General features: G+C 37.1%; 4 protein-coding genes across 4 annotated transcripts; 3 read left to right on the top strand and 1 right to left on the bottom strand.

Annotated features, from left to right (window-relative positions):
* The first annotated feature begins 16,312 nt into the window (after positions 1-16,312).
* LOC133286081 (SCY1-like protein 2 A) lies at positions 16,313-38,594 on the top strand. Its single transcript, XM_061483427.1, has 14 exons — positions 16,313-17,016; positions 17,149-17,253; positions 23,278-23,388; positions 24,010-24,192; positions 24,751-24,877; positions 28,340-28,401; positions 28,492-28,578; positions 28,920-29,006; positions 29,326-29,439; positions 29,543-29,671; positions 36,117-36,179; positions 36,797-36,958; positions 37,074-37,192; positions 37,317-38,594. The coding sequence occupies exons 1-14, from the start codon at positions 16,525-16,527 to the stop codon at positions 38,260-38,262; spliced, it is 2,787 nt and encodes a 928-aa protein (XP_061339411.1). The 5' UTR covers positions 16,313-16,524; the 3' UTR covers positions 38,263-38,594.
* A 4,598-nt stretch (positions 38,595-43,192) lies between these two features.
* LOC133286083 (probable anion transporter 5) lies at positions 43,193-47,053 on the top strand. The gene is made up of 2 exons (XM_061483428.1): positions 43,193-43,201; positions 44,339-47,053. The coding sequence occupies exons 1-2, from the start codon at positions 43,193-43,195 to the stop codon at positions 45,611-45,613; spliced, it is 1,284 nt and encodes a 427-aa protein (XP_061339412.1). The 3' UTR covers positions 45,614-47,053.
* Positions 47,054-48,482: 1,429 nt separating this feature from the next.
* Positions 48,483-51,449, bottom strand: LOC133286084 (peroxidase 17-like). Its single transcript, XM_061483429.1, has 3 exons — positions 51,181-51,449; positions 50,910-51,101; positions 48,483-49,307 (listed from the first exon to the last, which is right to left on the bottom strand). Exons 1-3 carry the CDS (start codon positions 51,391-51,393, stop codon positions 48,693-48,695), a joined length of 1,020 nt encoding a protein of 339 aa, XP_061339413.1. The 5' UTR covers positions 51,394-51,449; the 3' UTR covers positions 48,483-48,692.
* Positions 51,450-62,357: 10,908 nt separating this feature from the next.
* LOC133286085 (uncharacterized) lies at positions 62,358-62,981 on the top strand. Its single transcript, XM_061483430.1, has one exon. It carries the CDS (start codon positions 62,358-62,360, stop codon positions 62,979-62,981), a length of 624 nt encoding a protein of 207 aa, XP_061339414.1.
* Positions 62,982-67,800: the final 4,819 nt, after the last annotated feature.

Here is a 67,800-nt window from a genome sequence, read left to right as displayed (position 1 = left end):
CTCATAATCTTTTCTCCTTCAACCCACAAAAATCCAACCTTTACTCCCCACTCCATCCCTCCTACTCAGAACATTACACCATGACACGTCCAAAGGCCATTATACCTGTTGCTTCTATCTCCAAGAAGAGGACCCGAACAGGGAAAAAGCTCAAGCCTGAGCAAACCACAGTCGACCGCACAGTCATACCAGAACGGGGCATAGTCCTCAGTAGCTCCAAACATGGAGATCTCGACCGATGGCTGACCGAGGATGTAGCAAAACTGGATTGGGAACTCTTCGTTGAGCCTCCCTCAAGAGCTCGCACCGAGTTCGTGACTGCATTCTTGGAGGGGATGAAGAAAGAAGACCTCTCAAAACTCCTCATCAGGGGCGTGAAAGTAGACTTATCCCCTGAAGAAATCAACGAAGCATACAACACTGCTTCAGTTCCTGCTGAACAAGATGAGTTTGATAGATACTGTGCTGGCCGAAGAGATGAAGCCATAACTGAAGAAGTGCTCCGAGAAATAGGCTCAGAAGGAGCAACCTGAGGAACCAAGGAATCCATCCCTAGGAAGCAACTCAAATTCGAAGCAAAGGTATGGATGCATTTTATTAACTCCCGTCTGATTCCCGTGAGCAATGACTCTAGAGTAAACTGGGAAAGAGCAGTGCTGGTCTTCTGCATCTTGACCAAGAAGAAGTTTAATGTTGGGAGGATCGTTTACAAACAACTGGTGGCAAATGCACCAAGAAACTCCCCCTTCTTTTTCCCGTGTCTGGTCACTGAAATGTGCAAGAGGTCTGGTTTAAAGGCCAACATCCCGATTTCGGATGAAATCATTCCAGAAGGGTCAGACATTGATCAGTCCACGATAAAAAGAATCAAAGACAAATGAAGGATTGGAAAGTGAGGAGGAAGAAGAAAAAGAAGAAAAAGAAGGAAAGGAGGAAGAAGAGGAAGCTGAAGTTTCGGGGAATGTGAAGGAAGAACCTCAGAAAACTCCAAGAAGGGAAAAACTTCCCTTTAAGAGAGCTCCTGCAAGGGGTGGACGAAGGCAGTTCCTAGTCGAGACAACTGACATGACTCAATGTCAAACTATGTTTGGTCTCGGAGCAGACCTTCTAGCCACTCAAGTGCAAGCCTTAGAAGACATAGTTGGAAGGGAGCTGCAATCTCTGAAAGAAGCCAGCTTGCACATCAACAAAGAAAAGGTGGCCCTGCAGAATGAACTTGACCAGATAAAAAATGCTGGACCACTGCCGCAGAAAAAAGGATTGAGGAAGGAGAAGGATCCTCAACCTTGCAAAACACGGTAAAAGACCTGGTGAAAGCAGTAGAGATGATGAACAAGAAAATGGAAGAAAGGGAGCAAGCCCACGAAAAAAGCAGGAAAGACTGGAAGGAGGATATCGGGCTCTTGAAAGATGAATTGATGAAAAGCAAAGAGGAGGAAATTCAACTCCGATTGTACTACTGAGCTCGGGATCAAATCTTCGCCAGTAACTGGGGAGAAAAATTCAAGGGACAAACTCCATATCCACCGTTTCCAAATGTCTTCCCTCCAGAAGCAATAACAAATGCTCCGTTTAGCAGAGCAAGACAAGAAACTGGAGAGCATTAAGGGTCGTTATGGTGACCCCAGGTTCATTCGTTCCCTATCCTTTTTAACTTGTTTAAATCTGTTGGAATGAATGCCTGAAAGTTTTGTGGTGGAATGTTACTGACTTTGCTCTTAGATAAATGACTTATGTGGTGTACCAGGGATTCGCCACCCTGTTTTATTTTTATTTTTTAAATATTGTTTTTAATTTTTGCTAAGTTTACCGTCCTAAGTGTCCTGATCTACTCAATGATTCTTTTTGTCCAGGATTCTGCTCCTTGAGATGCCCTAAAGAGTTTACAGTTTCTAACAAAGCAACATAGGGCATCACTCTGATTTGGAGCAAAACCATGCACAAAAAGCAACACTCCAAAAATCGGACACTCTGTTATTCAGTGGACTTATTGAGTTACCAAGGAAAGAACTTCAGGCTGTTTAAGTAAATTACTCTGCCCCTATTTTAAAAAAATAAAATAAAAATAAAATAAAAAAAATAAAAAAATAAAAAGGGTCAGCTCCTCTGCTCCAAAAATTTCGCTCAAAGAGCTCAAGTCATCAAGGTGAGAGCAAGAGCCGCTCAAAGAGCATGCTATTGAAGGTCAGCCCTATGCAAAGACAAGGGTAATTGACTTCCAGTTAAAAGACCTAAAAAGAAAGAAATAGAGAAGGGAGCTAGAAAGTAAGAGAAGAAATCAAGCCAAAAAGTTCAATCCGGAAGCAACTCTGTGGGAAACTGACTAAAAGAGTGGAAGAGTTCACACACACAATGAAGCTGGTGAAACTCACAAGTCAGATGAGTGCTCTAATGAAGCAATAGAAGGAGTTAAGTTAACTCTTTATCGATAATCTCAAGGAGCATTAGCCTGTCACAAGAAGACTGTTGGTTGTGAAGGATTACTCGGGACGAGTAATATCTAGTTTTGGGGTGATGATGGTCCTCAAAAGTTGAGGCCCATTAAGTGTAAATTGTTCTACAAAACCCATGTTTGGTTATAAATCACTCCCCTCAACCTTCTTCTTTCCATATAGAGCAACTATTTTGAATAGTGGACCAGAGCAATACCGAAAGTGGAAATTAAGGTAGACTTGGAGCAAATTTAACATTATCTTTTTCATATGACTATCGGGTTGGTTTGCTTTGTTCAGGACACCTCAGGCCCATCAGAAGGAACCACAAAATGAAGAGAGATGAAGGAGGGTTGCGCAGAAAGAAAAAAAAACCTGTTGTAGTACAACAGCAGTCAAAGGAAGCAATGGGAAGCCGCCACGTCAGCCACAACAGAGAAGGTGGAGGTGCTACCTCTGCTACAGTACGGAAGCAAGGAAGCTGAGCAATCAAAAGCAGCCACGTCAGCTGCAGCAGAAGGAGTGGAGGTGCCTCCCTGAATCCGATACTCCTACTCACAAAGGGAGCCAAAAGCAAGGGGGACCACTTCCATTTAAGGCCAAGCTGGCAAGAAGCAAAGCTACCATTGGAGAGGATTTAGACAAAGCACGACCCTTGATGAAAGGAACAATGGAGATCAAATGAAGAACCCTATAAAAGGAACAAGCAATCCTCATAAAGGGAATCATCAGCACCCATCCTAGGACTCGTTATCTCTTTGTTTTCTTTTTGTAAAAATGCTCACTAGGAGCTAACTTCCTCTAAGTAGGTGAGGGTTCCATAGAAGTAATCCCTTTTGTCTTAGGATAGCTTTGTAAGGAACACATATTTTATAAATGAATTTTGAGTTGCTCTTTGGTTTAATTTATTGATTTTGTGAAACCCTTTGGCTGGCAACCTCATCCCGGGACCACTAGGTTGATGAAACACTGACAAAGGCGTGTGGAGCATTCTCAAAATCCTGGGGTAGTTTAGCCTGAAGAAAGGAGGGAGAAACACCTGGAATGGGGAGCACTGCCTTGTGAATCCATGCTCTTTTGAGAAGGCAGCATGGTTTCCTTGCATATAACTCCAAGTACTATGGAGTAACGTGGAGAGTAAGGCCTTACCTTCTGTTTACCTATAGCAAAACAAGGGAAGGAGCAAAATCCACTTATAAAATATGCTACCAAGCAGGGTTAACCAAAGGGATGAAAACATGGAACCCGTAACACCTACTTGATCTTTTTTTCTGAAATTAATCTTAACTCAACTTCTATCACAACCTTTTCCTCACGATAACTGAACTGTGTTTTACCAGCTGATGCTCTTACTTTCATTTCGTTGACTGCTCTTAAAGTTACTTCAATTGATGCCTTTTTATTCGATGACCGTGCTAAGTCATTCACTGCTCTCATCTGGTTCAGAATGGTTAACATTATTTAACTAGCTGCCCAGAGATTGCTCTTTGTGAAGCTTAGCTGAGAATAGTAATTTCTTTTATTGCTCCATTTTACAAATTAAGTTTCCTTTAGTGCTTCTTACTTCACAACTGCTCCCTGAGGACGATAAATCTGGGGCTACAATACCCTATATTGCTTGACACGTACGCTTACGTATAGTTGAAGAGGGTTGCTCTTAGTCAGAGTAGATTGCTCCTGCTGGCAATCCTGATTACTACTCTACACTCTTACTCTCTGAAAAAATATTCCCGAGCAGCTCTCGGTTCGACCAAGCACCCACCGATCAGAGGATCTGCCCTTATGATTCACGCAGTATAGGTAATCTACCACCAGCTGCCCCCGTACTAGGAGCATCCCCAAATGTTTCTTATTTGTGCACTTACATCAAACACCTCAACTATACTAGCAGTCCCATCAATGCGGGATACTTCCTCGTCTCATATTACTCATTTAAAATAATAGTAGTCTCCGGGAACATAATCCGCACGGAGATAGCTACACACTCCGGGCACATAGGCCACACAGAGATATCCACACTATCAAGTCGTATAACATGCACCCAGTGCACAGAGAATTTATATTTCTATAACTTATCTGTATAAGACAGCAAACGTGTACCCAGTACACTCCATATCACACATGGACCCATTCTATTTGGTGTCCGTATCACGTTCGTATATAACGACAAAATATCTTTGGTATATTCACATGGGGCTACCCCCAATAATAATAGTAGTAGTGGTATAATATACACATATTACATATAAGTAAATACATTATACTTCCTCGTTTGATTCTCCCCACTGATAGTTTACTTTCCTCTTGGTTAATCCTCATACCTGGTTTATAACATAGTCAGTATTATAATAATTCATATTCTCTTCACAATCTCGTACACATTCCCTAACTCTTAATAGTTTCTTCTGTCATGTTACCGTTCAAATCGTATAGAACTAAGTGCATCATTAACACAACTTATAATTTTATTTGTACATCAGTCCTTGCACTAATGATACAATTCACAATTTTCTGTATATCAGTCCTTGCACTGATCATACAATACACAATTTATTGTACATCAGTCCTTGAACTTATGATACAATTCACAATTTTTTGTATATCAGTCCTTGCATTGATCATACAATACACAACTTTATTGTACATCAGTCCTTGCACTGATAATACAATACACCACTTTATTGTACATCAGTCTTTGCACTGATAATACAATTCACAATTTTCTGTATATCAGTCCTTGCACTGATGATACAATACACAACTTTATTGTACATCAGTCCTTGCACTGATAATACAATACACAACTTTATTGTACGTCAGTCCTTGCACTGATAATACAATACACAACTTTATTGTACATCAGTCCTTGCACTGATAATACAATTTCATCATTCAATGGTACCCTAGTCCTTTCACTAGTCATATCATTTTCACACTCAATTTCATTTTACTCTTATGCATGTATCTACACTTAATGTAATTACCTATCAATTTTCATCACACTAGATGAGTATTCTTTAGAAAACATTTCTAAAATTTCATACCTTTAGCTATCCTGAGGTTTTCCTCCCCAGTAAGTGGCTTATATATATAAGTTTGATCTCCTGCTTGAGTCCCATCAATTTTCCTGCTCACTTCCACCCTTGGTGGTTGTAGAATATTCATTACGTTGAAATACCTCCACTCCGTCTATCAACCCATGTCACACACCAAATGATTTCACAAGCATATTACTATTAGTGGTACATATATATAGACCACTAGATCATATTTCCTTTACAATTCTCATTATTGTCTTACTCATGACTATACATTTCAACCATCCTATTCATTTATCACTGACACGTCTGCCAATTTGAATCGACATCCATTAATTACAATAGTGCCCTCATCGTACATTTATCTTATGTCATCCACGGCGATATTCTCAATTTCTTCCTTCCACCCATACTGCATAATTATTTCATCTCACCTATGTTTACTCAACACTAACTCCTTATGGATTTCAATCCCATTTTTCAATGTCTCTAAATTTCACACTTCACTAACATGATAATTTTTTTTTCAAATTTTCAATCCCTTAGGATCTGATATCAAATATTCCCTTTGTTTCTCTACATAAACCATCCCAACTCATTCAAGTGTACACCATCTATCAGGGACGTATAACTTCTAATCAAACATAACATATTCTAACTCGTAACTAAGCATACATGTTCCCATCTTCCAATAATTCGTCAGGTTCTAAGTCACTCACCTTAGTGAAGTCTACTCGCCAAGTCCACCTGTACATAATTGTTTTACCATACTACACTTATACATAAAAATTTTACCGATACTATCTTCACACTGTAACTCGTCTCAACTATATATTTATTATTCACAGCACCACAAGGTTCGTCTCTGCTACTACTGTACGTATCACAGATTTGTTTACAACTTTTACTTATAATACAATTTTCTTTTTAACTTTCATCAAAAGTCAGACAAAATATTTAAGTCTGCTTTCCTTAAGTCTTCTAATATTCATATTTTACTTATTGCCATCTCTTGTCCATGGAGCAGTCAACACTGCAACCACAACATCAGGCTAAGGACTTACACTCGGTGCTCCAGGGTTGACATACAGGCTTCTTACGATGACCACCCATGTAACACAAAGGAATGGGTTGATCAGACCCACACTAAGGAATCACATATGCAGTAATCGATAAGAATCTACATACAACTTTGCAGCACATAACACAGCTATACATTATCACAGTTCCCATAAACCAGTATGCGTTGATTGATTAAATCATTACTTTTGGCACCCCATTCTATTTTTCCACGAATTTTTTTGGTTTGGTAGTGATTGTACACTCATTGTAATGCTCAGTGTGACTTGGGGAACACAATTTGTCATACAAAAAACCAACGTGGACGTTATATTCCCTAAATGTATATCAATTGTTTGGAAACGTTGGTTTAGTATTCCCGAAACTTGTTTAAGTCATTTTACACACCTATTAGTTCATGTTCTAAGTTTGTATGGACAATTGTGACATGTTGTGCTATGGTTTAAACCAAATTGATCAAGTTTTTGGAAAAGTTCCATTCACGGCAAATGGAAAACATTGAAAAGGGCATAGATAATAATAAATAATTCAAATAACAAAACAACAACTTGGTCACATTAAATAGTTCAGCAACTAAACCCTAATACAAACCCTAATCCCAAATACATGAAATCGGATATAAAGCAAAATACATAACAATAAATCTACCCTAAACATGAACTAAAAACATAAACTGTAAATCTAATCCTCTTCCTCTTCGGACGTCGTCTCCTCGTCATCCTCATCTGACACATGAGCCCCCTCCCCTGCATCCTCCTCAACCTCTTGTCCTCGTGCAAGCTCTAGACGAGCAAGCCTATCTTCCACACCCTTGAACCTTCCCTGTATGTGTCTAAATCTTTCATTCCCTTTCTGGATGTGACTTTTCCTCCATTTTTTATGTTTCATCGCCATTTTTCCTATCTTCTTCAGTGTGGCATTTATGCCCTTCATGACATCACGCAAAGAAAATCCACCTTCAGGTTCAGCTATCTCCTCAACCTCAGCCTCATCATCCTCCTCCTCCTCCTCATCCTCCGCCTCTAGCTCAACTATGTGTGCATCTGGGGCAACATAAGGAACCTCAACCTACACCGTACCAGTGAACTGCCACACACCCGTCGTGTTCTTTGCAATCTTGCACTGCTCCAGTAGACGCTTTCCGAACTTACAATTATACCCTGTGGTCTTCTTCAAGTGCTCAGTGTCCATGGGAACACCAAAGTGAACAAGTATCCTCTGTACCAGACAGGCGAATGGAGGATGACCCTTATGTTTAGCCTTAAACATCATCCAACAGATGTAGTGCCTCCAGTTGACCAGAACAGAATGTCGGATAGCCCACATGATAGGAATGTCACGCTCCAGCACCCTGGAATGATTGAAAGCTCGCAGAAACAGGATGTGGGTGATGACATAGTGTAACATACAGGCCTCTACATTGAGCAACCCCACCGTATAGTGAATGTGACGGCCACGTGCGATATCAGGCCTCCTGGCCTCCTCCACAGCATCTCCTTGGGAATATCCAAGAATTGCTACACTGCTATCAGCATCATATTCCACAGTCTGCGAAGCATCAAAGTCATACCCCAGTATCTCCAACCATACCGGAGTCGTCATGATGATGTCCACTCCGCAGACCCTGGACCTCAACTCACCCTGTACGTAGTTGAGGTTATGGTAGAAGGCCCGCACCATCAGCTCTGAATAGGGACACAACATCTCAGCCAAAACCCTCAGATGTGCTGCCTCCAACAATCCCACAATCTGAAATTCCTCCACCGTAAAAAATGTGGTATCCAATGATTTCGGAGGGCATAAGGGTCGGTTCACATTGTCACGTACAAATGCAGCGTGAACCGACGGGTCATCATCAAACAAGTATCCATATGGGAGGTCGACAGGAGCAGGCTCTTTTGTCTCGTGGCCTTGACGAAGAGGGCCGGTCTTGTCGTTGCTTTGTGCGTCTCTCATCTTGGGCATTGTCTGGTCTTCTACGGGGAGCCATTTGAACAAGCGTACCTACAATGGAAGTGGAAGCAATATGAATTAACAATATCAATAACTCAAAATCGAACAATAAGAATATCCAAAATTTTCAAAAATCAATAGTCATGCATTGTAATACCCCATATTTTTATTAATAAAAAAATAAAAATAATAAAATTAATAATAATAAACTATAAATTAGTAGTAATAATATATATATATATATATATATATATAAATTTTATGGTGATAGATAACAAAGTATAATATTAATTTTATTTTTGATAAAATTATTTTGTGCGATATGAGTGCTACTGGAAAATAATTTTGATACTTTGTAATACTCTAGATTATTTATAATTAAATAATATTAATATGTATATATATATATATATATATTAGATGATAAATTGTAATTAATTGGATTATTAATTGATTGATGATTTAAGCATTAATGTTTGGTTGGTAATGTTTGATTGATAATGATTGATTAATAATGTTCTATTGGTAATGTTTGATTGGTAATGTTGATTAGTAATTTGATTAGATATGATGAGTCAATCATGAGTCAACCTTGAGTTAGTGAATAAGTTAGTTATATTCTAAGAAATTAAGAATAAAAAAAGAAAATAGTGTATAAAGCCAAAATCTAAGCCAGATACATCAATGAAGAATAAGGAAATAAATGCACGAAACTCATATCTGAGCCCAAAACTTCAACTATAAATAGAGGTCTAGCCTAACCAAACCAATTCACTCTTCAACATTTCTCCTCTACTATTATCTCTTCTTAGTTCAAAAACTTAGTTTAATTTATTTTATATTCTTCTGGTTACGAACCGGTTCTCTGCCTCGAATTACTCTTTTCTTCTAGAAGTTAGCGAAAACGGAGACCAGGTAATCCTAATCTCTAGGTGCTCTTAGGTTAGTTTTATATGAAATCTGTTGGATATATTCTAACCCTTTAGAAGTAATAGATTAATTATTATGTGTAATGGTGATTAATAAATAGTAATCCTAATCCCTAGGAAATGGTAGATTATCTTTTAAATGAAATTTGTTTGATGTGATTTCAATGCTTAAGAAATTCTAGGATTGTTTTATTTGAAATATGTTGTATGAAATCTTAATCCTTAGGAAATTTAGGACAGTTTCAATTGGAATATGCTATATTTAGGATATTTTAAATTATTTTAACATCTAGAAATTGATAGGGTTGATTACAAAATTATTTATGGTATAATTATTTAATAATATGAGTTGGACGAATGATACAAGTTTGATAAGATTAATTCAAATAATGGATAAATGATATGGTATATATTATATGGTGATTACTATTATTATAATTTATAGTAGTCGAATTTGAACTTTATTCTGATATGATTTGAATTATGAAATGATAGTCGAATTTAGACTTTACTCTGATATGATTTGAATTATGAAATGATAGTCGGATTTGATAGATATTTGAATTATGATAATTGATATTAGTTGGACCTTATATTGAATAGTTTGAAAAGTTATGATGCCTTGAGCAACTGATATATTAAAAGAAGAAACTTTCTAAATATGACAAGATTGAATGTTTTTGATTGTGTGTGATTAATTAATAGTAGGAGGATAGCTTTGGGATGGTACCTCCCAAGGTGATGAACACAACTTTTGGGCTTTATGCCTCTGATGTGAAACTGATGTGAAAAAGATTATATTTGTTCTTCCCAAAGTGGTGTCTGGCAGGGTTTCCCGGGATACTAGTAGCAACTTTGGGAAGAGGTGTGCACATTAGGAAGATGTGAATTGATTATGGCCAATGTGATTTGTTTGTGACTGGTAGGGTTTCCCGGGTCACAGGGTAGACTGGCAGGGTTCCCCAGGTCTACCATGGTTCTCTTCCCACTAAATATAATGAACTTAAACATTATTAATAATGAAATTTGTTATTTGATTTGATTATGAAGAATGTCATTGAGTTGTGAATATTATCATATTATGATTAATGTTGTGCTAAATATGTTAGTTGATAATTACCAAATACATTAAATGAACTTAATAAAGATAAATATTATATAATGGAATTTTGATTATTATATTGATATTTGATTTGATTAATGTGGAATTGATTTGAACACTATTTGATATTTGATTTAATTTGTTATTAATTACATTAATTGTATTTTGATTAGGATTACCAGTTTTGCTGACTTTTGTGTTTGTTTGACTGCAATGATCCTGCGGCTGCGGGGGAGCAGATTTTCAGTGAAGCATGTTGCAAAGGATGGGGCTAGCTGTGGACAGTGAGGATCACGACTCAGATATTTCTAGCTAGTTTCTAACTTTAGAAATTTATGAGATTTAAATAAATGCATAAGACATATTTCCTTTATTTAAACTTTAGTCCTTGGTTTTATTTTAATGTAATAAATTTAGCCTTGCACCTGTCCATTGTACAGGTGCGGCGGTAACATTCCCCAAATTAGATTTAGATTAGCTTCTGCAATATTTTTATTATTATAATTGTAAAAAAAAAATGAATTTTGACAATTTATTTATTATAATATTGTTTTATAAATTGTTAGAAATTTGGGATGTTACATGCATACTAAAAAAAATAATCAAAAAGTTGAAAAAAATAAAAAATAATGAAAAAGCACAAGTAAACCAAGCTATACAAATAAGCTAATGATAACTAAAGATTAAAAATATCAATAACTAAATCAAAACCCTAACCCTAACCGGTGGCTGTGGAAAAGATTAAAAATCAAAACCCTAACCCTAATGTTCTTCATTACATAAAACAATATCAATAACTGAAGACAACAAAAATCAACCAACGTTCTGCCATAAAACACAAAAAAAAAACAGAAACAAAATCATGTAAAGGAGAAAAAATAAAAATAAAAACTAAACATAAAACACAATGCAAGGGTTTAATCGTTACCTAGCAACTCAAATTCACAAGGTAGATAGTTGACTTGGTGTAATCGGACGGCCAATGAGAGGGGTTTCGCTTGGTTTGTTCAAGAGGTGGTGACTTGGTGATTTGTAATCGACTAGGTTTCAAAATAACCCCGTTCGCGAAATGGGGGGTTTTTAAAAAACGTTTTCTGCGAAATGTAGTCGATGCTTGGTCGAACCGAGAGCTGTTCAGGGATATTTTTAAGGAGCAATAATACAGTGTGATAATCGAGATTGCAAACAGGAGCAATCTACTCTGACAGAGAGCAACCCTCTTCAACTATACGCAAGCGTACGTGTCAAGCAATACAGGGTGTTGTTAGCCCCAGATTTATCGTCCTCAGGGAGCAGTTGTGAAGAAAGAATCGTTCAGGGAAACTTAATTCTAGAAAAATGAAAGGAAAGTAGTTATTCTCAACCAAGCTTCACAAGGAGCAATCTCTAGCCAACTAGTTAAACAGTGTTAACCGTTCTGAACTAGATGAGAGCAGTGAATAACTTAGCATAGTCATCGAATATCAAGGCATCAAATTGAAGTAACTCAAAAGAAATTAGTGAAGTGATTATAAAAGCAGTAACAGATAAGCACAATTTGGTTGTCGTGAAGAAAGTTATAACAAAAGTTTGATGTGAGATTGAGTTTATAAAGAGTTAAGTAGGTGTTTTGGGTTCCATATTTTCATCCCTTTGGTTAACCCTGCTTGGTAGCATATTTTAAAAATGGATTCTACTCCTTTCGTCGTTTTGCCACAAGTAAGTAAAAGAGCAAGGCCTTACTCTCCACACTACTCCGTAGAACTTAGAGTTAAATTCAAGGAAACCATGCTGCCTTCTCAAAAGAGCATGGATTCACATGGTAGTGCTCTTCATTCCAGGTGTTCCTTCCTCCTTTCTTCAGGCTGAACTACCCCAAGATCTTGAGACTGCTCCGCACGCCCTTGTCAGTGTTTCATCGACCGAGTGGTCTCGGGATGAGGTTGCCAGCCCAAAGGGTTTCACAGAATCAATATATTAAACCAAAGAACAGCTCGAAATTCATTCATAAAATATGTGTTCCTTACAAAGTTATCCTAAGACAAAAGAGATTACTTCTATGGAACCCTCACCTACTTAGAGGAAGTTAGCTCCTAGTGAGCATTGCAAAAGAAAAATATCAGGAAAAATAAATGGCAAGCCCTCGAATGGTGTCCCGATTCCTTCTCGTGAAGGTTGATTCTTCCTTTTATAGGGTTCTTCTGTCAGATCCTCATCGTCCCTTTCATCAAGGGCTGTGCCTTCTTCAAATCCTCTCTAATAGCCGGTCTGCTCTTTGCCAGCTCAGCTCTGCATGGCAGTGGTCCCCCTTGCTTTTGGTGCTTTTTCTCGGGGTGAGAGTTTCGGAATCAGGGAGACACCTCCACCTTCTCTGCTGTGGCTGACGTGGAGGCTCCTGATTGCTGCCTTTTACTCCTTTTGTACTGTAGCAGGCTTTTATGCTCCCTCCTGCGCAGCATTCTTCCTTCTTTTCCTTAATGTGTGGGCCCTTCTGTTAGGTCTCAGGTTTCCTGATCAAAACAAATCAACCCAATAATCATATGTGAAAAAGATAATGTCAATTTGCTCCAGGCCTACTCTAATTCCCATTTCAAGAATTGCTCTGGTCCACTTTTCAAGACAATTGCTCTTCATGGAAAAAAAAGGTTAAAGAGAGTGATTTGTGACCAAAACAGGGGTTTTGTGTAGTGATATATACTTAATGGACCTCAACTTTTGAGGACCATCAGTCGACTAAATAATAAAAGTAGTTGTTTAAACCTCCTTGAATTTTAATCGATCAAGCTGCATATGTAGTCAATTAAAACGCGGGGTTCATATTTCTTGTGTTTTTGCAATGTAGTCGACTAAATATTCAACTTAATCGACTAAAGGGGGCAGGTTGGTGGATAGTTCTGGGGGAGGGGCAAATTGGTTATTAATTAATTAATGAGGGGCAAAAGGGTCAAAAAGCCCAAGTTCATGACTTAACTCATCAATATACAAGGAATGGGTACTTACCCCCAATTCTTCAAAACCTAAGATTGGAACCTTGGCCCGAGGTGGGTTCAAAGGGTGACTCCAACACAAGGTCACCACAATCATCAACACTCTTACACTATAATCATAAGATTCAAACATCAATCACAACATTTAACCCATGTATTAAAAATCCTAAAATTCATGACACCCTGGGTTTATAAATCCTCAAAATAAACCAAAGGAAATCATGATTCTTACCTATTATATTCTTTTAATTATTTTATTTTATTTTTTGATATATTCACCAATTGATAATTACCCAACTAATTCAGTATTATCAAACCAATTACAAAAATGAGACTCCCACCAACATTTCCTTTATTATATACTTTATCCACTCTATCAAACTGTCTTTAAAATTAGGAAAATATTTTCAATACTACTGTTGTGTCGAGCACTCGATACATCATTTATCAAATATGAAAAAAGTAACACATTTAAACTATCCATACTTCTATAGTTATTTTCTTCCATTTTTTATCTCTTAATAAGGGAGTATCTACTCCGATTGTATAGAAAATGTGTTAAATAATTATGGTTAAAAGAGATCTTTAAAAACCTTAATCTATCCTTTTTTGTAATTATTATTATTATTTTAAACGAGTGAAGGTCTAATTGTACGTCCCATTTCCTTCCATGGCTGTTTAACGAAGACAACTTAGGGGGATGTATTGGATTGAGATTTCAAAGGATTTTAATGAATTATTTTTGGACAAAGAAATCCATTGTATTTAATTAAGATTTTAAAGGATTGAAAAAAAGTCATTCGATTATAATTTTAAAAGATTATTTTAGAGTCCGTTCGAATTCGTTGGTATTCAAATAAGATTTTAAACAAAGGAAAAATAATATTGTGGTATTCAAAAATCTAACGATTTTAATGGATTTTCTATTGATATGGATTTTTTGAAACTTTTTAATGATAAATATAAATAGGATGTCTCTCTCAGAATCACACTCTAACCCCTAGAATTTCTTAGATTTCTCTAATGTAGTGTCTTCTTCTTCCTTTGGCGGGTTGACCCGCTCGAAATCAGATTCCACCATAGGGCTTCGTCAAAGCTCAAAAATAGCAGATTTTTGAGCCATTTTAAAGAGTTTTTGGATGTTTAAAAAATAATTTTTCAAGCTATGGATCGCGATTTTTCTTTGCACAAAAATATGTAATTTTTGTATTAAAAACAACATAAAACAGTGGGAAAACAACAGAGGAACTAAAACCCTCAAACCAATTTTAATTTTACATCAACAAGACAATATCAATTTAAAGAAAAATTGAAACTTTCATAATATGAACCCTATATTTTGTAACAATACATTCATGAACTAAATTCCTTCGCTATAAGAAATGATTTCAAATAATTTCCGTTTCAATAGATAACTAAAAACTTGTTTTTCAATAGCCCTAAAGCAATTTAAGGTTTCAATGTATCGATTAAAAATAATTTGAGAAATTTTTTAAACATTCATGTAATAAAACCCAGAAATTTAGATTCGAAATTTTCTTAGAATACTCAATAAAAACATGCATATGATATATGGTTAGAAAACTCTCATCACGTAAAACAAAAACCCCAAGGTTTCCAAGATCAATTGCAAAAAATTTCAAACGAAATTTTATCATGAACTTTAGGTTCTATATGCAAATTTAGAATTATTTTAATAACTAAAAAAATTGGGTCTTATAATCTTATATTTATAGCTCTGATACCAAAAGAAAAAGATAATTTTCAACCCATTGGTCAAACACAATACCAGGAACGAGAAAATGCTAATGCGTCGAAGACTAGTATAACTTTAGATATGTGGAGAGCTGTTGCTTAGTAATTTTGAATGTTTATTAAGAATTATATTATGTTTTGCTGATTGAGAAAATTATATTATGTTTTACTTTTTTTTTACTAATATCATTGCATTTCTTTGTTTTTTTCCTGTAAACTCTATTATTTTTTTATTAACTCTTATAATTTTGAATATTTGTTAAAAATTCATAGGGAAGGTTATAGTTATTACCTTTTTTCTTACTACCTCTTATTATTAAATCTTAACCGTTGATTTCCGTCAATCTAACAGTTATAATTTATTGTGTCATACTTATGAATTAATTATTAATTTTCAATAAATTATAACCGTTAGATTGACGGAAATCAACGGTCAAGATTTGGTAGTAAGAGATAATAAGAAAAAGAGGTAGTAAGTATAATCTCTCCCAAAATTCATATGATTTTTTAAAATCTTATAAATCCATATTGTCCTTTTAAATTTTATAAATTCTATTAAAATCCTTTAAAATTCAATAGTATGAAATCTTGATTGTAAATTTTTTTTTTTTAAAAGTTTTTAAAGTCTTTCAAATTCTAAATAGTCTTTTAAAATTCATAAGATTTATTATCTCAATTTTTTTTTAAAATCCTAATTCAAGACACAGCTTATTTTTATAATTATTTTCTTCCATTTTTTTATCTATTAATAAGGGAGTATGTCCTCCAATTGTATAGAAAATGTGTTACATGCTTAACACTTAAAAGAGAGATCTTTAAAAACCTTAATCTATCTTTCTTTCTTTTTTTGTAAGAGATAATAGTTTGTCATGCAACTGTGTCATGTTACAGACACAAAAATACTGTGGGCCCCATTGTAAAGTAAAAAAACAAAAAAAAGTTGAAGTGGATCCTATGCTATATTGAGTGGGTAGGAAAATAGAGATTTTTCGTGTAACCGTAACACTTATATTTCCCGTAATTATTATTATTAATTTATACTGAGTAAAGGTCAAATCGTACGTCCAATTTCCTTCCATGGCTGTTTAACGAAGACGACTTAGAAACACGGAAAAATTAGAAAGAGAAAGAGGAAGGAAGGAAGGAAGAAAGAGAAAGAGAAGTGGAACTTGGTCGTCGTCAGGGGCACACGTCTGAATCTCAAATCCATCTTCAAACCCTCTCAAATTCGTCTCGTTATTCACATTCTGTTATTGCGAGGGAACAACAATGTCGCTCAACATGAAAACCCTAACCCAAGCATTTGCGAAGACCGCCGCGGTGATTGAGAAGACTGTCCAGACGACGGTGCAGGAGGTGACAGGCCCGAAGCCACTTCACGACTACGAGATCCTCGATCAGATCGGGTCAGCAGGGCCCGGCCTCGCCTGGAGGCTGTACTCGGGCCGGGCCCGTGATCCGTCGCGGCAGCACCAGTATCCTGTTGTGTGTGTGTGGGTATTGGACAAGCGGGCCCTCTCGGAGGCGCGAATGCGTGCCGGGCTCACCAAAGCCGCGGAGGATTCGTTTTTGGATTTGATTCGAACGGATGCGAGTAAGCTCGTGCGGCTGAGACACCCTGGCGTGGTTCATGTGGTGCAGGCGTTGGATGAGAGCAAGAATGCAATGGCTATGGTTACCGAACCCTTGTTTGCTTCCGTTGCTAATACTCTTGGCAATCTTGATAATGTTCCTAATGTTCCTAAAGACCTTAGGGGAATGGTAATTTGAACGAATTCGCTATAATAGTAAATCACAAAATTCATTTTATTTTATTGCGTGATCCACTAGTTCGTTTGATCTAGTCCTTTTTTGTGGAATGCTGTATTATTAGAAGAAGCTTTTGCGTTGCAGGAAATGGGACTGTTGGAGGTGAAGCATGGTTTACTTCAGATGGCAGAATCGCTGGACTTTCTTCACAACCATGCTCATCTTATTCATCGAGCTATATCACCTGAGGTGATAGCTTATTTTATTTTATTTTTTTATAATAATCATTTTCATTACTTTAAGAACAAAAGTTTGTTAACAAAGAGCATGACACACAAAGAGAGGGAAAAACTGAAAAAGTCTCCAGAAACTAAGACTTAATGGAGTGGGAAATAGGTTGACTGTGATAGAGTGGAGGGAAGTTTTTGGCATTATGGAGATGCAGTCTTGTTATTTCCTAAGTCTTGACCGTAAATTTTAGTCATAATTTCCTATATTTATTTATTTAAAGAGGATGAGCCTAAGCAGTGGTAAAATTAGATCTTGATGACTGAGAGGTCACGGGTTCAATTCCATGAATTAATCTCTTGGCAAAAGTATAAGAGTGAGGTTGTGTAGACAATGATTTCTTTCACCACATCCCTCGCGAGTCGGGGTTTAACGAGGAGTGATTTTATGTATTTGTTTATTTATTTATTCTCTCTTAGTTATTTTTCTATTTTCTCAATTTTTTCTTGCTTTTTGTTTCGTTCGTCAATGGCTGACCCCAACGAGATTGTGATAAAGGTGATGATGATGAATTCTTTTCATTACTTTGACTTAGTTATTTTTTCCTTCACCTCTTGGTATGCTGTAAATAGTTTTTCTTTTGATAGAAGGGAGGTTCTGGTAAATGAATTGATGAAAAGAAAGAGTGTTTTTCTGTATAACACTATTGATTGATTACATTGAGAGACCCAATAGGTCCTATTTATATTGAGTACAAAGAACAATGCTAATAAATAGCAACAGTAAACTAAGAGGCTTATTTACAATAACAAGAGACATTAATAAATAAGGGAAAAAATAGCAAGGAAGTAATAAATGATAATCTAGAATATTCTACACTCCCCCTCAAGTTGGGAGATATATATTGATCATTCCCAACTTGCTGATCAAATCCTCAAAGGTCGGCTTAAGTAAACCTTTGGTGAGAATATCTGCCGTTTGTTCCTTGGTAGGTATATATGACAAGCATACACTACCGTCTTCTAATTTTTCTTTGATAAAGTGACGATCGACTTCCACATGTTTTGTTCTGTCATGATGGACAGGATTTTGAGCAATGCTGATACCAGCTTTATTATCACAATATAATCTGATAGGTAGGGAATAAGAGATCTTCAACTCTTCCAGAAGCCTTCTTAACCAAATTCCTTCACAAATACCATGGGCTAAAGCCCGAAATTCCGCTTCTGCACTGCTTCTTGCAACAACAGTTTGTTTCTTACTTCTCCTGGTCACAAGGTTTCCCCAGACATAAGTACAATATCCTGAAGTAGATCTTCGGTCCATTGCAGAGCCAGCCCAGTCTGCATCTGTATAAACTTCAATCATCCTTTTGTTCCCCTTTTTAAAGAGAATTCCTCGACCAGGGGTGTTTTTGAGGTACTTGAGAATTCTATAAACAGCACTAAGGTGTTTTTCCTTAGGAGAATGCATGAATTGGCTAACCATGCTTACAGCAAAAGCAATATCAGGACGAGTGTGAGACAAATAGATTAATTTCCCCACTAGTCTCTGGTACTGCTCCTTATCAACATCTTCCCCGTCCTCAACTCCCATCTTGATATTAGCTTCAATTGGAGTCTCTGCTGGCTTGCACCCAAGCATACCTGTTTCTTGCAACAGGTCTAGAATGTATTTTTTCTGGGTTAAGGAAATTCCTTCCTTACTTCGAGCAACTTCCATGCCAAGGAAGTATTTGAGAGATCCAAGATCTTTTAGTTCAAACTGATCAGCTAAACATTTTTTTAAAGAGGCTATCTCCTCGGTATCATTACCAGTGACAATTATGTCATCAACATAAACAATGAGGATAGCAATTCTACCTTTGTCAGAGTGTTTAAAGAATAAAGTGTGATTAGTCTGAGCTTGGGTGAACCCTCTTCCCTTAACAGCTTGAGTAAATTTCCCAAACCATTCTCTGGGAGATTGTTTAAGTCCATAGAGAGACTTCTGCAACTTGCACACAGAACCATCCCCTTTTTCAAAACTAGGAGGTGGATCCATGTAAACTTCCTCATGTAGATCACCATTCAAGAAGGCATTCTTGACATCTAACTGTTGCAATGGCCAATCAAGGTTGGCGGCAAGAGATAGCAGAACGCGGATAGCGTTAAGCTTGGCAACAGGAGCAAATGTCTCCTGATAATCAATCCCATGAGTCTGAGTAAATCCCTTAGCAACTAATCTGGCCTTATACCTGTTGATGCTGTTATCTGCATTAAATTTTATTGTGAACACCCACTTGCAACCAACAGTTTTCTTTCCTTTAGGTAATGTCACAAACTCCCATGTTCCATTTTTTATAAGTGCATCCATTTCTTCTAATACGACGTTCCTCCATTTTGGGTCATCAAGTGCTTCTTGGATATTTTTGGGTATCCTGGTACTATCTAACATAGTGTTGAAAGCACGAAAACCTGTAGATAACTTCTCATATGAGATATAATGGGAAATAGGATGAGCAGTGCAAGATCTAGTACCTTTCCGAAGGGCGATGGGCATATCAATGTTGGCTGTGCTAGTGCATTCAAGTGGGTTGCTAGAGCAAGGACTCGAGTCAGGATCCTGGCAGTCTAGAGTCTCTTGATGTGTTTTGCGCCTGCTGTAGAATTTTCCCCATTTACCAGGAGGATCACAAGGACTGGGAGGATCATTAGACTCAGGTATAGTTGCTACCCCTGTTTCCTTCCCAATAACTCCCCCTGTTTCCAAAGGCCAAGGTAAGACAGCAGCTTCATTGGGTTTCCCAGGCTTATCTTCATCCATACCAGTAGACTCCCCTTGAAGAGAAGTCGGGGAAAAAAAAGGATTGTGTCTCATAAAAGGTAACATCCATGGAAACAATGACCTTACGGAGAGAAGGTGAGTAACACTTATAGCCTTTTTGATTAGGGGAATATCCTATGAAGACACATCTAATAGATTTAGGGTCAAGTTTGGACCTTTGATGTGGAGGAATATGTACAAAGACCACACAGCCAAATATTTTTGGAGGAAGAGAAAGAGCACAGAAAGAAGAAAAAGATTTAGTAAGACAAGATAAAGGAGAATGAAAATTTAGTACCCGAGAAGGCATTCGATTAATGAGATAAGAAGCTGTCAAGATGGCTTCCCCCCACAGATATTTAGGGACATGCATCGTGAATAAGAGAGCTCGAGCAACTTCAATTAGATGTCTATTTTTCCTTTCAGCCACCCCATTTTGTTGAGGGGTGTTAGGACAAGAACTTTGATGAATAATTCCATGCTGGTTTAGGTAATCTCCAAGAACAGAATTAAAATATTCAGTGCCATTGTCTGTTCGCAGAATTTTGATAGGAGTCTGGAATTGAGTTTGAATCATAGCATGAAAATTTTTAAAAGTGGATGCCGCATCAGACTTGTCTTTTAAGAGATATACCCAACATACCCTAGAATGATCATCAATGAAAGTAATAAACCAACGAGCACCCGAGACATTTTTTTCACGAGCAAGTCCCCAAATATCACTATGAATCAATGTAAAGGGAGAAGATTCATGATATTTCTTAGGAGAATAAGTGACACGAGAATGTTTTGCAAGCTGACAAATATCACAAAGAAAGGAACTTGGCTTTTTATTGATAAATAAGTTAGGGAATAACTCTTGAAGATAAACAAAACTTGGGTGCCCTAACCTACGATGCCATAACAAAACATCATTACAATCATATGATAAACATAGAGAGTGGTTTGAAAAAATCCTCCTTTCACAAAGATCCTCCTCCAAATAGTATAGCCCTTCTTCCTCTCTAGCACTGCCAATCATCATCCCCGAGTCCTGCTCCTGAAAGATACAAGCATTTGCAGAAAACTTAGCAACACAATGCAACTCAGCAGTAAATTTGCTAATAGAGATGAGGTTACAAGTAAGGGAGGGAACATGAAGGACTGAGTTCAAAATAATATGTTCAGAAAGTTTAATGGATCCCTTGCCCGCAATAGTGGAGAAATTTCCATCAGCTGTTCTTATTCGTGACGGGTGATAGTAAGGGGTATAGGAGGAAAATAAGGTTGCATTACCTGTCATGTGATCAGAGGCCCTTGAATCAAGGATCCAACGATTACTACGTTCAACATGGAATGCCATACCTTTTTGAGCAACATGACTAGTTGCCTCAGCAGGTTGAGACATCAATTTCTGAAATTGCTCATACTGGGCCTTAGAGAGGAGAACACCATCGGGGTTTGAAGGGACATGAGACCCCTCCCCCTTATCTTCAGAAGATACTTGATTAGCACGATTCTTGTTCTGTCCTTTTGGTTTCCAGTTTGGTGGTTTGCCATGAATTTCCCAACATTTTTCACGGGTGTGACCACCCTTATTGCAATGAGAACACCAACGGTCAGAACGTTTTGAGCCCCCAGAAGGACGAGCAGTATTCTTTGTTATAAGGGCTGACCCATCAGAGGACTTAGAGTCCTTATCACCCAACATTACCTTTCGGCGAAGCTCCTCCCTTCGTACCTCAGAAAAGGCAGTGGCAATGGAAGGTAATGGGTTTTGCCGCAAAATTCTTCCACGAACATCATCCAGATCAGAATTAAGGCCAGCAAGAAAATCATAGAGACGCCTTTTCTCTATATAATTTTTGAATATTGCATTAGCGTCTAAACCTTGAAGGTCTGCTTTGTCATAAAGATCCAACTCTTGCCACAATGTTTTTAGAGCAAGGAAGTATTCAGTAACAGTCATCCCTCCTTGGCGTAAATCTTTCACCTTGGTGTTGAGTTCAAAAGCCTGAGAGGCATTGCCCAGGTCAGAGTAGTATTCTTTAACAGCTTCCCAAATTTCTTGAGCCGTATCAAGGAATAAATAAGTTTGACTGATATCCGGTTCCATAGAATTAGTCAGCCATGTCATGACCATAGCATTTTCAGTCACCCAAGCATCATAGCCAGGTTCATGTTCTGCTGGTTGAACCTTTTTTCCATCCAGATACCCCATCTTCCCTTTGGCCTGGATAAACAACTTAACAGATTGACACCATTGCACATAGTTTCTACCGTTTAAACGGTGATTGGTGATCTGCATTGCTGGGTTGTCTCCAGAAGACGAAGAAATGGGAAGGGGTGAGGTTCCAGTCGAAACTCCAGATGAATTTTCAACATTTTCAGTGTCCATGGCTTCCTAACAACAATACCCAGAAAACAAAATTCCTCCAAATATGATTTTGACCCTCAAAACAGGAAGAGGGAAGGCAGACGATCAGAACGGGGTATGACCCGCCGGAAAAAAATGATGGGAGGGCAGCGTGTGGACCACACGCGCCGGCGAAGCTGAAGGATGTTGGTGGCGCGTGGCTGGGTCTCCGGCGTCGGGTCTTGTGTTGGCTGGCTCGGAATTTTGTTCTGGACCTAATGGTGGCCTTGGTTTTGTGGTTGGAGGTGTCTAGGTGAGGGTTCTGGCCTTGACAGAGGCAAAAAACGAAAAAAAAGAATGGAAGGGAAGTTAGAACAGGGAAGAGACTGGATTTTAACCAGCTCTTGATACCATGATGAAAAGAAAGAGTGTTTTTCTGTATAACACTATTGATTGATTACATTGAGAGACCCAATAGGTCCTATTTATATTGAGTACAAAGAACAATGCTAATAAATAGCAACAGTAAACTAAGAGGCTTATTTACAATAACAAGAGACATTAATAAATAAGGGAACAAATAGCGAGGAAGTAATAAATGATAATCTAGAATATTCTACATGAATAATACCAGTGAGTGGCATCTAATTAGAAATGGTATATAACAAATCATTGTTTGGGAGATTTCCTTGTATCGTTGAGGCATCTATGTATTTCTGAATCTCATATAATCTTATAAATATGTTTTCTCTTTGGAAATTTTGCTTATGCATCTTTTTGTATCCATCACAGTTGATATGTATTCCTTTTTGTTTTGCTAGTTAACCTTCGGTACTAGTCCTTTTCTGTTCCACTATCATAAAATTTCAAATTGGTTTATTGAATACAAATTTTATACTTTGCAGAATATTCTTATCACTTTGAGTGGAGCCTGGAAACTTGCTGGATTTGGTTTTGCTATTTCTGCTTCTCAGATCTCTGGTGACTCATCTAACGTTCAAGCTTTCCATTATGCTGTGAGTGGGACATTTGAGATGATTAGGATTTACTATGTTTATTTGTTTGCTTGACATCTTTTATGTGTTAAATACCCTAATATTGACATGAACTTACGGTTGCATATGTTGCCTATTTATTCATTTATCTTTATAATATTTGCTCATCTCTGATTCTCTATAGATCTTTGATATGTATTTGGTATATTCATGTTATATTACCAATCATATAACCTTGTATAGTGCAATTCTTTTGCATATTTTGTTTGTTTTCACCATCACCGTCATCATCATTTTTCCTTTGATCCTCTTCTTAGCTACAAATTTCTGCTTAAGCTTTAACTTCTTGTAACCTTATATACTTTGGTTTTGATATGTCTCTATATTTTTGTAATTTTACCCCGGTGAATATTCTTCTTGGCACATGATTCTGCATCCCTTTTCCTTGCTACATATGCTTTTCTTGATTATATTTGCAATATCCGCATCTCACTATGATTTTTAAGAAGGTCAAAAAGCTATTTCTAAGTGTTTAAATGACAAATTGTACTATTTTATATTTGTATCTTATTCTCATCCTCAGCAGCGAAGTAGATTTCGCTGAACTGACATGTATCTTATTTCAATGTGACTGCTTTATAGGAATATGATGTTGAGGACTCTGTTTTGCCGCTTCAGCCATCACTTAATTACACTGCTCCTGAGCTGGTGAGGAGCTCTATGTCTTCAGCTGGGTGCTCTTCTGATATTTTCAGTTTTGGATGCCTTGCCCACCATTTAATTGCTCGCAAGCCTTTGTTTGACTGCCACAACAATTTGAAGATGGTATATATAAATCCTTTTGTCTACCTTTTCATAGACTGGTTGTGGTATCTGAAACAAATAAGATTGATGTCTGGAAAAGAAACATTAACCAGGACAACTTGTGGAAAGAGGTTTATTGTGGCCCAGATTGAATCTTGTGTTTTTATATTTGCTGGAATTGAATGTGTAATAAGATATTTTCCATCTAATGGTTTTTTCAAGCTTGTGTTATTGGCAATTAGGTTGTTGTGTTGCTTTACTAGTCAGCAACATAATTGCTAGTATCATGTATTCTGGGGTTGTCATTTTAAATATGTTAAAGTACTAAAATACCACTGTAGTGCAATAATTGAAGTCAATGCTAAAAATAAGTTACAATGGCTTTAAAGTTATAGGTGTTCTTTCAAATTTTTTCTAAATAGGCATTCATGGTAATGATTGCATGTGTCTAGTCTCTTAAAGAGAGAATATATTTTTGTAAATGGTTGAATACATTTGACCAGATGCCACACATCCAATTGGATTTGCCCATGATAAATGAAATTGCTTACTCTTTCATATTGTTTTGTACTTGTGCAGTACACAAATACCTTGACTTACTTATCCAGTGATGCTTTCTCATCGATCCCATCGGAACTGGTTCCTGACTTGCAAAGGATGCTCTCTCCAAATGAGTCTTCCAGGCCAACAGCGATGGATTTTACAGGTAAAGATAGTTTGGCAAATCAATACTTGTTTTTTATTCCTTGAATGAAAAATAAAAACAGGCATGACATCACAGTTAAAGGATTTTCTTGTGGAGTTTCTTACAAACAAAAATTTAATGGGGGTTCATTAATTAAAAAATTTGGTGTCTGATCTGAGGACGAAGGTCTTGATCATGTCAGATGTGACGAGGAGTAATAAATCTAAACTTCACAATTGATGACATGAATTATAGGCAATTGTTAGGAGCTGTTAGAACTAAGAATATTAGGACTGTTAGTGTTAGGAGTCTCATAGGTTAGTAGTTTTATTGGTCTAGGCTAGTTCTAGTAATAGTACAATAGTAAATATATAGGTGTTAACTTTGTATTATATTACATCAAATATCAATCTGATATCGTTCATTCACATTATTATCTTAAACATCAAATATCAACATGCTCTTGTGCAGCCAACTCATCAGCCATTTTATCTCTTACCTCCACCTCATCATTTACTTGCACAGCCAACTCATCAGCCACTTCATCACCTATTTTTGCTGCTTGTTGGTCGCTCTTTCTCCCCTTTTTCCTCTTGTACAATGGTGCAGGTACATCATATACACAAGTGCATGTGTAATAAACAAGTAATAAATTGTAAGAGTATTGTGCCACAGAAAATTAACAAAATTTGGTCATTGCACAAGCTCAACTACTGATTGCATTCAAAATAAAGAAAGCACAATTGAAGTGATCAATTGCCGTAAGTGATTAAAGCTTTAAATTGGCTGACTAAATAAAGAAAATGCAAATTAACAATGTTTATTGAATCAATCAGAGACTGGGATGACTGTGTATCAGTTTCTCCTTTTCTGCAACCTAACACCAGGATTGCTCTAGCAATTTCAACTTTAATATTATCCAGTTAACTAGAACATCAGTGTATACAAGAGTTTTCCAATCTGCTTGTATTTTTCTTCCCTTATTTTAATTATCATATCCCTATGTAAAATGTAAAATCAGAAATCAGTTGGGTACTAGTTCAAAATGGGTTTATGCAAGATAAGAAACATTATTGCAACTATCTTAGCTAGATTTGTACATAAATCTGCTAACCAACATTATTCAATACACATATGATTTTAACTAACTTACCATCAAAATCACATCCCTGCTCACAAATGGCCATGAAATGAACAAAGCACTTCAAACCCAATATTGAATAAACTGAGTAATATTGATGAAGAAGGATAAAGTTCCAAGTGTTCAATCACAAATCTGGATACTCTATCAACTTAATCTTGGACAAATCAATGTGATTATTGTTGCTCCCCACGACCACCTTGTGAGGGACGCAAATGGCGACTTGGGGCCCCTAAACGACCACCACTTTACCCGCGAAGACAATTTTAGTTCACTCCCCCTGCCTCCACCTTGCTGAATGACCGTACCAAAAGATTAATCTTTAATCATCTCCTAATAGTGAAAAGCAAAAAGATCGAGGGGGTACCTTGTTTGATGGAAAAGAAGAGAACTGGAGTGTTTTGAAACGGAGAACACAATGGATGCTGCTTGCAGCCACGCAAAAGAAAGGAGATTCAACAAAAAAGGACGCAAGGTGTGAGAAAACATGGAGAGAAAACTCCTCTGGAAACCTAGAAGCTTGACAAAACTGAGGAAAAAATGTGAGAGGATGCTCATGGGACAAGACCCCCACTTTAAAAGAGGAGCCAAATGATAGGGGTAGGAGAGTCTTTTTAAACAACAATTAATGATGTACTGTAACTGTTGTCAACTTCCCATCATTACAACCTGAAACCCAAACGTCCTTAGAGCTGGGGCGGCCATGTGTCCCCTAACAAACGATAGGACGTCAAGAGACAATGGTCATGTCAAAGTCACTCTGAATTACATCGAACAACCTTGAATCAAGAGCAAGTCGGCTCCCAAGCCTGATATTGGCACCAAAGCACCCCAAAGTAAGACCCAAGTCCCCAACAATTGGGCTACTACATGCATCTTGGTCGCCTTGAGGATGAGTCAAGATGTCCCTATCATCTACAAGATACTTGCTATGTGCTTCAAGCCACCTTGAACCAATTCCTATGATCCAGTTAGAAAATTGATTCCAGCTTCATATCTTGGCATTCTGACATAGCGATATATTGGGCCGGGGGGACAATTGTTTTGGACCCACACATTGCGTCGCACAACTAGTGTCCAGTTCTCTTCGCCCCAACTCAACCTTCCCCTACGTAATCACCTAATAGGATCCTGCAAAGTTAGGGAATATGCGCCTAACACTCCACGTAGATAGCAACATTCCTCCCTATAAATGCAAGATCCTCCCTTCAAGTAGACTCTTCTTTTGAACCCTAGCAATATTCCTCACTCCGACTGTATCACCCAATTGACGCTCAAGTCCCCACATTGCACAAGCATCATGGATAGTACACGAAGGAGGCCAGCTCTGAACCTTTACTTGGGCACTCTCAATCAGACCATATAGCAAACTCTTAGTCCGTGATCTCGGATCGAACATCAAACTCTTTTGTTTTTGAACTTATTGAAGATCTCCTCTTAATATCTCGAGTTACAAGGGTGGCTCAAAATGGTGTTGTAGTTTAAGTTCTCATTATATAAAACTAAAATGAATTGCTAACCCATATCGGGTGTTGGTGTGTCAGAAGATTTGACTTGGATTGTGATACGGACCAGTTCACAATCACACTAAAACAGTAGAGCAATAACACCAATTGCAACTATATTGATTATAAATTGACCAGAAACAGAATTACAGTAATACAAGCTTCAGTTTCAACAACAATAACAAGCTTATAAAGGAAATTACAGAGTCATATAGCTCAACTCTCTCATTACAAATCAAACAACAAAAATGCTGAAATTGAAATTACAAGCAGAAAGGAAATGATAGTTGTGAAGCAGTCGGAGAGGCTCCACTCTCTCCCAAGGTCCAAGTTCTCAATTCAGGTTCTCGATCCTTCTCTCTCACATCATCAGCCTTCATTTATCCTCCCCACGCACATTCTATGGCGTTCCCTCATTCGGTTGCAACAGAATTGCTGAGTCAGCATCAGCAACAGGGCCTTTGTTGATTGGGCCTTGATCAGCAGCCTCAGTTGTTCCTTGATCAGCAGCCTCAGGTGTAATCTGTACCCTTCTACTCTTGTCCCTCTTGTATACCCGATTGGGCTTGGGTTGGTTGGGCTGGGTTGCATCAGATTGCATGTGTAATTCTTCAGGATTAAGTAACTCATTAATCAAATGGTTACCATTGACCACTGCAATTAAGACAGCGTCTCTGCTTGTTGTTGGATCCTTCATATGGTCCACTGCTGTTGGATCCTTCATATGGTCCCTGCACATAATATTACTATGTTGCTCAATTGCTGTTTTTCGTGGCTCCTTTATTATTATGATTATTATTATAATCTTTAAAGGATAGACACCCCTCATTTTTGCAGGCTCACCATTTTTTCGGAATGACACTAGGTTGCGTGCTTTGCGCTTTCTTGATCACATGCTTGTAAGAATTTTTAGTTTAGCTTGTTAGCATCACAAAATTGATAACATACAGAATTCATAGTTGAAATCTATGTTGTAACTTCTCCTTCAGGAAAGAGATAACATGCAGAAGTCAGACTTCTTAAAAGCATTGTCAGATATGTGGAAAGATTTTGATTCCCGTGTATTACGATACAAGGTATGCTGTTCGCCTATGACTGTGTATTTTATGTGCGGTTTAATTTACTCCTGCTGGTCAATTTTGTCTCGGTTCTCTTTCTCTGCTCCATTAATTACTTAGTCTTGTGTCCTATAGGTTTGATGATTATGGGTTTGACCTAAGTGGAGTATGACAATATGGTCTCCCAATCTTTCTTGCATTTTGAGATTGAGTCACATATGTTACACTCATGTTACCCTAATTTTCCCCAAATACGAGATTAAAATGCTCATGTTCCTTTACTCTGAATCCAATTGAATTTTGAGTTATTCTTTTACTATTTGTCATGAATGTATTTTAGAGAAATAAATTCCATGCAGGTCCTTCCCCCACTTTGTGCAGAACTTAGAAATGTGGTGATACAACCAATTATTCTACCAATGGTTCTAACCATTGCGGAGTCTCAGGTACTATCCTCTCTCTTTTCATCACTTCCATAGAATGCCTAAAATATTAATCAAAGTGCTGGTGTTGACAGCATTGTAAATCGAAATCAATCATGCACTAACAGATATTCTTTTGCAGGGTAAATATTTCACAAAATTCATAGTGGTATTGAAAGCATATTTCGTGCATGTGATGCTCATAAACTTTTACATTAATCCAGATTTTTTACCTAATTCATCAATAATTAACGCATAATATGCTTTCTAAATTTTTTTAGTTTTTTGATAAAAAAGAAATTCAGTAAGACAAAGAAGAAAAAAATTCTATGTTATTTTTCAGGACAAGAATGATTTTGAGCAATCAACACTGCCAGCCCTTGTCCCTGTCTTGAGTACTGCTGCTGGTGAGACACTGTTACTACTTGTGAAGCACGCTGAGCTTATAATAAACAAGGTATTGTAAGTTTGTATAGAGTTCTTTATTTTGATGATAGAAGAATCGTGTGTCTAGTGACTATGCTTATTCTAACTTATTACATCTTTCATTGTTCATTTAGACTAGTCAACAGCATTTAGTTTCACATGTTCTTCCAATGATTGTTCGGGCCTATGATGATAATGATTCTCGTTTGCAAGAAGAGGTCCTTAAAAAATCTGTTTCCCTTGCGAAGCAACTTGATGCCCAGGTGAGTGCTATTTTCTTGTGGTACTTCTTCTGATTATTGAGTAGGCTTAAGTTGTTTTAAAATAACACGTTTTCTATTGAGTACTTTGTGAACTTGGATTGCCCAATTTCAAGTTCTTGTTTCAATGTTTGAAGTTTTTGGGGACTATTGAAACTTTTAGGTTTGTAGAAAATTAGAATTCAAACATGTTTCCGTTTTTATTTCCTATTAATTAGGATTGATTATGATTGATTAGGATTGATTATGATTGATTAGGATTAATTGTGATTGATTAGAATTGATTGTGATTAGGATTGTGATAGGATTGATTAGTCATCGCTTAGTCATTCTTAGCGATTCTTTCTTGTATAAATACTCACTCATGTAATTTATTCAATATCAATATACAAAAACCTCTTTTCAATATGGTATCAGAGCGGGTTCGTTCCTACCCTAATTCAAATCTGAAATAACCATCCAAACACTTCCATCACCGTCAAACACCTCCTAAACACCGCCTTGAATCTGTCCAACACAGAAACCTAGTTTACTGACCTCCGATCAAAAAAGTGAGGTGACCATTCGACTCAGAAGGATTCGACGAGTCGACCGCCGCTGGACCCATCGCCGTCAGCCGCTGCACGTGCCACCACGCGCCGCCTTCCAGACGTTTTTTTTCCGTCGCGACTTGCACAGACCTTTTCGCGGCTTCTCCCCTTCCTGTTCCAGAGGTCAGATCAAAAGTTTACAAAACTTGATTTTTCATCAACGGTCAACCCTTCTCTTTTTATTCATGGCTTCCTCAAAACACTCTTTTTATTACCACGAGCAACCTCCTAAGGCCACTAGTCATGTGGTCCAGCAAGGTACAACTTTCCATGTTGATAGTCAAAATCATTGGATCCTTGATTCTGGAGCCTCTGATCATATGACAGGTAATCTTGGCTTGTTTTGTTCATACACTCCATATTCTGAACCTTCTCGGGTCAAGATCGCCGATGGCAGTTTTTCCCAGATTGCGGGACACGGAACCATTAAACTTTCTGAGCTGATTACTTTGACATCAGTTCTTTATGTTCCTTCTCTGACTTGTAATCTCATTTCCATTAGCAAGCTCACCTCTGAGTTGCATTGCTTTGCTAAATTCTTTCCACATGGTTGTGTTTTTCAGGAACAGGACTCGGAGAGGATGATTGGCAGTGGTAGAGAGGATGGTGGACTTTACTACTTTGAGGAGGATGTGACTCATGAAGCTGTTTTCGTAGAAAAAAACTCTATGTTTCCTTTTGATTCATGTAATGATGTTATGCTGTGGCATCGTAGGCTAGGCCATCCAAATTTTATTTATCTTCAGAAGTTGTTGCCAAACTTATTTATTAATAAAAGTCCAAGTTTGTTTTCTTGTGATATTTGTCAACTTGCCAAGCATACTCGTGCTCATTATCCTTCTAAAGTTCACCATGACTCTTCCCCATTTTCCTTAATTCATAGCGACATATGGGGTCCAGCCCGTGTTAAAAATATTTCAGGTACTCGATGGTTCATTACCTTCATTGATGACCATTCTCGAGTTTGTTGGGTGTATCTTCTAAAGGATAAGTCCGATGCTGCATCCGTGTTTAAAAAATTTCATGCCATGGTTCAAACCCAATTCCAAGTTGCTATACAAATTCTTCGTACAGATAATGGCAAAGAGTATTTTAACTCTATTCTTGGAGAATATCTTCCCCAACATGGCATCCTTCACCAAAGCTCGTGTCCTGACACACCCCAACAAAACGGAGTTGCGGAAAGAAAAAACCGACATCTCCTTGAAGTTGCTCGGGCTCTTATGTTTACCACGAGTGTTCCTAAATATCTTTGGGGAGAGGCAGTTCTCACTGCCTCGTATCTGATAAATCGAATGCCATCTCGCATTCTGAAATTTCAGTCTCCTCTTTCTAGTCTTGTTCGTATCTTCCCTTCCTTCCGAGGTGTCTCCTCCTTACCTCTCAAGTTATTTGGTTGTGTTGTATTTGTCCATATTCCCTCCCATCAACGGTCTAAGCTTGATCCTAAGTCTCTCTAGTGTGTCTTTATTGGTTATTCTCCTACTCAACGTGGCTATAAGTGTTATTCACCCTCTCTTCGTAAGGTCTTTGTCTCTATGGATGTCACTTTTTCTGAGAATGACCCTTTCTTCCCCTCGACTTCTCTTCAGGGGGAGTCTATAGGAGTAGATGAAGATCAGTCATGGGAACCTATTAATGCCACAGTATTACCTCTACTTTTGGAAACAGGGGGAGCTACAGAATCCTCACCATCAGGAGCCTCCTCAAAATGGGGACAAGTTTATAGCAGGCGAAAGCCTCCTCAAAGTGTGAATAACCCAGAGCCTCTACACTGCCAGGATTCTGAACCATGTTCTAGTTCCAGCACCCCAATACTTGAGTGTCATGGTGAAAATGATCTACACTTGCCCATTGCTCTCAGAAAAGGTACTCGATCTTGTACTACTCATCCTATTTCTAATCATATTTCATATGGAAAGTTGTCCCCAGGGTTTCGTGCTTTCAATACTATGTTGGATAGTACAAAGATACCGAGAAATATACATGAGGCTCTCAATGATAAAAAATGGAGGGATGCTGTCTTTGAAGAAATGAATGCTTTAGAAAGAAATGGAACTTGGGAGATAGTGACCCTACCCAAAGGAAAAAAGGCAGTAGGATGCAAATGGGTGTTTACAATAAAATTCAATGCAGATAATAGCATCAACAGATACAAGGCAAGATTGGTTGCAAAGGGTTTCACTCAGACTCATGGGATAGATTATCATGAGACTTTTGCTCCGGTTGCTAAAGTCAATACCATCCGAGTTCTCTTATCTCTTGCTGCCAATCTAGATTGGCCTCTGCAACAGTTAGATGTGAAGAATGCATTCCTAAATGGTGACTTACATGAAGAAGTCTATATGGATCCTCCACCTGGTTTTGAAAAGGGAAATGGATCAGTGTGTAAACTAAAAAAGTCTCTATATGGATTGAAACAGTCTCCCAGAGAATGGTTCGACAAATTCACACAAGCAGTCAAAAGAATAGGCTTCATTCAAGCACAGACTGATCATACTCTCTTCCACAAACACTCTAAGGATGGTAAAATTGCTATTCTTATTGTATATGTAGATGATATAATTCTTACAGGTGATGATATTGAGGAATTGAACACCTTGAAGAAATTTCTAGCAGCTCAATTTGAACTCAAAGACCTTGGCACTCTCAAATATTTCCTTGGTATGGAAGTTGCTAGGAGCAAAACAGGCATCACTCTAACACAAAAGAAATATATTCTAGATCTTTTGTTGGAAACAGGAATGTTAGGGTGTAAACCTGCTGAGACACCTGTGGAACCTAATACCAAGTTAGGTATTGAAGATGGGAATGAGGTGGATAAAGAACAATATCAGCGATTGGTTGGTAAACTAATCTACTTATCTCATACGCGTCCTGACATTGCCTTTGCGGTGAGTATGATTAGTCAATTCATGCACTCACCTAAGGAGAAGCATCTTAGTGCAGTCTATAGGGTGCTTAGATACCTCAAGAATACTCCAGGAAGAGGATTATTCTTTAAAAAGGGGTATAAAAGGACAATTGAAATCTACACTGATGCAGATTGGGCAGGCTCATCAGTAGACAGAAGATCTACCTCAGGCTATTGCACCTATGTGTGGGGAAATCTTGTTACTTGGAGAAGCAAAAAGCAAACAGTGGTTGCAAGAAGTAGTGCTGAAGCAGAATTTCGAGCTTTAGCTCATGGAGTTTGTGAAGGAATCTGGTTGAGAAGACTTCTTCAAGAGTTGAAGATTTCATATTCCCTACCAATAAAACTATATTGTGACAACAAGGCAGCTGTTAGCATTGCTCAAAATCATGTGCATCATGATCGAACAAAGCACGTGGAAGTTGATCGTCACTTCATCAAAGAAAAATTAGATGATGGAAGTGTGCATTTGATATATGTTCCAACCAAAGAGCAAACAGCAGATGTCCTTACCAAGGGCCTACACCGTCCAGCATTCGAAGACTTGATTGGCAAGTTGGGAATGATCAATATTTACCTCCCAACTTGAGGGGGAGTGTAGAAAATTAGAATTCAAACATGTTTCCGTTTTTATTTCCTATTAATTAGGATTGATTATGATTGATTAGGATTGATTATGATTGATTAGGATTAATTGTGATTGATTAGAATTGATTGTGATTAGGATTGTGATAGGATTGATTAGTCATCGCTTAGTCATTCTTAGCGATTCTTTCTTGTATAAATACTCACTCATGTAATTTATTCAATATCAATATACAAAAACCTCTTTTCAATAAGGTTAGACCAGGAAAAGGAAAAAGAGAGAATAAAAGCTAAAAGTGTATTATGAGATTGATGATCAGATGTTACTCAAAGACAATAACCTAATGCACCTATTTATACCAAGGTTATCAAGTTGTAAGATTTAGAGAATTAATGGAAAATAGCTTAAAATATGTCATATAAATGAACAGTTTCAATGTCATACAAAGAGACTCTCTGTGACTGAGAACAATACGTGAACTGTGCCAAAGGTGCTGATGTCAATGACACTATCTGAATAAGGCTGAACTTCAAATATCAAATGCAGGTAGCGGCTGTTAGCGGTCGACCCTGAAAACGCTACAGCGCTACAACAGGTAGTGGTGTAGTGCAGCTATGCATGAATACGTTATATAGATCTACCACATACAAAATAAATGATTAAAAACATCGATGAAATAGTGTACTAATTACTTATCAAACACCACAGAAAAAATTGTACTAAAAATCCAAAAAACTTAGCCAGAATTTGTACAAATATTTCTGGCTTACTAATTTTGATGTGCAATTTTGAATTATTATAAAATTCTAAACAGAGGAATGCTATCTTCATTGTATAAGGCATTAAGAGTCCTCTAGTTTTAGAACAAAACTTGAACTGGAGTAGAGGAATGCCATCTTCATTTGCATAATATCATAAGGAGTTCGCAAAGGAGTAGTATTAACAAATAACATAAGAACTTTATGTGGAGAGTAAAAACTGCAACTTGCACTCCTTCCCTGTAGCGGCACAATAACGTTGTGATTGGCCGCAATAACGGTTGCTACAGCTGCAACCATGAAGTGTAGCGTAGTGGAGCGGCCAATAGTGGATGTGCCCGCTACAGTTGCAGTATAGCGTGCAAAAGCAGCGCTATTGATAACAATGGGCTGAACTGGACCTCTGACCCTGGGAACAAGACTAGGAGACACTGATGAGCAGAATGGTACCTTCGGCATGACAATTGTAGATAAGAAAGGTGGCAAGCGAACTGCCCGTGTTGGCAGAGGAGGCACGCCACTTGCGTGTGTGATTCACACGCAAACAAAAGACACCAGGCATGGTGTGTGAAAGATTTTTTTGCAGCAATGCTCATATTGGTGACCGATTAGTGGGCTCTGGGTTGAAATTATAAGGATTTAGATTTAGAGGGAGAAAAACAAATACTCAGAATAACAAAATTATGTTTATATTGTTGTGAAGAATGTGTTATGATGCTATACAAACTATAAAAAAACTGATTCCTGTTTATACTGGACTCCAAATCTTAAATAAATCATGAAATATAAAGAAATTAGAAAACTATTTCTAAGAAATAATCTTAAGATACTGTACTCTAAGATACAATGAAGATATTATGAGATATTTTTCTTATATTCTAACACTTACCTTTTTGTTTACTTCACAAACAATGAAATGGATACTTTACTCCATTCCATCATAAAATATCCAAACAATGGTATGGTAATTTTTTTTCATTCCATCCTCTTCCACTCCATTTCATCCATCATTAGATATGCAAACATAGCCTTGTGGTTTAGGCATGGAAAAGGAGAATGAGAGAATGGAGGCTAATGATGTATTATGAGATTGATAATAAGATGTTACTGAAATACACTAAAGTAATGCACCTATTTATACTACTAATCAGGTCAAGTGATATTACTGGTAGTACAAGCCCAAGCCCAACATTAATAAGATAATAACTGTAATATCATTATCTTCTAACAGGGACTTTTCATAATCATATAATATGAAACTATTGTCTCTTTCATGGATGGAAGCATCATATTTTAATAATTAATAACCCTAAAAGTTATGGCTTGAGTATCTATTGGTTGGTTTGAAACATTGGTAGGATTCTATTAATCTACCTTCATAAAAGTTTCTGTTGGTTGACTATTATCAGAATAAAGAATATTCAGAAAATCTCAGCATTTTGGTCCATTATCTCTTTGCCTTCCTCTGGTTTAGATTTGGAAAGTGTTCTGTTACTCCCTTATCCTAATGTTTATCACCCCCTTGAGGTTTATATTATTGTACAACCCTACTGCTCTTCTTCTTCTATTAAGTTTCTGATATTTTTTTTCTTCCTTTCAGCTGGTGAAACAAGTGATTTTACCCCGTGTTCATGGATTAGCACTTAAAACAACAATTGCTGCGGTATGTCAATATTTTGTTTACAATGCCTTAGGTTCCCCAGCTAGTTTGGGTTAAAAATGATGTTGATGCTGATGAATGTCTTAGGTTGACATGATATATTTGGTGTCTTTTCAGCCCACAAACCCTAATTTAGCCAAAATAAATAGATGTTTTTTTTACTATGGCAGTTATTTGACTAAATGGTAGTTATTAGCAGTTTTCAAAGTTTCATCTCTACTCTATCCTATTTTACTTATTGCCTCTATTTCTCTCGAACTTTTAACGCATGCACATTCCCTTATGAATACAATATTTTTTTAATTAAATACCTGTATTTATTTATTTATTTTATTATTTTTTCTTGTATTTATTGTTCTGTTCCCTTGATCTTTTCTTGCTTGTTATTTGGGTTCATCTACCGTTGATCCCAACTAATTGATTCTGCCCTAAATATATATATTCTTGAATGTAATTTCGTATTATAGGTAAGATCTTATGTTTCATGTTGTATTCCATGTTCTACGTTTCTACTTTCTACCTCTTTTGTTTGATCCTAGGTAGGATTTATGAGTTTGACGCCCTTGTTTATTTGTGCTGTTGTTTCGGTGTAATCTGTAATTGTCTCTTTGGTTTGACAGGTTAGAGTGAATGCTTTGTTGTGCCTAGGAGAAATGGTTAGCCGACTTGATAAACATGCTGTCCTGGACATCTTGCAAACTATTCAGCGCTGTACTGCTGTTGACCGTTCTCCTCCAACACTTATGTGTACCCTTGGGGTTGCAAATTCTATTTTTAAGCAGGTAATATTTGCAATGATGGGCCTGATATATGAATTGCAGTTTTTTAAATCATTGACTGCTACAATTAATGGTATTTGGAGCTGTAGCTAAGTTTTGTTTGATTTCTCTTGTTCAGTATGGAGTAGAATTTGTTGCTGAGCATGTTCTTCCATTGCTTATGCCCCTCCTGACTGCTCAACAACTGAACGTTCAGCAGTTTGCCAAATATATGCTCTTTGTCAAGGATATGCTCCGGTAATTTTTTTTATAAAAAATTAACACCTCTTTACTTTTTGTCATTTTCTTTGTCTTCTGTCTCTCCTTAATCTTTGACAAACTTCTCTTTGAATTTCTTCCTGAATTTTGTGTGCTTGTGCAGGAAGATAGAAGAGAAGCGTGGTGTGGCTGTGACTGATTCTGGAATCCCAGAGGTAAAACTATCTCCTGCGGTTAATGGTCTTCGAACTGAAGCCCTGAGGACAAGCAGCAACATGGTTTCTACTTCAAACAAAAGCAGCTCCACTTGGGATGAAGATTGGGTTCCCCAAACAAAGGGAACTGCCTCTTCTGTCCAGAATTCTATTGATACATCCAGTCAATCTGTGGCAGGCAATCCTGTGGGGCAAGTAACATCTTTACAAAAGCATTTACCTTTATCTGCTGCATCTAATCAGCAGACAACCATGTCATGTCCCTCAGTAGATGTAGAGTGGCCACCTCGAGCACCTTTTGGTGTTACCCCACAATTTGGTGATACTGAAAGGCCTACAATAGCAGCAGAAACGTCATCCACATCCAATCTTGAAGATGATGATCCTTTTGCTGATTGGCCTCCACGTCCTAGTGGCTCATTATCTAGTGGATCTGGAATTTCCAACAATGGTACTTTAGGAATGCCCTTAAACAAAGTTGGGTTTAATTCAATGGCAAGCACTTCAAGCAATATGGGTCTCCAAACAAGCAACAATTGGTCTGTTAGTTCCCAAAGTTCTGCAGAGTCCGTCAGTTTGAACTTCAGGAATGCTAGTTCAACCATCGGTAGTCTGAATAGTGGCCTTGAACCTCAGAATTCTCTTGGGTTCCTAAAACAAAATAATGAGTTTCCAGCATCGAACGTTTCGTATAATAATAACATCAAGTCCACAGATCTTGGATCAATATTTTCTTCCAACAAGAATGAACAGATTGCACCAAAACTCGCACCGCCCCCTTCAACCACAGTAGGTAGAGGACGAGGAAGAGGGAGGGGAGCTGCTTCAACCACTCGGTCCTCTCATCCCAAGTCACGTGCTGAGCAGCCACCTCTTTTGGATTTGTTGGGGTAGCTTGCTTCTATTATTGTTCTTGTATCAGAGTGATGGATTACTGCTGAGGTTGTATATTTTTCCAACATCCTATGTTGGATGCTTGGAGACATTTGTTGTGAAGGGAGAGCTTGCAGAAAATCTTGCCATGCAACATCTGTTGCAACGGACGGCTACACTATGTAAAGGTTTTGTTGTATGTTGCTTAGTCTTTGTTGTATGTTGCTTAGTCTATAGTGATCTTGCAAAAATTTGGATTTAATATTTTTTATTTTTTTGTTCTTGCTATATATCATACTTCATTCTTAGGGCATCAGGCAAAGTGTATTCAGAAAAGTCCTGGTTACTGTGACTGGGTTGAAACTAATAAAGGCAGTCATTAAGTTTCTCCTGAAAAAAGAATGGTTTGATTTTATATTATGTATGGTTTGGCAATTGGCATAATAGGAACAGTTTGCGGGTTATGAAAGATGGTGAGTGAAAAAAATCTCTAATTTCGTCTTGCTCTATTGCTTTCCCACTATTGGAACTGAAAGCTTAATAGGCAGAGGTTGTTTTCTATTGAAGTTTACTTAAGCTTTTGGTTGTAAGTACTTACATTATGTTGCATTTTGCACGTTTTGAAGCAGCACTTGGGAGTGGCATAAGTTACATTCATTTCTTAATATATATGGGCTCGGTGTTTGTCATTTTAAATTACATAAGTTATGTTATTTTAGGAGAGAGATAGATACAGAAAATGGAAATCATGGGAGAGAGAAAGTGAGTGGTTTTTTATAATTTAAAATTTAAATAAAAAAATTTATTCTGTGTCTATCTCTCTCTTAAAATGACATAATTTTATGTCATTTAAAATGACAAACATTTTTCTCAATATATATATATATATATATATATATATATATATATATATATATATATATATATATAGTGACTGTAGAAATGTTTATCCCATATATATATGGGCTTATCGTGTCTCAAGCTACTTGAGATAATTTTATCTTCGGCTACTAAATCATAACCGTACAAAGATGGATCAATGGTGATAAAGGAAGAAAGAGAAAAATAGAATAATAACCATTCAAAGGTGAATCAATTAATATAAGAAAATAAATAAACAAAACGACGTAGTTTTAGGGTGGACGGAGATAAACTTATTTCAAGTTGCCGGAGAAATATTTTTCCTTATATATATATATATATATATATATATATATATATATATATATATATATATATATATATATATAGGGTTTAGTGAGTATCAAGTGACTTGATGTAAATTAGGTCCAGTGCACTATATTCTCCCGCAAGAATATAGTGCACAAAAAATTTTGCTTATGTTCTCCCGGGAGTACACCTGCAGAACACCATTGTAATGTTTTTCGTATATATATATACGAAAAATCCAAAATTCACTCACAGGACTGTCCAGTGAGTGAATTTTGACTATATTCTCCCGCGAGAATATAGTGCAAAAACAGTATAATGGTGTTCTGCAGGTGTTCTCCCGGGAGAACATAGGCAAGATATTTTGTGCACTATATTCTCGCGGGAGAATATAGTGCACCGGACCTAATTTACATCAAGTCACTTGATACTCACTAAACCTATATATATATATATATATATATATATATATATATATATATATAGGGCTTATCATTTCTCAAGCTGCCGGAGATAATTTTATCTCCAGTTACTAAATCATAACCGTACAAAGATGGATCAATGGTGATAAAGGAAAAGAGAGAAAAATGAAATCATAACCAATCAAAGATGAATCAATTAATAAAAGGAAATAAATAAACAAAACAACGTAGTTTTGGGGTGGCCGGAGATAAACTTATCTCAAGCTGCGTGAGAATATTTTTCCCATATATATATATATATATATATATATATATATATATATATATATATATATATATATATATATATATATATATATAGGGCTTATCATTTCTCAAGCTGCCGGAGATAATTTTATCTCCAGTTACTAAATCATAACCGTACAAAGATGGATCAATGGTGATAAAGGAAAAGAGAGAAAAATGAAATCATAACCAATCAAAGATGAATCAATTAATAAAAGGAAATAAATAAACAAAACAACGTAGTTTTGGGGTGGCCGGAGATAAACTTATCTCAAGCTGCGTGAGAATATTTTTCCCATATATATATATATATATATAGGGCTTATCATTTCTCAAGCTGCCGGAGATAATTTTATCTCCAGTTACTAAATCATAACCGTACAAAGATGGATCAATGGTGATAAAGGAAAAGAGAGAAAAATGAAATCATAACCAATCAAAGATGAATCAATTAATAAAAGGAAATAAATAAACAAAACAACGTAGTTTTGGGGTGGCCGGAGATAAACTTATCTCAAGCTGCGTGAGAATATTTTTCCCATTTATATATATATATATATATATATATATATATATATATATATATATATATATAGGGCTTATCATTTCTCAAGCTGCCGGAGATAATTCTATCTCCAGTTACTAAATCATAACCGTACAAAGATGGATCAATGGTGATAAAGGAAAAGAGAGAAAAATGAAATCATAACCAATCAAAGATGAATCAATTAATAAAAGGAAATAAATAAACAAAACAACGTAGTTTTGGGGTGGCCGGAGATAAACTTATCTCAAGCTGTGTGAGAATATATATATATTATATATAATACATATATATATATAATAAATATTTCTACAACCACTTTAGATATAGTTATCTACAGCTACCCAAAACTACGTCGTTTTGATTAATGAAGAGTGTTTATGTAATTTTAGGTGAATTAATGAAGGGTGTTTCTGTAATTTTATTTATTTTTTTATCATATACATTTCACTGAAATACCTTTTATTAATTCATCTAAAATTACAAAAACACATTTCATTAATCAAAATGATGTAGTTTTTGGATAGTTGTAGATAACTTTATCTAAGTGGTTGTAGAAATATTTTTTCATATATATATATATATATATATAGATTAACAATAAATACTGTAAAATTCACTTCTACACTGGAATATCCAATAAAAGTTATCAATCCAGTGTAAGAAAATTTATTTAGGAGTTGCTTGTGAAATGATTGTTAACTGTTTTAAAAATTGAACCAGAAATTGAGTCATATACTCTTACTTAATCGTTTCAAATAGTTAGATTGGTGTTTAAATTTTATGACGTGATAACGTGATAAATAATTACATTATATATTAATTAACTTAATAAAAGTACAACAAATTCATTAGAATGAAATATCACTACTTATGGATATAATTAATGGGGAAAGATATTGTAACAACCAATTAGTGTTACTACCAATCAATTTCACCGTTAGATCGATTATGTTGATCCAACGGTTATATTTATTTCTATCTATGTATGATTATGATTCCCCATATTTAATATTTTTTATTTATTTTTACCTTTGTATGGTTATGATTTTCCATATTTAATGCTTTCACATTAAATATGGAAAATCATAATCATACAAAAATGAAAATAAATATAACCGTTGGATCAACTTAATCGATCTAACGGTGAAATTGATTGGTAGTAACATTGGTAGTAACACTAATTGGTTGTTACAATATCCTACTCCATAATTAATTACTTTTTGCTAATGATATATTTTAATTTAAATAATTAGATATTAAATTTGAATTATATGCGAACACACACACACACACATATATATATATATATATAAACAAAGAGAAATGTTATAATTATTACCTTTTTTTCTTACTACTTGTTACTATCAAATCTTAACCGTTGATTTCCGTCAATTTAACGGTTATAATTTATTGGATCAAACTTATTAATTAATTATTAATTCTAATAAATTTTAACTGTTAGATTGACTGAAATCAACGGTTAAGATTTGATAATAACAAGTAGTAAGAAAAAAAGGTAGTAACTATAACATCTCCCATAAACAAAAACACATGTTGAGTTGAGTAACGGGGAAATGACTTTCTCAATTCGATCCATGTGCCAAAACTTAAAGAATTTTGCATCATAAAACTTTGAACTGGTTCATCATTGAACCGTCACCAGTTTGAACGGTTTCCCAAATTTAGGTTAGTTATTGAAATGTGGCCATATGCCAAGTTCATGGTCACACCCGTCAAGGTGACCGGTTTGATTTTCAGAACCATGATGTATGCAATTATCTCTGGTAGAAATAAAGTTGCAAGTGGCAGAAGAGAGAAAAAAAGAGTGGGAGGAACCACTATTTTTTGTGTGTAGAAAAATTGTTTATCTCATGTAAAATGAGATGAATATAACCCTTAATAAAATTACATTATTTTGTTGTGTTTTGTCTTAAAATTAGGAAGAAAAAGAGTGGAAAAGAAAGAATATAAAAATACACCAAAACGACGTAATTTCATTAAAAATGACATAATTTTATGTCATTTCAAATAATAAATACTTTTCCCATTGAAGGATCTAGTTTAGCAATTGTCTGGGCTCTAGTTGAAACTATCATGGTGAGAGAGTACAAGAAAGTGAATGTTGATACCAATTGTAATATGAAAAATGAGTGGCAGGTAGAAGTATCAGGAATTGTTATGAATCCAACAATATTCAGTTTAATTAATTAGAGGAATAGCAATAAAAGAAGCTAACTCCTTTGATCAAGAACTGAGATTTAAAAATGCATGTAAATCAGTATGGGGAGACGATAGAGAGAGAATTTGATGATATTTTCTTATATGATATTACACTACATAATGAGTGCCACTAAGTCTAACCACCCAAAAACAATAGAAAAATAAATGAACATAACATCAATTACACCTTATTTTTCTATAAAAGTTTCATTTTTCACCTATATTTGGGGTTTTTCAATCTAAAATCTCAGTATTGATTGTTACATTTTACCAAGGTAAATGTTTAAAAAGTAAGTTTACCCTTAATATGAGTTTAGTGTTTTTCATATTGTACACATAAAAGTGTGGAGGTTCATATATTTTTGTTTGCTCTCCTCTTCACATGGATTTCACACATTTTTATATATGTGTAGCGAATAAAATTATCTCTTACAACACGAGAAATATCAAACCTTACAAACATCTACCCTTAATTTAATGGGATAGGATATTGTGACACCCAAGTTATGTTACACCCATGTGACACCCAGTCAATCTCACCGTTAGATCGCTTATGTTGATCCAACGGTTATATTTATTTCCATCTTTGTATGGTCATGATTTCCCAAATTTAATATTTTATATTTATTTCTACCTTTGTATGGTTATGATTTTCCATATTTAATGCTTTCACTTTAAATTTGGGAAATCATGACCATACAAAGATGGAAATAAATATAACCGTTGGATCAACATAAGCGATCTAACGGTGAGATTGACTGGGTGTTACATGGGTGTAACATAACTTGGATGTCACAATATCCTATCCCTAATTTAATTTAGAAGAATAAGTTATTCTACCTATTTCTTTATCTTGATTACCCTGCCTATCACCTTCTACTACTATTAGATCAGAATCTTAACTAATATTTATGATTTCTCTCTCCTCTTGTGATTATCATCTAATGATATTAAAAATTAGTATACAAGGTAGACATCTCAACTAACATTTACTATTTCTCTCTTTTCTTTTCTTGAGATTTTAATTTAAGGGTATTGAGTACACAAGATAAGCATGAAAAAATGGCAGTAGAATAATTTATCCCTAGACCATATTATGATCTTAAACCCTAATTTATCCCTAGAATAATTTAAACCATATTAAAACTAAAGTTAGATTCACAAAAGGGTTGACTGATTTGCCGGTTGCCAGTATCCACTAGCCAGGCTGGTTATTTACTCTCTTGTGAGATTTAGAAATTTTTGGTTTATTTAAATCAATAGTCGTTGTCTGTTTCCTTCATCAGCATCAGCATATGCTCGAAACGGAAGAGATTGGGTGCCGTTTTAGCTTCGCAGCAGTTAACACCGCACCCTCTCTCTCTCACACACACTGTGTGATCACCGATCAATGCTTATTATGCTCAAAATCAAAACCCTCTATTCAAATTGTTATTCTTGTTGTTAAATTAAGATGAAACTCCCAGTTCGTTACCTCATTGTTATTCTAACTTTCATCTGCACCTCCGTTTGCTACATCGAACGCGTTGGCTTCTCAATCGCTTACACTGTCGCTGCTGACGCCGTTGGAGTTAACCAATCAACCAAAGGTTCAATACTCTCAACTTTCTATTACGGTTACGCGTGTTCTCAAGTTCCAGGTGGTTTCGCAGCTCAGAAAATCGGTGGAAGAAGGGTTCTACTCCTTTCGTTTCTGTTATGGTCGTTAACTTGTGCATTGGTTCCTCTCGATCCGAATCGAGTTACCATTTTAGTCATTGCTCGTTTACTCGTTGGTGTAGCTCAGGGTTTCATTTTCCCTTCGATACACACCGTTTTGGCTCAGTGGGTCCCACCTCACGAGAGATCTAGATCTGTTTCGTTAACAACTTCTGGTATGTATCTTGGTGCTGCTATGGGAATGCTTCTTCTTCCGAGTTTGGTTAAGTTTCGAGGTCCTCAATCTGTTTTCGTTGCTGAGGCTGCATTGGGTGCTATGTGGTCTTTGCTTTGGTTCAAATATGCTTCTGATCCCAAAGGGGAATCTTTGTTGCCTGTTAATAAAAAAGTTGATAATAAAGAAGAAGCTTTAGTCAAAACTTCGAAAATCCCTTGGATGGAAATTATGACTAGTTTACCTGTTTGGGCTATTGTTGTTAACAATTTCACTTTTCATTATGCTTTGTATGTGTTGATGAATTGGCTTCCCACTTACTTTGAATTGGGTCTTCAGTTGAGTCTTCAGGATATGGGTTCTTCTAAAATGTTGCCGTATCTTAACATGTTTGTGTTCTCGAACATTGGTGGTGTCGTTGCTGATTACTTGATCACTCGGAGGATGTTGTCTGTTACTAGGACGAGGAAGTTCTTGAACACTGTAGGTTTTTTAGTTGCTTCTCTTGCGTTGGTTGTGATTCCTAGTTTCAGAACTTCTGGTGGTGCTGTGTTCTGTTCCTCTGTGGCTCTTGGTTTCTTGGCGCTTGGGAGAGCTGGGTTCGCGGTGAACCACATGGATGTTGCTCCTAGGTATGCTGGGATAGTGATGGGTGTTTCGAATACCGCGGGTACTTTGGCTGGCATTGTTGGAGTTGACCTCACTGGGAAACTTCTTGAAGCTGCTAAGGCTGCTAATTCTGACCTTTCAAGTCCAGAGAGCTGGAGAATGGTGTTTTTCATTCCGGGGCTCTTATGTGTTTTTAGTTCTTTTGTATTCTTAGTATTTTCAACCGGGGAAAGAATTTTTGAATGAGGTAGGCTTGTTATTCTCATGGTATATCGGGGATTTAATTTTTATTATATCTCCATGTTATACCATCATTCTTGGATAGGAGAGGTCGTGTACCAAGCTCCAAGTAATTATTATTTCTCCAACTTGTACCATTCCTAGTTAGTAAAGGTTACATCCCAGATTGTATCAGGGATGATTCTTACGTGTTTCTTTATGCCTTGGATGAAACTCATATTCTAGTATGATTAAAAAATTGTGTATTTTTCACATTTTGACACATCTAGTTCGTTATTGGTGGACTAAATGGGAGAGGTGGTGTTATAAGCATTTACCCTCCCTTCCCCTCATTTGCTTGGAAGGCTTTTATAACCCCCATTTTTGTTTGATGGCATTTCCTCCCTTCCCCTAGCTGGATTCTCTCGGTTAATTATCAGATTAAGATTGCTGGCAGTTATTAGTAAAACATGCGTTTGACAATTTAGGCTTTGGCTCTAGAAAAAAAATTGGTTGCACAATAGTCAATAAAGCATGGAGGCTTGCCTCTACAGAGTTGGAGGCATGTGTTCAGGAAAAGGGAAAAAGTGATGGGCAGTTCAAGAGTTGTCAACCAAGGTGAAGATGGGAACGGAAAATGTTTGCTGAAGGTTGTTATAAAGCATGCAGGCTCTACGAAGGGAGCAATCAAAGCAAGACTGGGATGTGTTAGCATGTTGCAGAAGGAAGTGCTAGCTGATATGTATGTGCAATGTGATAATACTGCAGCTGTTGGTAATGATCACGGGCTATTGATTAGGCATAGAATAATGGCATTCCTTCCACTCGAAGGAGTCCTGTGACTGTGATGTTCCTCAAAATGAGGTATGGCTTATAGTAGTTGTATGCAATGTTGATTGGTAAGTTGGTTGGTACATGATACATAAAACCCTTGTGGAGCAGCATCTAAAATGTACAATTTCTGTTTGAATTTTCCTAAATTGATTCTCCCATGGAGTTATTTGTGGAACACACTGGACTGCACAAAATGATCACCTAAGAAAGCAACTTTATAGTTAAAACTTGACCCAACCCGGAAGTGGCCATAGTCTTGCTTGCATATGTGATTATAGTTCTTCTGCTGATTCATTTGACTTATTTGATATACTGTGATTTCTATGCTTGACTTCCGGTGTATGTAGCAATGGTATTGTTTGTCTTCCCCTGCCCCTTTGTCCTAACTCTTTTAATATTTTTCTTTTCCTTAAAAGAATTATTTTTGCTGCTGTTGCTAGTGATAATGACTGCAGTGAGCCCATGGAAGATGAGGAAAAATAGAATAATGATATTCTTTTATCCCTGAAATTTGATGAAGACGATGATGACTTCAATGCATCGGTCCTCATTTTATTTGTGCTATGTTTTATTCTTATGACTTTAAACATTTTTTTTATGAATTAAACATAACTATATCTATTGTTAACTTTACCATGCTCTTGTTGAAAAGTAATGAATTTTCCTTGACATTTTTATTATTTTGGAATTTTGAAATATATTTCAGATTCTTCATATCATATCTGTTGTATACATTCAAACCAAAGGAAATCAGCACTCTTAATTTTTATGCATCCTATATTGAGACATTGCAATCAGAGATAGCAAAAGAAACCAAACATCAGCAACCAAGTGAGTCTGAGAGAAAACCAACTATGCATGAGGGAAATTAAATCTGAGAGCAATGAGTGTGAGCCAGACTGACAAAGGGGGAGGTCAAAGCAATCCAGGTAACACTGAGTTTCAATCTGTGGAGGACCATATTCATTCGATGCTTTATATTTTTCATGAGCAATATAGTCAGGAATTTTGTTACATGAGCTGCGGTGGCTATTTATTTGTGGGCTTGCTCAAACTGGATGTTGGTTTCATCAATTGCTGGAATATTTTACTTCTTAGGAATCAAAAGAACAATTGCTGACTATTGGCAATGTTTTAAATCGAAAAACATTTGTTTTTTTTCAAATATTTTCCCCGTTTTTGCTTGATCTGATTTGAATTTAAAACTTAACATCCAAGAGTTGAGTTTGGAGGTGCGCGTGCATTAAGGGGATTTATCAAATATTGTGTTAGAGTGGAAGTTACACCTATTAAGGAAATGATTACAGAATCTCGTCTAAAATGGAGGAAAAGACCAATAGATGTCCCAATTAGAAGAGATGATTAGATAGAGAATAACCCAATAAATAAAGATAAAGGAAGACCAAGGAAATTTCAAAAAGACTTTGATGTAAATAACCTTTCTGGAAACTTGGTTTGGACATAATGTGATTTCATTGCTTGATCCATGTAACTAACCATACCTAATCGGAAAACTTGTTTATGGTACTTGGTTGGACGTTTTGTTTTTGATTGTTAGAGGTATGGGTTTGTTGACTGAATATCAACATAGCCTACTATGGGTTTGCATTTTTCTTTAATCATAGTCTTTTCTTCTCCTGTCCTCAATTCCCCCCTGCTGACAAAGGAATTCTGCGATCCTAACTAGTTTAGAAAATGGGGAAAAAGAAGAAGAAGAGGAATATTTGGCAACACCAGTAGCCCACCTTTACGGATAAAATTCTAACCCAAGATTGGAGTTTGTTATCCCCTGTACAGTGGATTTTCTACACTTTGCACACGAGGAGTGTAACCCAAGCCAATAATTTATATATGGTTCGTTCCCCAAGTGTGGAGATAAAATACAAACTGCTTCATCACCCTGTGTACTTAATTTTTTTGGAATCGGTGATGATCCTACGTATTCATGACAACCAGTCCATGGATGCAGTAGCAAGTACGAAGTGCTGGTCTTAAAAGGTTTTGTACCATAAAGCTCGTAACATTTATTAATTCAACATATTTATTACTGCTGAGCATAGAGACAATCCCAACAATCTATAGATTTGCAAACTAGGAATATGAAGAGTTATTCGGAAGCACGATAACTAAAATTTTTAGGGAAACTTACATATCTTGTGATGAAATGCGTCCTACACTAAAATTAGCCATGATGCGTTTCAGTTTGCTTCATATATTTAAAATTTGGATAGCATCTTATGAATCCATGAGTCTGCAGTCACATACATGTTTTTTATATTGATTTATCATTATTCTCTGTCTTGTGGTGGGATTCAAAGAGCAAAGCATTGACCATCCTGCAATTCCTCCTAATCTCCCCAGGCCTACCAGACTGCAAGTCACCCATTTTCAACATCCCTTCCACAAATGCTTCAAAAAACTCACTTTGATGTCTACTATATAACCTCACAAACTCCCTTGTTTGAGGGAAAGTGAAAAGTGTTTGATCAGAGTTAAGAAATCCTCTCCCAACAACCAAGTCCTTGAAATATTGGTTATCAAACACCCGAGGAGTGGAATCAAGGTTCCCTGTCACATTTTGGTCAACATTTGGTGGACATAGCTTGTAAAGCTCTTCTCTAAACTTAGGCTCAATGGCAGGGTCAGGCTTTCCACTACCAGATTGATTGTATAGCCTAAACATGATTGAAAAACAACGACCTTTGCCAATAGAGTGAGATCCTGAGAGTGCTACAAGGTCTTTCACACTAAGGTTGAATTTCTGGAATAGGTCAATAAGAGAGCTTGCATTGGCTCTTGGACTGGGCATGATATTGTTTGAGTCTTCTTGACAAGCACTCAAGCTGTCCAATCTTCCCAACCTCACCTCCCAGTTGGGTCCTCCTGTCTGCAATACAAGGAAAAATACTAGTTTCATCTAATTTATATGGACAAATTTTCTACGAACAGATTACAAAATTGCTCAAAGGAAAATGAATTAGGCCACTGTGGTAAGATATTAGCAGCTAATTTCCCCAGTAAAACATAACATTTTGTGTTTGCATGGATACAACTACATAGACTTTCATCTTTCATCAGCAATAACAACTCTCACTGGTGAAATCCAGAAGGTGGTTGATAATTTTGAAAACCAATAACGGATAAGTTTCTGACCACGGCACATTTACGATGTGAACAAAGGCAAATTTATTTTATGATGGGAAGACAAAGTTTATCAGTTTACATTGTCATGATATGAACAACGTGCATGAAAAGTAAAATAAACGAAATTAGAGGACAAGAATCTCTTCCTGCACATTTCTTAGTTCTAGCGGCTCAATTCCAAGAAATTGACAAATTTTGAATTCAAACATGTATAATAATACACCTAATCACAGGTCATCATGTCCTCACATCCAACTAATAAACCAAGAATAACTATATAATTTTCATTTACAATTTTGTTTACGAATAACTATATCTACGTAATTTATTTTAAGAGATGAAATTTCAGTAGTTCCCCCCCTAATTTAAGTAAGTGGATCTCGTTAGGAATTGTTTATTGTTTTTAACGATTATGAATGAATTTTTTTTTTGTTCGAAGATTATGAATGATTTAAATAATATTTAACAATTTTTGAGAGTTTGTTTTATCTGTCATAAATGTTAATTTTACTTTATTATGATGCAGAGTCGATCCGCAAAGCAATGCTCCTTTCTATTTTTCATATATCATCTTAGAAAAATATTTTTCATGTCATCTCAGAAAAATTGGAAAGCATTATTTTAATTTTATGAAAAAATTTAAGAAGAGAAGAGACTACCATATTTCAAGGTCATACCAACCCGTTGACATTTATTTTTTAAACTTGTATTTTCTCCATAAAATAAATTATGAGAGACAATATCTTGATGACAAAAAAGAAACCAAATACTACATACTAATAGCAGGGAGGGAGAGTGACCATTTTGTCACACATTGCAAAAAAAATTATCAAACTGCTACGCTAACAGTAAATTTTGCCAAAATGTCACGCAACATATTTTGCTACAAGCAAAATATGTTTGCATATAATTCGCTACACAGTGTAGCGAAATATGCCATGTCAAGCTGCACAGTCAGCAAAAATGACACGTGTCAAGCAGGTAGAAATTCGTTACACTGTGTAGCGAATTATGCTTGAATTCTGCCTGCTTGACACGTGTTATTTTTGTTGACTGTGCAGCCTGACATGGCATATTTCGCTATAATGTGTAGCGAATTATATGCAAACATATTTCGCTACACAGTGTAGCAAAATATGCCGCGTGACATTTTGGCAAAATTTACTGTTGACGTGGCAGTCCGGTAAATTTTTTGCCAGGTGGCAAAATGTCACTGTTCCCTAATAGTATATGAGCTAACAGATTAAAAAAAATAGTACATGAGTTAAAAATATAATTAATTATCAGTTCCACTGTCAATAAATAAGGAAATCAGAACCCTTTATAGTTAGAGATGAGTACGAACCAGTGCTACAGCATCTCTAGAAGCCATGATTATGATATCTGCACAAGAAACAACTCCTGGGCACGTTTTCTCTAGTGCTTCCTTAACTTCATCAATAAGTTCATATGATCTAAGGGAATTTATATTGGAGAGTGCTAATTTCTCACCAAGCATCGTTGGTGTGTCATCAAGTAACATAGAAGCATCACACCCCTTCACAAATTCAATAGGTAATTCAGAAAATAAAATAAAATAAAAAAATAAAATAAAAATAAAAATCTCAGTTGGGTACGTTGACGAAGCAATCATGGAATTGGAAGCGCATAACAGAGGCAACACTTCTTGGTTCCCTGGCGAGGGCTTTCTTCATGACATCTCGAACTATGAGTTCAGCTTCTGGACATGTATTTGAGTAAAACCCAGGTCGGAGATCCGAGGATGCCACTGAGGTTGTGCGTAGGAGGAGTAAGATCACAAACAGAGACATCATCATGGTCATGGTCATGTGTTGGTTGGTGGGTATGTCGAAAAAATGCTCCTTTGTTTTGAATTATATGTGCATTTAAAGTGAAGATGATAGCATGTGGGTTTGATAACTTTCCCTTTGATGGATATTTAACAAGAGATATAGACAATGGCTTTGTTATGATGTGTCGTAGAACGATTGGTTGTGTATGCAATTTGCAGTGAGTGTAGCAAATTACAGACCTTACTTTATAGTGAAGAAAGCGACGTAAAGACAATTTACTACCGGGAATATGTTTTTCACTTTGTATTTATCTCATTTAATATATAAAAAAATATTAATTCCCGTTAAAGATATGATAGAGGGAAAAAAAAATAGGTTTCAGTAATTTTTTCTGTATGCATATGATAAAATTATCTCGTGAAAAATAAACTTCTCATTTATTATTAGGTAAAAAGTTAAAATATGTGTGGCTCTCGTAGTTACTTTTTTTATAATCTTAGTAGGTGCTAGTTTGCTCCTAAATTTGCAGAACATAGACTTGAAGACTTGCACCTTGACCAAATAATGTTTGCCACTATTATTGTCAAAAATTAATATAAAAATATAAAAATTTATGTTTTTATGATTTTATTGAAGTGATATATATTAAAATACAAATAAAAATTCTTCTAAGTAAACATGATAAAAACTTCGTGTGAAAAATGATAAAAACACAAGTTTTTACATTTTTACTTAAACTAAAAAATTGAACTGGATCAACTTTTAACCCATGACTTGGTTTTAATTTTAAAAAAACAATAAAAAAAAATCCTGTTTCTATTTTCTCCAAATCAAATACATAGTATCTTCTTCTAGTTATAAAAAAACCCTTGCACAAGGCCGTGTTATTTCCATGTAACAGTTGTTAAACTTTGTTTTTTTAATATTTTAAAATTTGGTTATAGGAGTTGTTAAACTCTTTTTGTATTTTTGGTGTATGTCTTATATAGTAATGTGATTTATATCTTTTAAATATGAAGTTGTTCCTTAAATTTTGAGTAGTGACTTATATATATATATAATTTTGTATCCTGACTTTAAGTAGTAAAATTTTTACGTTTCGTTCTATCATTTTCTTCTATTTCTACGTGGAAACTCGATTTTGATAACATTGATTGCCACTCCTCTTGAATAATATGAAAAATGCTAATGAATCCACACAAATTATGAAAAATGCTAATGAATCCACACAAATTCAGTGAAGTCATAAAATTACCGTTAACGGGGCTGAAAAATTATGAGTACGCAAGAAGGGCATACTAGTAGAAAAAGCCATTTTAGATCCTAATTTTATTCGTTAGTGCTTTTGTTATTCAGTGATTAGTTTGAGGGTTTTATTAATCTCATGTTAAAGAGATAATTATTTCATGTCATAAAGACAAACTAGTGGGTTCCATCACCTAAAAAAAAAAGGTGACACATTTATCAAAGAGTGTGTAAGAGAAAAAACTTGTTTCATGTGACATGAGAATAATTTTTCCCTTAGTTTGAAATGCCTATTACCAACTTGTTCGTTGATGTATTAGTAAAGTCTAAATGTGCGATCAACGATTGTGTTGAAGGTTGATTTACGTGTGAGTAGAAGTGGTAAATGAATTAGGGGTCTTTGATCCGCTTCGTAAAGACCTGAATTTATATATCTAAAATTGATTATTAGAATTAGAATTACATTTGTATAAAGTTCGTTTAATAAAAAAGTCTTAAGCTGCAATTCAAAAGTCTGGCCTTAGAGCCTTTCAGGCTGACCACCTAGTATACTAATTTTTATTTTTATTTTATATTTTTTACACTATTCATAATAGTCCTTTCTATCTCTTCAATCCATTTCACATTTTCACCCCAATTTATTGGTTAAATAGATTTTTTGAATATTTTTATTCTATATTATGATGTTTGGATATACATTAAATTTATGAATTTTTGTGAAATTATTGATGTTGTTGATCGTATATTATGTTTGGATAAATTTTTGTTGTCTTATTTTTTTTAACAGGCTATCAAACTAAATCACTTTTATTTTTTGTAAATAAATCAGGCCGTAGGCGGGTAATTATATTCATAACAGGTGCTAGGTCTGACTGACACATTTAAACACAAGCTTAGCCTTTTAAGACCAGAGTTCGGCCCGACTCTGCCTATTAACACCCCTACATATGAGCATATGTATAGGCGGATCCAGAAAATTTTTATGTCTGCACATTTAGCCGCGGCTCTCGACAATATTTTTTTTAAAAACATTAAATGCATTAAAAATAAAAGAAAATCCTTGATCTCGAGAAGGGTAGGAAGCTCCAAAATATTGGTAAGAAAATGTTTTTTTATTTTTAATTTTTTTTAAATGCATTAAAAAACAAAAGAAAGTCTTAGCTTGGGAAGCATACGAAGCTCCAAAATGTAGGGTCCGTAAGGGTGATATTATTATTATTTTTGAAGAAAAACTAAACAAATTAAGTAAATTTTAATACCTAAATTCTGCATATCCCCGTTTGTTATTAGAAGAGGTTGTTTTTAATTTTTCAAATCATACCGTTTTTCAATAATAGGGAGGTAAATTGATTGTAGTACAGTGCACTAAAATTCCTTTTATTTGTCTACTTAAAAAAAAAAATCCTTTTACTTCGACAAATACACGTTAATTATATGATGGTTTTGTTACAGTGACGCTTGTTAATTTTGGTGTCTAGAAAAAATGTATGTCTAAATTATTTAAGAAATTACAAACAAATAGCAATATTTTAATTCTAAACTGCAGCAGTTTTCCAAATCTTCAATTAAGGTAGTGTTTGGTAGAAGATTTATTTTGAGTGATGGGAAAGTGTAAGTGTATATTGGAAAATATCACGTTTGGTTCAGATTTTTGAAAAAAATACTAGGCAAATAGCATAGATGGGAAAATGACTTTTGTGTTAATTTTTGGATGAAATTCACTATTACAGAATATCACTTGAGATATGGGAAGTGAAAAAATAGGTTCGAAGTTTCTACAGAACATAGATTTTGCAAATTTAAATAAATTTTTCTGGTAATATTTTGGTCAACCAAACAACTTTTTTTATATTTTTCTACCAAACTCACTTTCCAACCATTTTTTAGTAATTATATTTTCCTAATATTCAAAAAATTTATCTTCCACCAAACAACTCTAAGATGGTGTCTGGTATAAGATTTTTTTTTTAAAGCACGGAAAAGCTCATTTGAGATTTACGGAATGCCGCGTTTGGTATAAAAAACCAAAATATTCTGGGTATATTTGTTTCTAGGATTTCCTTCTCCTTTGCAAATTTTTGTCGGATACCACAAAAACATTACCATAGATTTGTTGAAATTTTTCGTTACCCAGGGAAGTGACAAATCAACCGCGAAATTGAGGACCAAAGTAACCCTCACGTTTGTGCAGAAGCTTTGTCAGTGTAATACCCAGTGAGGTTTGTGAAGAAATGATATTCAGAGTTGCTCCCTCCTTCTGGTCGAAGCTGAGGAGGACGATCTACAGTCCAAGCTTATACGAAGTTTTCAGCTTTCATAATGAGAACCTGTGTTTTCAGTTTATATATGAATGATATTGAAATTGACATCTTTGTTCTGCCAATTTCTTTGATGGAAGATACCAGGAATATATGTTGGTGAGGTAATGGTGATTCACTTCACCAGAAGAGCAGGCCAAGAATTTGGAACAGTAACTGTCTTGGACCATCTCCTTATAAGTTCAACTCCCTCTCATGCTATTGACACTCCTTGCCGAAGATGTGGTGACCAAACAAGGAATGATGGTGTAATGTCTTCCTTCTCGGATAGTATCCCAACTCCCAAGGTTCTTTACATAGTAACATATTTTAAGTGGTTACAAGGTCACAAGTTCGATCCTCACCGCCCCGCTTTAAAGTGAAATTAAAATAAAAAATACAAAAAGGTAAACCAAAGATTGGGCCTGTGCAATATCCACGCTTCTAGCCCAATGGGCTCTCGTGTGAAGGGGCGTGTTGAGATATATAGTCTCACTTTGATTGTATGTGCAACTAATGTGGAGTTTATAAGGCCTTGGGCACTCTCACCCTTTGAGCTAGCTTTTGGGGTGGTGTATCTCAAGGTTCTTTAAATGGTATCAGAGCTAGCTTTTGGGGTGGTGTAGCCTAAGGTTCTTTACGTGGTATCAGAGTTTGAGTGACTACAAGGTCACAAGTTCGATCTTCACCGCCCCCACTTTAAAGTGGAATTAAAATAAAAAGCACAAAAGGTAAACAAAAAATTAGGCCTGTGCATAATCCACACTTCTAGCCCAAAGGGCTCTTGCGTGAGGGGGCGTGTTGAGATATATAGTCCCACATTGGTTGTATGTGCAACTAATGTGGAGTTTACAAGGTCTTGGGCACTCCCACCTTTTGAGCTAGCTTTTGGGGTGGTGTATCCTAAGGTTCTTTACATGGTATCAGAGCCTCGTGTCTCGGGTTCGAACCTGGGACACAAGGCTCTGATACCATGTAAATAACCAATTCAACCTCTTTCTTTGTAGTGGAATTTCTTACTTCGCACAGGTAGGTGGGTCTGTGCATTATCCACCATTCAAGCTCATTGAGCTCTCGTGTGAGGGGGCGTGTTGAGATATATAAAAGCATCAATATATCCTCACCCAATAGCTTAAGCTTTTGGGTTGAATTGGTTCTTTATATGGTATTAGAGCCTCGTGTCCCGGGTTCGATTCTCGCCGCCCCCCCACTTTCTTTCAAGTGGAATTTCTTTGATCGCACATGTTGATGGGGCTGTGCATTTCCACCCTTCAAGCCCAGCTCTCGTGTGAGGGGACGTGTTGAGATATATAAAATCATTAATATATCCTCACCCAATAGCTTAAGCTTTTGGGTTGAATTGCCCCTACTACATCTGCCTTTACGATATTTACTAAATTTCGTACGTTTCGGATATAGCACGTCCCTTTTCTTTTTGACTATATGAAATCCACACTTTGACACCTGAGATTCCGTAACGAGTAGATACTTCCATGGAGTATAAGTGGGAGTTTCCTTTCCTTCTACCTCTTTAGGGCTTGTTATAAGTAGTCTAATATACTTTCCTTGGAGGGATACTAGAATAGGGAGTTCACTTAATCCAATTACTGCCCTAAGGCTAACAAGTTTTCAAGCTGATAAAAGAAATCCGGCGACAGATAGTTTTCTTTCTGGGGGGTGATTTGTACCTCTTTGAGACGGAGAACTGAGATGAAATGAAGAAGGCTACAGGAAAAAAAAATGAATGAAAAAAATAAAGGTACGGTTATTTCTGTAAGATAACCCCACATTCCTACTATTATTTCACAATCAACCAAACATCAACTCGGTAAATTTAATCAAATATTCCCGGGATAAAATTGGATAAACCAAACACATTTTTATAACTTACTCGGGAAAAAATATTTCACATCACATTTTGGCAAAAAAAAATTTCCAATAAAAAATAAATTTCTCCTGTACCGAATGTCCCTTGATGAATAATGTTTCCCTTCCCCTCCTCTCTCTCATGTCGGTCAATAATTAGTGAGTAACATCGCCTAACTATAAATTAAGTAATTTATTTACTAAAACATGCTCATTGTGCATATAAAATTAGCGAGTGGTCCTTTCCTCGTAGCTTTGCGGCTTTGTGATTGGGAGTAAGATTGTTCTGTTTTGGTTCTTAAAAGAGAGATCTCTAGACATATGATGTTCAACCTTATTCATTCAATGCTTGAGTAAGTAAGTGCCTTATATTAATAAATGAAGTATGAGAGTGAGTGGAACATGGGGATTGGTCCATGACCCAACGCTTCTCCAACTATGAACATGTGGTTTTCTAGAATGATTGAAGCAGTAATGAGTTAAGATTAAACCCTCACGTATTGGGTTTCAACAAGTCAGAAAGTGCATGATTTCAAACAGTAACACCATGATGAATCAGATAATAAGTGAAGAAACAATGGGAATAGATCCTCTCACGTGAAAAAGTAATTATGTGATCATGTTATTGGAAATTTTTAAGGTACCACGATGGTACCATTTATTCAGTAGGAAACACTAATCAAAAAGAGAGAGAAGATGAAAGTGGGATGAAAAATAGAAAAAATAAAAAAATAAATCCAAGTAGCAAATTTTGAAAGGAAGTGGTATGTGCAACCGTTGCACCAAAAGTTTGCTCCATGTTATTTGATCACAATCACTTATTGTTGATGAGATAAGAGAGAGAAAAATATATCATTTAAATGAGTGGTTGTGATCAAATAACATGATCACATGACCAATTTTTCACATGAGAAGATTCATTTTCAGAAACAAATGGTCCTGAAAGGAAAATACTTAAATTCTAAGAATTTTATGAGGGACAATTCTGCATATCAGTTTTTTCAATTCTGACTTTTGCAGTTAAAGTGATTTTATACATGAAACCCAAACCCTAAATCATAAACCCTAATACAATAATTATAGTGAAAAACTAAAAGTAATGATGAAAAAATTATCTTAATACCAGTATTGAATAACTGCTCTTAGTATGTTATATATTTGAAAGTAAAATCATTGATTTTCTTTACCTACTACTGATACAAAAAACTTTTTAGTTATTATTATCCACAAAATTACTAAAGTGCATTGTATACAATATGTTTCAATACAAATTTGGATGTATATCATGCTTAGATGTCAATAGAAAATTTTATTTTTATTGATGTGCAGATGAAAATCTGTGTTAAAAATATCACGGTTGAAAAATTCATTTTTGTTGTAAAATATTATGGATGAACTTTCACATTGCTCATGACACGTGACTCTTTATTTTTCATGACCTCTAATATATTCTATAATCATCACACTAATGGTGTGTTGAATTGTAGAATACATTTAAGGGGGGTGTTGTAAAATATTATGAATGACATTTCACATGGATTACGGATGACATTTCACGTGGATTATGCATGACCTTTCACATGGATTATACATGACCTTTCACATGGTTCATAACTTGTGACTCTTTATTTTTTATGACTTCCATGTTTAAAAATGCATCTAAGATATGTCCTTATATAGGACTCTTTGCTCATACTTATTCTTATTTTATTCTTTCTTTTATTTTTTTTTACACTTCATTTTCCTTTCTTTCATATTTCACTTTCTCTTATATTCTCCATCACATTCATAACAATTTTTACTTATATTTATAAATATTTAAATTTATATAATTTTTAGTTTTTCAAATAATGAAAATTTTGATGAAAGAAAAAGTTTGGCCCGCGAGATAGCCTTACTCCAGCTCGTTAAATTATAGGGCTTTAAGGGTTAGGGTTAAAAAAAACCCAATCACAAAAAGGTCCTAATGGATTAGGGCCAAATATAATGTTTTGCGGGCTGGCCTACGGCCTTTAACCCATTTTGATATCCCTAGAATAAACACCTATTTGCTCTAAGAAAAGGCAACAATTTAACTCGTTCATTCGAAGCTATTGATATTAGGATGTACATCCACCATTTGATATTTAGCTTTTGTATTTTATATAATTTTAAAAAATTAATTTTCTTGTTAATGGTTATTAACAGTCCACTTTATTTTTTGATACGTGTGTATTAGGAAATCACTAATTACAAAAGTATGTTATAAGAGGGGGAGTAGGAATTAGATCTCTGAGCAAGTCCGAATAGTGTGATTTGTCCTTAATTTGCTAGGAAAAGATGTTATCACAATGCGTATATCTATTTAATACGAAATCAACATATACAATTGGATCATTACATGGTCAACTAATGATACAAATACAGTAGGAATATGAATACAAAAAAAATATGCATTCTCCTTTAAAGACTAAAATGGTATCATTTTTTTCTCAATGAAAGTTGGGCCATACTTTAATTGCTCCTGGTCTTATATCCTCGAAACGATATCTGAAGATAAATGTCAACAATGAAGAAAAAAAGTATTAAGAAACACTATTAATTAACTATTTTGTTGTGACTAAGATATATATTTATTACAACAAATTGTATTTTAGCCGTATTCGATAAGGAAAACAGCTATTGGAAGAACAAGTTTGCCTCGACTGTGTTTGCCAACACTTGAATAAAGAAGACAATTGGAAAATCAATGGAAAATTACAGTGGATAAGAATGAAAATTATATGTAAGGAAATCCTGAAAAGATATTTATTTAGAAATAAATTTTTTATCATTATATCAAATCAAACTACATTTTGTTTAAAGTAAGAACCTAAGTATTTTTTTTTTAAAAAAAATATACCTGTTAAGACTTCTATGGTTGGCCCATGCCCAACTTGTTTTGTAATGAATGAATCAACAAAATCATTTTCCTTATTATTTTTATTTGAAGGAAAGTGAGTTCTTGACAAGCCCTCACTTTCGATTTTCTCCAAACGCTCACACAATGCTTGTATAGCTTCTTTTGCATGGAGACCATGCAAATCCAATATTCATATACCATTTGTACGATTTTTAATATTTAAAATTGTTGTAGCTTCCTTACAGTTAAGCTCACGAGCCATCTCTAATTTTTCTCTTACCTTCATGGAATGTTGTTTTGCATTTAAATGCTCACTTCTTAGGTAAGCTTCATTGGTAGACTTAAACTGTTGAGAGGCTGACCTGAAAAAATAAAATATATCAAGATATCAAAAGAATATTTTTTTTTGGAAATATTCTAATCGGTTCATTGCTTCGCAACTAATCCGATTCGGGACGGGTCTAGGATTAAAGCTTTAAACTCATCCCAAAGGTGGTATTGGGGAGATTCGAACACATGCTCTCACCTCTACCTACTTAGCTCCCATGCGCCAACTGAGCTACCACCATTTGATAAAGAATATTTTTTCTTGTTATTACTCAATAGATTTCATTAAATTAAAAGTGGTTATTTTGACATTAATAATTTAATTACAGGTTAGTTTGAGTTTAAAATTCATTATAAACCTTAGCAAGTAAATAAGAGTATTAACTAATGCTGAATTTAACTACCAATTAGGAGGCATGTATCAGAGGATGTAACATAATTTTTTTTTTTTTTGGGGGAGGGCGGGGTATCTCAAAGTATTTGAGAATTACATTTTGTTTATAATTAATTCAAGTTAATTCCTATACAACGTTAGTCAAATATTACCTTCAAATTGACAAACAGACAAGAAAACACAGTTATCTAAAAAAAGTAGATAGTATAAATTTTGAAAAACAAAATAAAATACAAAATATGACTCAAAAGTTAAAAGTACTAGTAAATAAATGGATGGTTACTAAATATAATAAAGTAAATTTAATTTCAATATATCATCCAATCAAATATTATTACAATATTAAATTATTTTAAAATCTCTATTGTTCATATATAATTACGTGATAGATGTTGTTCTGGATGACCCAACAAGAGTCAGACCCAATAGTCAAGGCCCAGCACCTACCAAGCATCCACGTCAGCCCTACCAGCTGGGGCGACGCGTACCCCCCAATGTGGTAACTTTCCAAGGCTAAACACCAAAGTATCCCACCTAGGGACCTCAACTCCCGAAAGCAGTCACCCAAATGCCTTAAGAGGAAACTGTCCCCCTGTGACCTATGCTGACACCGCCAGACGCAGAAGGCACAGCGCTGCTACTATGGCAGTGCCTGTCACGCCCAACACTGCTATCGGCATATGGCCCCAAAGAGAGTTGACCTTCTCCCCACCAACCTTCATCCGGTAAGCACAATCTTCCCTTGTAAATAGCTCCCAAGGGCACCCCCTAGAGCATCTTATGTATTGTTATACTGTCCATTTCCTTAGAGTCATTTTATCACCCTAGCTTATCCATTGATTACTTTGCTTGTACTTGGCACCATACCCCTTAGCTTGGTCTATACTTGTGCTAAGGGTATCATCCATACATTGACTCATCCCTAAAGGGAACATAGTGGGCTTATAGATTCCAACGGTATATTCCAAGGAGAGTTGACCTTCTCCCCACCAACCTTCACCCGGTAAGCACAATCTCCCTTATAAATAGCTCCCAAGTGCACCCCCTAGAGCATCTTATGTATCGTTATACTGTCCATTTCCTTAGAGTCATTTTATCACCCAAGCTTTTCCATTGATTACTTTTCTTGTACTTGGCACCATACCCCTTAGCTTGGTCTGTACCTGTGCTAAGGGTATCATCCATACATTGACTCATCCCTAAAGGGAACATAGTGGGCTTATAGATTCCAACGGTAAATTGGCGCCGTCTGTGGGGAACTATAAACTTCTATTCCCATCCTCTTACCTAAGATCACAAGACGTCCTTTCGATATGAATAACTAACATGGTCGTCACGACTAGAAGAGCGGAACAAGCCAGGGCTACCCTTGATGGTCACGTAATAAACTGTACATTCCAACTCCCCGCCATCCATGCATTCAGCCCCAGCTGCGCGACACGCTGCAGAGGCTGTCCCACCAGTACTATTATCTGCCGGGCCACAGTTTCCAGCAGCTGGCGCCGGAATAGCGCAGCCAGGTCACCATGCACCTATACGTGAAATGCAAGGAGAAAATGTGGTCCCTGATCAGCCCCCGCCACCGGGAGTTCACTTTGGAATGCCATTCCACGCTGCTGCCCCTCCAGTTCACCCAACCGCCTATCGACCACAACCAGCCCGCAGTCAACCGGTAGCGATGTATAACGCTCACCGAGCCCCCATGGGCGCCCCACACCCACAAGGACCTTACACTCACAATATCGCTGCTCCTTTCCCCCAACCTTACATCGCTGGTTACCCTTTCTATGGCTACGCCATGCCACCTCACCACATTGCCGCCCTACAACCCCTAGCGTCTGGCTAGAATCCCGGACAACCACCTTATATCATCCATCAGGTCCCTAATCACGCCCCAGCTCTCTTTTACTCTGTTGAGGCCCCACATATACCTCATCCACAGCCAGACCACCAAGGCCGCAACCACAACGTCAGAATAACCCCTACTCATATGTCAGGGCGCAACAAGCCCTTGACCGACATCCTGCGGTTGACTCCCATACCCCTCGGCTTTAAAGGGCCCTCCAACATCGCCACGTATGTTGGAGAGACAGACCATTTTGAATGGGTCCAAAAGTTTGAAGCAGCAATGACGCTGCATGGCGAAATGGACCTCCTTATGTGCAGAACTTTCCCTACGCTTCTGGGAGGGAGAGCGCTGACATGGTACACTACCCTACCAACTGGAAGCATCGCGTCCTGGGATGACTTAGCAAGCAAGTTCCAGTCCCACTTCGCAACCAGCCGCCCCGTGCCAAAGTTCGTTCACTCACTCGAGAAAATCCGCCATCAATTTGGGGAGTCTCTTCGATCATTTCTAGACCGCTTTGACAAAGAAGCCCTACAGGTGCAAGGCTTAGATCCAAAGGTGCAGGTTCATATACTCCTTTCAGGCTTGCGAGCGGGGCCATTTGCCTACGAGCTAGCACGCCACGAAATTACTGAATTAGAAGAAGTTAGGAAAGTGGCCCAAGAGTATATGAGAGTTGAAGAATACAAGGGAAGTGATGATGCCTACAGCCAAGAGAAGGCAACCAACAAAAATGAGAGCCCAGCAGAAGATAGTAAGAAATGACATAAGTCAGCTAGATATACCAACCGCCCTTCGAGGCGTGACACAACAGGGCGCCAAACTCACAGCGTCCTACAGACTGATTATAAAGATGATTCCAGGGGAAATTAACGCCCTCAGCAACCAGCTAGAGAAGCCGCGATCTACTGTAAGTTCCACCGCAGTAACGACCACAGTACTGAGGAGTGAAGGCACCTCAAAGATGAGATTGATGAGCTCATTAAGGGCGATGCTAAAAGAAGAGATGGCGATGGTGCACGCCCATCAGGAACCGGAAGGCGGTACAGGGAGCGCAGTAAATCGCCAGAGAGACGAAGAACGAGGCAGGTGAACTCTCGACCACGACATGAGCATGACAAAAGAGAAGACTCTCCAAGGAGCCGGAGAGCGCAAGCAAGCCCCAACGACAGAGGAAGGCGAGACGACGAGGGAGAAGACCCCGCAACCGTTAACCACAGAGTTATAAATATGATTTTCGGAGGACTGAGCGGTGGCGGTGAGACGTCGAACGCCAGAAAAAAGCACTTGAAGCAATGTATGGCGGTTGCTGGAGAAGTCATTAGTAAAATAGACTGAAGTCCGACCAGGCCCAAAATTGTTTGGGATAACAGCGATCTAGGCGATGTCCTCCCAAGACATGATGACCCTCTTGTCATTCAAGCAATAATTGCCAACTATGGCGTTAACCGTGTATTTGTCAATTATGGCAGTTCCGCTGATATTTTGTTTTTGCCATGTTTCAGGGTGCTGGGGTTTACAGTTGATGACTTAACCCCAGTCGCAGGAGAACTTTCAGGTTTCAACGCAACCACAACCAAGCCGTTGGGCGTGATCAATCTACTTCTCTCCCTCGGAACGCCACCCACATCAAAGTCAGCAGATATCCAGTTCTTAGTGTTGGACACTCCTTCTGCGTATAATGCCATTCTCGGCAGAAGAATGTTAGCCGCCTTTGAGGCGAGCATCTCCCATCCACAATTGGCGATGAAGTTCGTCGCCAGAAACAATAAGGTCGCAACGGTGAAAGGCGACCAGATATTACCCAGAAGTTGCTATAATATATCCTTGAGACCAATGACTAAGGTTACTTTCAAAGATCAGCCAGCATCTCAACAAGTGACCGCCCGACCCACCAATGAAGGACCTGCCAAGAAAGGGGGAGCGCATGATCAGTGTTTCTTGGTAGAATTTGATGCAAGAGATGATCCACGAGTAGAGCATGCTAGGCCCACGCCAGACGGTGCATTAGAGCACGTCGTGCTGGGCGACGATAATCATCAGACAACAACCATCGGGGCGACCCTGGATCCCGAAATAAAAGACAGGTTGATCAAGCTACTGAGACACAACAGAGACCTATTTGCATGGAAACCATCTGACATGCCAGGCATCGATCCCGAAGTATGTTGCCATCGTTTGTCTATTGACCCCAAAGCCAAGCCCATTTCCCAGAAAAAGAGAAAGTTTGGCGTCGAGTGCCAAAAGATCATTGATGAAGAAGTGAAAAGACTCCACGACGCAGGGTTCATCCGAGAAATCAAGTACACCACGTGGCTATCCAACCCCGTCCTGGTTAAGAAGCCAAACGGGGCATGGAGAATGTGCATCGATTATACTGACCTAAACAAGGTATGCCCTAAAGACGCCTACCCTTTTCCCAGCATAGATCAGCTGGTTGACAATGCGTCCGGTTTCAAAATGTTGTCGTTCATGGATGCATACTCTGGTTACAACCGAATACCTTTGCTGGAAGAGGACCAGTGTAAAACAGTGTTCATCACCCAGAACGCCAACTATTGCTACACCATGATGCCCTTCGGTTTAAAGAATGCAGGCGCCACTTATCAACGAATGATGAATGAAGTATTCAGAGACTTGATCGGCAATTGCATCGAAGTTTATATCGATGACATGATCGCCAAATCTAGAACGCCAGGCCGGCACTTGACAGACCTCCAAGGCGTGTTTGACAGATTGAGAAAATTCAATATGCGCCTCAACCCCAGCAAGTGCGCCTTCGGCGTTCCCGCAGGTAAATTCCTTGGATTCATGCTCACAGAGAGGGGTATCGAGGTCAACCCTGAAAAGTGCAAGGCGATCATAGAAATGCGAAGCCCGCAAACAGTTAAAGAAGTCCAACAGCTGACAGGAAGGTTGTATCCCTCACCCGTTTTTTGGCAAATTCCGCGCATAAATCTCTTCCACTTTTTAGTCTCCTAAAAAAAAGGAACGCCTTTCGATGGTCAGAAGAATGCGAAAAAGCCTTCCAGGAGTTCAAGAGGGCCCTCTCATGCCCGCCAGTATTAACCAAGCCAGACAGTGGGGAAACGCTTTATCTGTACTTTGTGGTAGGAACCGAAGCTGTCAGCGCAGCCATAGTCCAAGAATCCAAAGAAGGAGGAAAAAAACCTATCTATTTTATGGGTAAGGTTCTCCAAGGCGCGGAGCTCCGGTATCAGCAGGTAGAAAAGGTCTCCTTGACGCTCATCTTTGCAGCATGGCGGTTGAGACCCTATTTCCAATGCCATCCAATCACGGTAAGAACCAACCAACCAATTCGTCAAGTCCTGCATAAGCTTGACATAGCTGGAAGGATGATGTCCTGTGCGATTGAGCTATCAGAGTACCAAATCACATACGAGCCAAGAACCGCCATCAAGGCTCAAGCCCTTACAGACTTCATTGCCGAAATGACGCAAGCCATCCCGCCCAGGGACCAATCCGAAGTAACGCCATCACCAGAGATGTGGAAGCTATATGTTGACGAATCTTCAAAAACCAAAGGCTCAGAGGCAGGAATAATAGTCGAAAATCCAGATGGTGTAGCTATCGAACATTCATTGTCTTTTGAGTTCAATGCTACAAACAATCAAGCAGAATATGTGGCCATGATAGCTGGCCTAATCCAAGCAAGAGAGATGGGAGCCCGACGCCTCAAAGTCTTCAGTGACTCCCAGCTGGTGACGTTTCAAATATCCGGTGAATACCAGATCAAAGGACCTCTGATGTGCAAATATCTAGAAAAAGTCAAAGAACTAATCCAGAGTTTCGAAAGTGTCGAGGTAGAGCACATTAGGCGTGCTGAAAATACACGGGAAGATATTCTCGCCAAACTGGCCAGCACCAAAAGCCCAGGCAACAACCGGTCTGTCATCCAGCATAATATGCCAAACCCGTGCATAGCCATAAGCATCTCGCCGCAGGCCCCCGAAGCAGCAGAGAGAACCTGGATCACGCCCATAATGAACTACTTAGCTGAAGGGATTATTCCTCTTGACCAAAACGAAGCCAGGAAAATTGTCCGAAAAAGTGCTCATTTCTGTATAGTGCAAGGGCGGTTATACAAGCGAGGACTCTCCACCCCACTCCTGAAGTGTTTGAATCCGGAGGACGTCCAGTATGTGCTAAAAGAAATCCATGAAGAAATCAACAGCCACCATATGGGCGGTCACTCGCTAGTAAAGAAGGCATTAAGAGCTGGATTTTATTGGCCAACTATGGAGAATGACGCCCGAGAACACTTTAAAAAATGTGAGCAATGTCAGAGGTTCGTCAATATACACAAAGCTCCTCCTGAAGAATTGGCGTCAATCCCCGCCCCCATGGCCTTTCTACAAATGGGGAATTGATATTCTAGGCCCTTTCCTAATGGCAGCTGGGTGAGTTCAGTGGTTGATTGTCGCCATAGATTACTTCACCAAATGGGTAGAAGCAGAACCCTTGGCCACCATTACATCCCAGAAAGCAAGAAGGTTCTTTTGGCGTAGTATTGTATACCGCTTTGGCATTCCGGGAGAAGTCATTACAGACAACGGCACTCAGTTCACTGACGCCAAATTCCGTGAACTAATGAACAGCCTACAGATCCAGCATCACTTTGCCGCAGTTGAACACCCTCAATCAAACGGCTTAGTAGAATCAGCCAACAAAATGCTGAGTAAAGGAATTAAGAATAAGTTGGAAGCACACAAAGGGGCCTGGATAGATAATCTAGACAACGTCCTATGGGGATATAGGACAACCACCCAGTCATCCACTAGAGAAACGCCGTTCAGACTAACCTACGGCTCTGAAGCCATGATCCCGGTAGAGATTGGTGAACCTTCCTGGCGACGAGAGCACGTGACTGAGATCGCCAACACCCAGAACCTGAAAGAAACATTAGATTTGCTTGACGAGCTCAGAGGATGTGCCGCCCAGTCCGATCAACAGTCAAAAGAAAAGTCAGCTACTTATTACAACAAGAAAGTCATTCCCCGGAACTTTCAAGAAAAAGATTTGGTGCTTCGAAGAGCAGACGTTGGAAAGAAGAACGTCCGTGAAGGTAAACTCGCCCCAAATTGGGAGGGACCTTATCGGATAACCAATAAACTAGGACAAGGCGCTTACTCCCTCGAAACGCTGGATAGAAGGGCGATGCCACGGGCATGGAATGCTCACAAGCTCAAGAAATATTATAGCTAAATCATCATGTAATACCATCTGCACTATTTTCCTTTTCCATGTTTTTATCCCCATGGGTTTTACTGGGAAAGGTTTTTAATGAGGCAGAGTTACAAACTTTCAATAAATTGATTGCAAATTCGTCAACAATGTCAAATTAACGCCCGACTAACGGGACGGTTCACACCTCCGCCATAGTTGGACTGAGATGGTCCCCACCCCCAGCCAACGCCCAACTAAAGGGACGGTTCTCACCCCCGCCATAGTTGGACTGGGAAGATCCTCACCCCCAGCCAACGCCCAGCTAAAGGGACGGTTCTCACCCCCGCCATACTTGGACTGAGATGGTCCTCACCCCCAGCCAACGCCCAACTAAAGG

This window comes from Gastrolobium bilobum, unplaced genomic scaffold (genome assembly GCF_033153095.1).
Source record: "Gastrolobium bilobum isolate Gb01-03AN ecotype WA unplaced genomic scaffold, APGP_CSIRO_Gbil_v1 utg57798, whole genome shotgun sequence".
Lineage (NCBI taxonomy): Eukaryota > Viridiplantae > Streptophyta > Magnoliopsida > Fabales > Fabaceae > Gastrolobium > Gastrolobium bilobum.
Note: the sequence above shows the minus strand (reverse complement) of the source record. Positions and strands in the feature narration are given on the sequence as shown.

What these genes read in the sequence shown, in the direction of transcription:
- LOC133286081 (XM_061483427.1), top strand. Translation starts at nt 16,525, where the DNA reads ATGTCGCTCAACATGAAAACCCTAACCCAAGCATTTGCGAAGACCGCC. An exon ending in TTCAAGCTTTCCATTATGCT is followed by an intron (nt 23,389 to 24,009) that starts GTGAGTGGGACA and finishes ACTGCTTTATAG; the next exon opens with GAATATGATGTTGAGGACTC. An exon ending in CAAATTCTATTTTTAAGCAG is followed by an intron (nt 36,959 to 37,073) that starts GTAATATTTGCA and finishes TCTCTTGTTCAG; the next exon opens with TATGGAGTAGAATTTGTTGC.
- LOC133286084 (XM_061483429.1), bottom strand. Translation starts at nt 51,393, where the DNA reads ATGACCATGACCATGATGATGTCTCTGTTTGTGATCTTACTCCTCCTA. An exon ending in TCCATGATTGCTTCGTCAAC is followed by an intron (nt 51,102 to 51,180) that starts GTACCCAACTGA and finishes GAATTTGTGAAG; the next exon opens with GGGTGTGATGCTTCTATGTT. An exon ending in CTAGAGATGCTGTAGCACTG is followed by an intron (nt 49,308 to 50,909) that starts GTTCGTACTCAT and finishes CTTGTATTGCAG; the next exon opens with ACAGGAGGACCCAACTGGGA.
- LOC133286085 (XM_061483430.1), top strand. Translation starts at nt 62,358, where the DNA reads ATGTCAGGGCGCAACAAGCCCTTGACCGACATCCTGCGGTTGACTCCC.